Below are 72089 nucleotides of genomic sequence, written 5' to 3'. Positions count from 1 at the left end.
TTGGCAAAAATAAATTCACTTTATTTTTTTGAAATTTTTTCACTTTTTTTTTTTGAAATTAGTGTTTTTGAAGATGATTTTTGGAATTTTTCAAAAATTTTAAAAACTCCAAAAAACTGTTTTTCAAAATTTTCACTCAGATCACTCACAAAAATTTAAAAATAACCCAAAATTATATTCATGTCCAAACACAATTTTAATTTTTAAATATCATTTTCACTTGAAAAATAATTTCACCTTTTTTAAAATTTTACAATTTTTAGGTCCAAACGCCCACTAAATGTCAATGGCTATATTCATAAAGTCTCATCATCTTTGCATGATACTTAGTTAAATACTATAAAAGAATCTCCAATATGTCACTTATTCTCAAAAGCCAAGAGCCATATTAGTTTAAAATGCCCCTTCAATAAAAAAAAGATTCTTTATAAATTCTTTATCATCTTTTTTCAGCGTAACAATGATGAGTACTTTAAAGACCAGACAAAGAATCTTATCAAAATATGCTTTTAATAAATCACATCATATTCTTAATCCATTCAAGTAAAGAAAATAAAATAAATGATAATAAATCTACTGAAGAATAATATTGAAACCGCCAGACAAAATCATTGCACGCTCCACTCTTATTCTTCATGCCGTACGCGTTATTCTTTTTCTTTTTTCCCTTTTTTACCAAGAAATTAAAAAATAGTAAATAAACTAATATGTATACATAAAAATATATTAAGAAAATTGTGTTTCCTAAACACAAGCTAAGGTTATGAAAGCATTGAATTAATCCATAAACGACTTCCTCGTATTTCGAAATTTCAATACTTTCATATCAATTAGTAGATAATAATAATGAGGATTTTATAAATTGAATATTTAAAAGATATTCTAATTTGTTCCGGATAATTCTCTGGATAACTTATTGTTCTTTTTTTTTTTTTTTTGTTGTTGATAAGTTAAATGAAGGGTTTAAATAGTAAAAGAAATAACTTTGTTTATTCGGAAGAACATTTGTCCTGTTCAAACTAACTGATTTATTGATGGTATAACTGCAAAGAAATATTTATAAGTCAATATAATAATAATTAACAATTTTGTCTCAGTCTCAAATAAGTTAACGACGGTATGAACTCTCAATACTAAGGCCAACAATGTACATAATAAATTTTAAAAATAAAAAATACTAAAATTCTCTATATTTTCTTTATAAAAATTTCAAATAAGGCTAGAAACTCCTAAAGCAAAAGATCTAAACAAATTTTTACAAGTCAATATTTTACTTTTTTCCGAATACATTTAAAGTTGTTTCCCATTTTAGATAACACTTTAACGAACCTACTTTCCTCTATTATTTCCTCTCTTTGAATTGATACGCGTAATCTATGATCATTCTTGTTGAATGGAAATTTCCTGCATATTTCTACTAAGGCTACTAAGGTTCCTTACAATTATTTCTTTCTTTGTTTCCTTTAATTCCGGGTGAAATTCAAAAATAGCCAATTTACCCGTGGTAATTGAAAGATAGTCATAGTTTCAAAAGTAATCGGAATTTAGCCACTTTTCATGTAAAGATAAATTTGAACGAAAACACTGTTCAAAATTCAAAAAATATTCCAGCATAATATATTGGAGTTCGATTTTTTTACATGTGAACTTCCAATATAGTTCCAGTATATTATGCTGGAACTCCAGTATATTATGATGGAACTCCAGTATAATATGATTGGAAGTTCATAAACATGTGAACCAATCTCCATTATATTATGCCGGAACATTCTGTATTGCAGTAAAATAGTGACTTTTTTGATTATTTTACAAACGCTGGCTATTTTTCAATTATCAGTCTGAAAACTAACTAAGATGTGCTATTTTCACTTTAATTCTTTCAAGTTTTGGTTGATTAGAAAGAAAACAAAATGGGTGGGTAGATAACAAACTAGCCACTTACCTTTGCCCAAACAATTGCCACTTGAGTACATACACAATGGGCCATATTTGTATTAATAAGAATAAAAGAATCCCATGGCCTAATTTGACTAAAGACAGATGAACAAATATGGGACTAGCCTTGTAAGGCCATCATCTTAATCATTTAGAAGAATTAACCCCAAAAGTTGTACCTAACTTTTTGAATAAAAAATAGCTGAAAAATATATAATATATATACAATTCATATATAATATAAATTTAATATGTATAATTAATGTATACCGATTAGACAAAATAATCATTGAATCTGACCGTCTATTTGTGTAATAATTCCAATCATTTACTACCCTTATTTTTATGCAACGTTAATTGCATGCAGGGGCGATCCATCAAATTTTGTGGCCTAAAGCCAAACTTTATGAGAGGCCTTAACTTTTTAATTTTTTTTATTATTTATTTGAAGTCTATTTTTTTTAGCTTTTCTTAGATAGAAAGTTATTAATAATTTTCTTATAATCAATAACTCCTAATAAGTATTACTCCATTGATAATATAGCTAATCCATTTAACCTTTCTTGTGACATTATTGTTCTTAGATAAAATTTTATCAATTTTAATTTTGAAAACTTCTTTCTGCTGAAGCAACGGTAACATGAGTTATGAACATTATTTCATAAGCAATTTAGGCATTTGGAAAAGAATTAAATCTTTTTATTTGATTAAGTGTATCAATTAAACTGTTATCTTCTAATTGTACTGTTTTCCTTAATACTTTTATTTCAAAAAATAAATCTAGATCATTAATATCGAATTGATTATAATGCTTTAAGGAACATTTAGGATTAGGCAATATTTTTTTAAATTTCCAACATCTAGTGATCTTCGTATTTTACTGCCAAATAGAAAATCAAAAATATTTTCATATGATTCAAATTGTTCAAATCTATTTTAAATTGAAAAAATAGCTTTGTCTATTATTTATAAAAGTAATCAACTCTAAAGGACTCTTTGAAAATTTTTGAGAGTTTTATTATCAACTTTCGCATCAAATTGTTATTTCCTATATATCACACGTTTCTTACGAAATTCGGGTTCGATATTCATTTCAAGTGTAATTTTCTTGGTAGAAATTATAGCAGTTGCAAATCCTTCTTCTCTATATTTGTTAAAGAAAAAAATTAAACTTTTTCACTTTACAAAACTCTTTTTTAAACTTATACATAGTCTATTAGATGTAACAAAAATGCGGCCCCCATAAATATGGGGCCTAAAACAATTGCTTTACTTGCTTTATGGAAGAGTCACCCTTGCATGGGCACAAAGTTTAAGAAAGAATTTTTTTTTAAATTTATAGTTTACGTATTATTAATATTTGTGTGTGTGTAAAATCATACCAGTAATAAAGGATATAATGAAAAGATTAAATTAAATTATTTTAAAATTTAGAAAAGGATCAAACTAGAAGAAAAAAAGTGTTTTACATAAATAGGACAAAAAGAGTATAATACATGCGTCACTTAGGTGCAAGATTTTAATCTCAGCAGGCGTGTTTTTGTTTTTACACAAATAGCTGTAACGATTCGACCGGTCATTTTGAGCTTTTGTACTTTGATCGCCAATTTTCGGGCATGACTTGCCCCATGTAATGTATTATGACTTATGTAAATCATTGGTTTTGGTTTTCATGTTAATCGGAATGAATTTGGAAGAACAGTTCTCAGTTTGAAGCCTTAAATTTGAAAGGTTTGACCAAGAGTTGACTTATTTGTATATAATCTCGGATCGGAATTTTTATGATTTGGTTAGCTCCGTTAGGTGATTTGGAACTTAGGGGCGTGATCGGAATGCATTTTGGAGGTCCGTGGAAGGTTTAGGCTTAAATTGGCGAAATTGAGATTTCGGCGTTTTCCGGTTGATAGGTGAGATTTTGATATAGAGGTTGGAATGAAATTTCGGAAGTTGCAGTAGCTTCGTTGTGTCATTTGGGATGTGTGTGCAAAATTTTAAGTCATTCGGACGAAATTTGATAGACCTTTTAATCGAAAGCATAATTTAAGAGTTTTTGGGGTCCTTAGGCTTGAATCCTATGTAGCAATTGGGTATTTTAAAGTTGTATATGTGGTTAGGAACTGAGTTTTCATTTGGAAGATGTCAAGACTTGTGGTACTTTCTACATTAACTATGGGATTCTATATATCAGTATTAGGAAGGTAATGGTTCCAGATTCGTAGGAAGCCCCTTCATGTCACTAGAGTAATGTGTTGGATTAGAGGAGATCGTTGGGGATCATTAATAAATACGAACGCATGCGATTTCAACTTGTTGGAAGGATAATATCGAGCTTCGGTTCAGAAATTTGTTGTGGTATTTGCCAAGGAAGGAGTGGTTTCATGAATGGTTGATCTGGGAAATGGTTATGGCTTACCACGTGTCTTAGTGATCAGTGGCAGTATATGAAAGTGTTGGGATGAGAATTTAGTTGGTAAGAGTTTTTCTATCGGTATGCGGATGTTGTGTGTAGTTGATGTGGTTAGAAATTATCACTACAAGTGTTGAGTTATGTGGTATATTATGTGATTGCATCGGAGATAGCATATATGGTTTGTTACAGCTTGTTTGGACTTATTCACAGTATAAATGTGAGATTCTGATCGTGTTGATGATTTTAGAAGAGCAAATGTGGTTCTATGGTTTATGGACTAGGATGGATTGTGAAAATTCAGTTATATTGTGTTACCGAACCTATGTGATATAGGGTGATGTGAGATCACCCCCGGTTATGTGCATGGTGAGGTTATTCAGCAATTGGTTGGCTTTTGGAACAACTCTGGGCACGTTCGAGGACGAACGTATGTTTAAGTGGGGGAGGATGTAACGACCTGACCGGTCGTTTTGAGCTTTTGCACTTTGATCGTTCATTTTCGGGCATGACTTGCCCCGTGTGATGTATTATGACTTACGTAAATCATTGGTTTTGGTTTTCAGGTTAATCGGAATAAATTTGGAAGAACAGTTCTCAGTTTGAAGCCTTAAATTTGAAAGGTTTGACCAAGAGTTGACTTGTTTGTGTATGATCTCGGATCGGAATTTTTATGATTTGGTTAGCTCCGTTAGGTGATTTGGGACTTAGGGGCGTGATCGGAATGCATTTTGGAGGTCCGTGGAAGGTTTAGGCTTAAATTGGCGAAATTGAGATTTCGGCGTTTTCCGGTTGATAGGTGAGATTTTGATATAGAGGTTGGAATGAAATTCCGGAAGTTGTAGTAGCTTCGTTGTGTTATTTGGGATGTGTGTGCAAAATTTTAGGTCATTCGGACGAGATTTGATAGACCTGTTGATCGAAAGCATAATTTAAGAGTTCTTGGGGTTCTTAGACTTGAATCCTATGTTAAATTGGTGATTGATGTTGTTGTGAGCGTTCCGAAGTTTTGAACAAGTTTGAACGATGTCATGGGATATGTTGGTACAATTGGTTTGAAGTTCCGGGATTTTCGGGTAGGTTCCGGGATGTTTTAGGCCGAAAATCATAGCTGTAGCAAGTCCAAAAGGGTTGCAGGCCTTGGAACCCACCCGCGCGGTCCGCACAAAAAGAAGTGTGGTCGCGGTAAGTGCTGTGTGAACCGCACAAATGAAGTGCGACCGCGGTAGGTGCTGTGCGGACCGCACAAAATGCTGTGCGGCCGCGGTGGGGAATGTTTCACTGGTCCTATTTTGGAAGCTCATATCATTTTGATCTACAAGGAATTTTAAGATGATTTAAAAACAAAAGTTGTAGCCCTTCGTGTCTAGTTTCCAGAAAGGTAATGATATTGCAATTTGGACATCTGTAGCGAAAGTTATGGCCAAAATACTAAAGCCTATTATTGCAGAGGAAAGCCTGTGCGGACCGCACTGGTTTTGTGCGGACCGCGGTCGATTTTGTGGGGTCCGCGGAGGTGAAAATCTGTAGGGTACTTTATAAATATGAGGTTTTAGGTTTTATTTGATATTTTGACCTAGAGAGCTCGGATTGTGGCGATTTTTCGAAGGTTTTCAAGATATTCATCGGGGTAAGTGATTCTAATTCAGATTTGGCTAGAGTACATGAATCTATCATTGAATTCATCATTTAATTCGTGATTTGGGATGGAATTTGGGAAGAAAATTGTGAAATCTTTCAAAAATGTAAAATGATGATTTGAAGGACCAAATGGTATCGGAATTGGATAATTTTTGTATGGTTTGACTCGTGAGAGTATGGGAATTCTAGTTTGTAAATTTTACCCGATTCCGAGATATGGGCCTAGGGCTCGGGTTTTGGTAATCTCGGGAATCGTGTCCTCTGTTGATTGTTTTTGTTTGGGATTTGTTCTTTTAGCATATTATGACGTATTCATTCTGATTTTGGATATATTTGACGCGCGTGGAGGCCGATTTGAGGGGCAAAGGCGTCGCGAGCTAGAGATTTAGCCGGTTCGAGGTGAGTAATGATTTTAAATGATGCTCTGAGGGTTTGAAAACCCGGATTGCACATCGTAGTGCTATATTGAGGTAAGGCACACACTTGATGACGAGCGTGTGGTCGTGTACTATTGGGGATTGTGACTTGGTCTGTCCCGATTGATGATTTTATCGCATATTTGACTGAAACTTATATGTTATCATCATGATTTGGGCTGATTGCCATATTTGGGCTTCGTGCCAACTATTTGAACCCTTCAGGAATTTGTATTACTATTTTCTCACTATTTTGACTTACTAATTGAACTCAGTCATGTTATTTTCCACTGTTTTACTACTCAGCCATTTTTACTCTGTTTTGAGACTTAAATGATATTTTGGGCTGAGAAATACTGTTTTACTAATGCCCGAGGGGCTTGTGAGTATTTTTGACTGAGTAAGGCTGAGGGCCTAGTTGTGAGGAAACACTGATACTGATTTGAGGCCAAGGGCCTGAGATATGTACGCCACGAGGTGGCTTGTTGATATTGTTTATGAGGCCGAGGGCCTGAGATATACACGCCATGAGGTGGCTTGACTGATATGAGGCCGAGGGCCTAGATTTGATGCCACGAGATGGCTTGATATTGTGCTTAGGCCGTAAGGGGCCCCTCCTAGAGTCTGTACACCCCCAGTGAGCGCGGGTACCCATTGTGATGTGAGATTAAGCCCGAGGGGATGATATTGTACTATGTGATAGCCTGAGGGGCTGGTATTATTCTATGTGATTGCCCGAGGGGCTGATACCATTCTATGTGATTGCCCGAGGGGCTGGTATTGTTCTGATATATTGCCCGAGGGGCAGAGTTGTTGACGTTGAGTCCGATGGGCGAACCTTTATTTGTTTATCTTTCATATTTACTTGTCGTTTTACCTGTTAAACTATGGTATTTGTGCCCGAGGGGCGAATTTTATGTACTTCTCTGCACTAACTACTGCGTTCATTTGCGTGACCGTTGAAAAGCCATTTTCAAAGAAGTTTAAACTGAGCTAAGATATTTTAAGAGATTTTTGCATCTTCACTGCTTTCTTACTGGTTTTGGACTGCTTCTATACAATATTTTGATATGTTTTACGTGATTTCTTGCCTTCAGTCTTTATTTATTATTATTACTCACTGAGTCGGAGTACTCACATTATTCCCTGCACCTTGTGTGCAGATTCAGGTATGTTTTGGCTAATCGGAGGCAGAGTCATCGGAGTTTAGCAAGGTAGCTGCTGGCGTTCGCAACACTGCTTCTCTCTCTCTTCATTCATTAGTCTGTATTTGTACACTCATACTGTCAGTTGTAATTATACCCTAGTAAATGCTCGTGACTTGTGACACCCCAGTTAGGGCCGTGTAGGGAAGGATTTCCGCATTGTTATCTATGTTTCCGTTATTCAGTATTATGTAAACCATGTTTAGACTATATTTGTGTTGATTAACTATTTTAAAAAGGCAAATAGGGTTGAACTGGCTGGGCTTGTCTTCACGAGAGGCGCCATCACGACCGGGTTCGGGGTTAGGGTCGTGACAATAGCCGATCGAATTAACTATTTACTTTTTCTAATCGATATACATAAATTATATTTTGATTAAATATGATTATATATAAATATGAATTATACATATATTATATATCTACTAGTTATTTTTAATTTAATCGGTTGAATGAACGACTATTTAAGTTGATTCTTGAAAAAGAAGAGAAAAATACAAAAGAAGAATAAAAGACACTATAACGACCTCAAATATTATAATTGTACTACTTTCCTCTTAATTTGTAACTTGCCCTTTTCCTTTGGGAAGGCTCGTCAACTGTGTATTTTTATTGATATTTCAACATTGGGAAACATCATAATTCAGAATAATGAATAATTGTTATAAATATATTATATTATGGATGTTCATTTAGTACTCCGTTGTAAATAATCTTCCTGAAGAAACTTATCTATATGGGACTCCACCGTAAATATGTTTATCTATTTAGTACTCTATTGAAAATAAGCTTCCTGAAGAAGCTTATCACTTCGGTACCCGGTTATGGATAAACATTACCCTAGGTAGAAGATTATCCATACCTGGTATAGTAGCAGCTTGCAGTAGCAGCTTACACAACAGCTTGTGTAGCAGCTTACACAGCAGCTTGCGTAGCAGCTTACACAGTGTAAGCACGTGATTTTTTTCCTATATGAGAATTACTCCCAAAAATTCAAAATAAAAACAATTTTCCTTTTGTGTGCAATTTTGAGGATTTTGTGGCATTTTTGGATAATTATTTGTATTTGTCTATGCATGTTTATTTCTTAAATTAATAAAAAAATACAAAAATATGTCGCATTTGCATTTAAGATTTAATTCTACAATTAGGAGCAATTAAGTTTGTTTTTACAAGAACAAAAAATCATAAAAATAATGTACGTTGCATTTTTAGCATTTAATGTCCAAATTGTGTGATTTTATCGTAATTGCTATTTAATTGTGTGTTAATTGTTATTGAGAGTTAATTTGCACTTTTATAAATTAATTTAGTTCTATAGGATAATTTAGGATTTTTAGAATTTAGTTTTAGTTTAAGAAAAAATAAAAGAAGAAAAAAGAAGCAATAAAAGAGGAAGAAAATCGGATTGGGCCACCTTCTAATTTAAATCAACCATGGCCCAAAACAAATAACCCCACCGGGTCGACCCGACCCAGTCCGCCCCATAACCCAAACTAATCCCAACCCCCCATCTTCATTTTTCATTTTTCCCAACCCCAAAACCCTAAAAAGAAAAAAACCACCCGCCCCTCTATGCTGCATCGTCTTCTTCCCCGAGCTCCACCTCCCATGGCTGCCCGCCCCTTCTCCCTTCGTCTTCAACACCCAGCAATACACCCTCCTTCCTCCTCCATCTTCTTCTACTTCTCCAACTCCAGCTCAAACGACCTCGCCATCCATGGCTTCCCTCGCTGCTTCTGCCCTCCCCCTCACGTCCACCACGACCATCCCAGCTCCACCATGAACGACCAACAACCATGGTTGTTGTTTCTTTGTCTTCGTCTTCAACCAGTCAGCTCGCCTCCATCTCCACCATGACCATGTCCCTCTCCAAAACTGAGCTTCGTCTTCAACACCTTCACAGAACCAATAACCCACCGAAAAAACACCATCGCCGCCCGTCTCCATCAGCTGCTATAACAGCAACGACGAATACACTAGACACACGAACACCACACCCAGAACACCCTAAAAGCCCGTTGCTGCTCCATCCTCATTCATTACAAGAACCCGACATCCACACTCACTCACACACACAGAAACGAGGAGTGAAAAACGAGAGGAGCAAAAAATTCGAGGTTCCGGGTTTTAGTTCCGGTCGAAAATTCTGGTCTTAGGCTTTGTTGTTCTTTCTCGTTGGATTATAGGATCAAGGACTGTGTATTTGTGATTTCTTTCCACTGTTACATTGAAGAACTCTTTTAACGGAGCTTGTGCTTTCCAAGTTTTTGGTTCGAGTTATCGCTGTCTACCAAGTGCCTTGAAGTTCAAATTTTCGTCGTTTGTTTGTCACTGAATTTCGTGGTTTGCTTTTCGTGCTTTAGTAGTTGTGTTTCATTTTTCTTTCGCACATCAATTGATTCAAATTTCATTTTCAGATTTGGTTATTTATGTCTCAGCTTGAGTTTTTACAAATTAAGGTTGCTGTCCGAGTTTTCCGTTTTCGTTCGAGTTCGTCGTTGTTCATTTCCGGTTAGTTGGTTTAAGTTTCATTTCTGTCCGTATTTTGTTTGATATTCTCGGATTTGAAATCAGTATATGTTTGATTCTTTTCTTGTTCGTTGTTTATCATTTCTGGATTATTTCTTTATTTTTGTTTTTATTCATTTGTTCTTGTTTAGTTTAATATAGAAGTGTGTTGGTTATAATGTTGTTAGATTTAATTTGAAGTTCAATTGATTTTTGAGTTTAGTGATTTGAATCTATTTGTTTGTTATGTTCAATTTGTTACTGTTATTGAATCTGAAAGTATGTTTGTTATTAAAAATATTGTTCAGTCAAAATGATTTCAGTTGTTTCTTTATTGTTCATCATATGGTTTGGTTCCCTGAATCCTTAGTCTTTGTTGTGATGATATTTGACATAATCTGAGTTTCTAGCTTAAATTTGTTGATGAAATTTGATTAGGTGAATTGGCTATAGCCGATGGGGGTAGAATGGTAAATTACAGTATTTTCAGGGGTAAAATGTTAATTTCAGTAGTTTCAGGGCATTTTCTGGATTTTAAATGAGTCTTATAATTTGAGTGCTCCGTCCACTAGGTACTAATAATATGAAAATAATACATAAAATAATACGTAGTGGGGGTCAAGACATAATGGTGGGGAATTAATATATTTGTTTAATATAGTGGGGGACAAAGCATGCAGTAGTGGGGCAATAAGGGAATTAAATAAGGAAAAGATATGTGTTAGTGGGAGTTAATACATTGTTTAATATAGTGGGGGACAAAACATTAGGTAGTGGGATGCAAAAGGGTGATGGGTAGAAGATAGTGGGATTTAGTTTAAATGCTTTAAGTTTGTAAATAAATAGAGGGGATTGGGCTAAAATATTAGAGGAGGTTTTTCTGAATATTAAGAGAGGAAGAAATTCTGAAAATCTTAAGAGAGAATTAAGGGTTAAACATTAGCTGGTCTTTCAATCTAAAAAAGGTTCACTTTATTTTTGCCCGTTGATTATTATTGGTGTTTCTGGATTTTCATGTTGTTTGTTCCTTGAGTTTGGTTGGTTATTTTCTACTACGTCACTGGTTATTGCTGGATTTTTATTTTGATTTTAAAATCTGTCACTGGTTTCTCGTTGCTGGTTGTTACTGCTTGCGGGGTGTTGCTGTTGTTATATGCTACTGCATTTCTGCTGATCTTCCTCTTCTTTCACTTCCAATACCAGGTACATGGCTGTAACCCTGTCGATATTCTAAGCTGAAATGTGAAAGCATGAATACATATGAAGAATGGAACATTGAAGTTTTAATTTAGCTTTTTCTTTGTTTCTTTTACTGATTTTATTTAGGCTATTCATGTATTATTATTCTGTAAATTTATGTCGCTTTGCATAACTAGGCATCTTGTAGTGGTGTATTAAATAATACTCTGCTTTAGTTTGATTATTAGGTAGTATATATTTAAGCATGCTCATTACTGTCAAACTGTTTAATAATTGGAATAAGAGGAAAATAACATAAGTTGGTCTTTAGTGAATCGGCTTGACAAAATTGATTAGTTCACTAGCTATGAAGGTTTTTTTTATATTGTCAACAGTAGGTTAATCATGAACATGTAGCTAAATTTATTTAAAGCATGAATTTAAATTAATTTCTTAAATTAGGCATTATGGCATGATTTGAGTTCAAACAAGACGAGTTAACGTTTAAATTTAATAAACTTTCGAATATGCATTAGTAATTAAGATTGATTCTAGTTTCAAATAGTTGTAAATAATTAATTCCAACGGTTCAAGTCATCTAACAATGCGAGTTTAATCTAGTTATAGGATAATTAGTTTCTTTTGAATATATTATTTGTCGATTCCGTATTTTATTTATAATTTCAATTTTAGTAATATTCCTTTCCGTTAACATTTGTCTTAATCTAGTATTTAATATGTTTCGCCTTTCTTCAAGCATGTAATTAATTAGGATTTTTTCTCTTTTATTTTAGAGACGAATTTAATAGAAATGTAGTCGTTTTAGGATATCCTTAAAATAAATGAGGCGAGCCTCGACAAACAAGAATACACAAGTTGCGGGGCCCTCAATAATTTGTTTTAAAATACTTAAATTTCGGGATGGGCCGTTTAACAAAATTTCACGGCCCTACCCAAAAAATAATGATACGCTAGCCGCTTTAGGCGCGTATTTAATAAGGTTATCTTCTTAAACTCGGGTGCACATTTATGCGACCCAAATCCAAATCTCAATAGAGTTGAAATATGCCAACAACCACGGGTGCATTGATGTGACGTGGTTCGAGATGTATTTTCACGATGTTGCAATTCTTTGTAAAATAATAATAATAATAATAATAATAATAATAATAATAATAATAATAATAATAATAATAATAATAATAAAAGAGGTAAAGAGTTTAAATTTGCACATAAGTTCGTATTTGTATAAAATCAGATAATCAAGTCGAATATAGTAGTTGAGCGACCGTGCTAGAACCACGGAACTCGGGAATGCCTAACACCTTCTCCCGGGTTAACAGAATTCCTTATCCGGATTTCTGGTGCGCGGACTGTTAAACAGAGTCATTCTTTTCCTCGATTCGGGATTCAACCGGTGACTTGGGACACCATAAATCTCCCAAGTGGCGACTCTGATTCTTAAATAATAAATCCCGTTTCGATTGTCCTTTAATTGGAAAAAACTCCCTTCCGCGTCCCTTTGGGGCGGCGCGGGCGAAAAAGGAGGTGTGACACACAACAGCTTGCAGTAGTAGCTTACACAGCAACTTGTAATAGCAGCTTACACATCAACTTGTAGTAGCAGCTTACACAGCAGCTTGCGTAGCAGCTTCCTTTCTTCTATAAATAGAAGAGATTTCAGTTCATTATGTAAATCAGTTTGAATTCGAATAATATATCAGTTTCTCTCTATACTTGTCTTTACTTTATAGTCTTTATTTCATAACATATTATCAGCACGAGACTCTGCCATTTTGAGCACTTAGTTCAAATTTAATTTCTATTTCAGTGTTCGTCTTTGATGAATGGCGACGCTCTTACATCCGTGGCTAGATCTTGTTCAATTTGAGCATCATAAGGAAGATTATATCCTTGAGGTGGTGAGCTTTTATTCTTGGCGGTAGAGATGTGGATATCACTTACGTCTGGAGTGGCCAAATTTGTGTAAAGTAACTTGAGTCTTTTGCTTATATTTAGTTTAATATTTTTATCATCGCTTGCTTGGTTATATGCTACGTATATAGTACTTATTTTGGTATTTATTTTCTTCATCCTAATTATCTTAATAAAGGATTATAAAGTGGATAACATTGTTAGATCCACTTAAACTCCAGTAGATTTTGCAAGAAATATATAACCACCAGAAGTGGTTATGTTTTGTATATCTCGTTGTAACTAAATTTTGTTAACAACCAGAAGTGGTATATGCCTATAACCACCAGAAGTGATAACTTAGGCTTCCCATAGTTACAATTGAAGATAAGTTAGAGAATATTTCTCTACTTTACTTGCATGCCTCGATTTGCTCCTGAAGTAGCAATATCTTAAAAGAGGCTCTACGCCGTCACACAATTTGGTGTGATTAATTCACGTTCAAATAATTATGTTTTGTTCCCTGAAGGATGAGAACTTTTGATAAATATTAATCCATTCCTGAAGTAAATGTGACAATATTAATAAAGTTCGTAAATATGAACACGCTTTTAATGTGAATATATTACAATTCACCTCCAGAAGAGGTAATATGATTGAGGGAATATATACTCAATATTTCGTATTTTAAATTGCTCCTGAAGAAGTAACACAATTGAAATTATCTCCTGAAGCAGGAAAATATTATGAAATTGTGTCTTTCTGTGCTTAAACAAAATAATAAGCTATTCAAAGTTATTTTTGAAGCACATTTTCATTCCCTGGTGTGAATGAAGAAATACCACAACTCACCTTCTGAAGAGGTAGAATAACAAAGGGTATAAATTTTATTTTTGTGGCATAAAGATCATTGCCGCACATACCCGTTGTACGTAAAATATCTTGAATAATTTTATTAAATATCATTCTAAGGCAAAAATCATTCTTGTAAAATGCTTTGTACTACAACCACATTAATATATTATGGTTAGTTATCGAGTTTCCCGAAGGAAATAACAACTCATGTATCTTTCCGTGAAAGATGTAATGATTATGTGGTTGCCGCTTTGATATAAAATATTCAGATGTTTATGGCGTTTCTCCCTGAAGGAGATATTTGTCACAAAGTTGGTGGTAAAAATACTGAAATTCTTAATTTTTTACATTTATAAATTTAGAATTGTCTTTATAATGTTCATTTTATTATGATTTTCTCTTATGATACCAGAAGTGTCTGAGCAATATTTGATAGTATAAAATATATCAACAACTCCTGAATAGCTAACTGTTTGTCTAGAAGACACATGACACCAGTAATGTCTGATAAATATTAGATTGTGGATAATAAATGAAGGCTCTCGAAGAGCTTATATACAAATATGTCATTCATATTATATGATTATGGTCAAAACATATGTTGTAGTAAACCTGAAGTTTACTAATACAAATGGCTATCATATTGAGACTACAAATGATTGGAAGATTGATAATCTTCATGTTTCCACAATCATAGGGGTAAAATAATATGTATGTGAGAAGTTACCCGCCTTATTCTTTAATTTGTACTATATCATGTATCACAGTAAACCAGAAGTTTACTAAAGCAAAAGTTTATGCCATAGTAAACCAGAAGTTTACTAAGAGATAGCACATGACATGATAAACTTGAAGTTTTCATTTGCCATTTTTAAATGAGCTATTTGAGAATTCAGATAAGCATATACTAAAGAACTAGAAGATTCTTCAGGAATTCTCATGTGTTGCTTGTTCTCATAATGAATTGATTATACCAGCTAAAGTTGGGACTAAGACCCTTGATTCTGAAATATATAAAAGGTGAATATGGGCCCGTTTACCTATCATGTGAACCACTTATAGGTGCATATATGAGATGGTTACATGTGTAATTATTGTCAACCTGCAGTTTGGCATTTGGAATTGTTTTTCTCGATTAAGAGCATAATTTTCAGATTATGAAATCAAGACAGTTCATCTTGATAATGTTGGTTTATATCCAAGCTGGTTTAGCATTGAATACCTCCTATTAATGGCTAAACCAATGCTTATAAGAACAAAGCTTCATGTGTTGGTCTAAGATTTTCTAAATTGCATATAGCAGCACTTGTATGCATCAGATCAACAATATATGATAAGTCCTCCCTTCACAATTGGTTTAGGATCAGAAACCAAATATTTTTACTATCTTTTGTTGCGTGGTATATGATTAATTTCTCTACCATAATACACAAAGATATGTTTCCCAAAGATGATTGGGGATATATGTTAGTTTTTCTAACATTTGGGGGATGGAATAAACAGTTGAAAAATATGCTATATGAATCGAATTATCATGATCCTCACTTAGAAGATAATTCAAGTCGAATGCCAGAAGCATTTGCTGATCCAAAATTAAATATCATATTTCAGCTGCAAATGCTCCTATTAAAATTAAAGTCCCTGAAGGATAGAGTTTACTGTACGCATGAAGCGTGGTAGACCAATCGGTTCCAAAGGTAACAATCCTTGAAAAATAGTAGGAGCTAATGATCAAAATGAGGAGGAAATAAGCTCTAGAAGAGCCCACGACATAACATTTCATGAAACTCCCGAAAAAGTTCAGGTACCTGAAAATAAAGAAAGTGATGAGATCTCCACAAGTTATGTCGCTTCGGAACTGACACAAAATGATCGTCGACGATATATTTAATACAATATAGTGCACAATATTGTAAAAGATTGTGAGGATCGGACTAGCAGTCCAGACACTTGAAGATGTCATACCATTTAGATACAAGTCTTAACCTATATGACTTATTTGGCTAAATCTATATGAAGATCCTTGAAGGATTGAAAATGCCCGAAGCATATAATTCAAAGTCTTGAGAAATGTACTCGATCAAATTATAAAGATCTTTGTACGGTTTAAAGCAATCTGTGCGCGTGTGGTATAATCGCCTCAGTAAATATTTGCTGAAAGAAAGTTACATAAATTATGTTATTTGTCCATGTATTTTTATAAAGAAAATGTCATCAAAATTTGTTACACTTGCTATTTATGTTGGTGACATAAATCTTATTGGAACTCCGGAAGAGCTCCAAGAGGGTCTTAAAAATACTTTTACATGGACAAAGTGTACCCATTAAGTACACCAATGAATATTCAATCACTTGAAGTGAATAAGGATCCGTTCCAACCTCTAGAAGAGGATGAGGAGCTCCTTGGTCCTGAAATACTCTATCTCGGTGTAGATGGTGCACTTATTTATCTTGCTAATGCTAACAAAAGTGGTGCAGATCGTATTGGTAATGCAGATGCAGGTTATTTATCTGATCCCCATAAAGCTAGATCTCAAACCGGCTACGTATTTACATATGGAGGTACTATAATATCATGGCGCTCCACAAAGCAATCTATTGTTGCTACTTCTTCAAATCACGCTGAGATAATAGCTATTCATGAAGCAGGTAGGGAATGTGTATGGTTGATATCAATAATTCATTTTATTCGAGAAAAATGTGGTTTGAAATGTGAGAAAAGACCCACAATTTTATACGAAGGCAATGTTGCATGCATAGCCCAATTGAAGGGAGGATTTATAAAAGGAGATAGAACGAAACACATTTCACCAAAATTATTCTACACACACGATCTTTAGAAAAGTGGTGACATTGATGTGCAACAAATCCGTTCAAGTGATAATCCAACAGATTTATTCACTAAATCTTTGCCAACTTCAACTTTTGAGAAGATGGTATACAAGATTGGAATGCGGAGACTCAAATATTTGAAACAAGGTTTTCATCAGGGGGAGTAAAATACGCGATGCACTCTTTTTCCCTTACTAAGATTTTTTCCCATGGGGTTTTCCTTATAAGGTTTTTAATGAGGCACCTAGCAATGCGTATTATTAAATATGTGTACTCTTTTTCCTTCACTAAGATTTTTTCCCACGTGGTTTTTCCTAGTAAGGTTTTAATGAGACACGTTATCTTTTAATGAACATCCAAGGGAGAGTGTTATAAATATATTATATTATGGATGTTCATTTAGTACTCCGTTGTAAATAATCTTCCTGAAGAAGCTTATCCATATGGGACTCCACCATAAATATGTTTATCTATTTAGTACTCTATTGGAAATAAGCTTCCCGAAGAAGCTTATCACTTCGGTACCCGATTATGGATAAAAATTACCCTAGGTAGAAAATTATCCATATCTGGTATAGTAGCAGCTTACACAACAGCTTGCAGTAGCAGCTTACACAGCAACTTGCGTAGCAGCTTACACAGCAGCTTGCACTAATAGCTTACACAACAGCTTACACAGCAGCTTGCAGTAACAGTTTGCAGTAGTAGCTTACACAACAGCTTGCGTAGCAGCTTACATAGCAGTTTGTAATAGCAGCTTACACAGCATCTTGTAGTAGCAGCTTACACAGCAGCTTGCGTAGCAGCTTACACAACAGCTTCCTTTCTTCTATAAATAGAAGAGATTTCAGTTCATTATGTACATCAGTTTGAATTCGAATAATATATCAGTTTCTCTCTATACTTGTCTTTACTTTATAGTCTTTATTTCATAACAATAATGATCTTTTACTTGACCAGTTTTTTCACGATGGCTTATGCGCAATTGGTTCAATGAACAAAATCACCAGTCAATTTATCTTTTCAAAGCAAAAATTGATGATTTTAAACCTTAATTCAATAGATACAGGTATGAGACGGGGTGTTTTATTGGTAAATACTTACATGCACCGGGTATTTACACGTAACTAACAAACAACAACAATAATATACCAGTATTATTCCACGCTGTGGGGTCTGGGAAGGTAGTATGTGCGCATGCTTTACCCCTACCTTATGCGGATAGATAGGTTGTTTCCAATAGACCCTCGGCTCATATTAATGACAATATAGATAATAGGTTACAAGTACCCTGTTTTATGTTTAGATAATAGGTTACAAGTACCTTGTTTTATGCTTTACCCCCCCTTTTTTTAGTAACTTCATTAACCCTCTATTAAATAAATAAAAGTGATTTTTGAAGCTCCAAAGGGTTTTTAATTAAAAAGTGACAAAATTGTGTTCAAAAGAAAATAACTCAGAGTCGCCACCTGACATTTGTTTCGGTGTGCCAGGTCACCGTTTCTTTAAAAATGATTTTCCTTTTAAAACACTTTGGGCTCTGAACTCAGTCTGCACCAGATATTCGGGTAAGGGGGTTCCTTTGACTCGGGGAGAAGGTGTTAGGCACTCCCCAAGTCCCGTGAAAATCATGGTTGCGTACCCGATCTAGTTGGCTCTTAGAATATTCAAATTGAGGTAAAAATAAACACGGAAAAGCAAAAAAAAATACGAGGCTCGAGGTCGTCCCCACCTAATAAAAAAAATAAAGAAACAAAAATAAAAATACTATTCTATGCTTCCTCGAACCGTTCCGTCTTTGACCTTCATTTACAGAATACTACGGGGCATTCCCCAGAATAAAATATATACAAATCCTTCGGGGCATTCCCTGGATAAATTTAACAAAGGGAACGACCTCTCGCCTCAAAACTAACAAAAATTCTAAGACTTGCCTACCAACCACAAATGAGTTCTTAAAGTTGCCTAAATTATCGTACCTAAAACATATCACTAACGACCCAAGTAACTAAAAGATCAAACTCATATTAAGCCTAAATCCATTTCTTTGCTATTTAAATCTGTCAACCCCCATAGCCCATTGATCAATTTTTCCTAATCCAAATTCGCAAGTAATAATTTACCAGAACAGTAGGCAACTCAACATTCATAGATATTCATAAACTAATTTCAAGCAATATAAGCAAATCAAACATAACATATTAACCAACATAGCACCTAAGGCACATCAAACAAACTCAAACAAGGAATTCACTTCAAAAAATACTTAAATAATTGTTTAGGGGAAACGAGATGGACCTTTCTTCGAGCATGACATACCGGAAATGAAAACGCCACTGTGACTTTCAATTTCGAACGACAACAGGGCTCGAATTAGAATTAATGCCAAACAGTCCGATTAAACTACTTGTAATTAATTTGGTTGAATGTGCTCGAACCGCGACCGAACCTCGGGCGAAGCTGAAACGGAGCTCCTTGCACAACGACCTCCGGCGACCTCGAATCTTTGATTGGAATTGGAAATGGAATGAACAGAACTCCAATAGCTGATTTCAATTAAGGACAGCAATTGCGAGGAGAAGAACAAAGCAGTTTTGTTTGTGAGGTCGACTAAAAACGAACTATAGCGTACGAGTAGGGGTCACTGGTTGTCGTTTGGTTGCTGCTGTGAGAGCCGGCGGTGACTCCTCTCTAGGGTTTTGGTGGCTACTCCGGCGAGGGCAACGAGAAGAAGGCAGTGAAGGTGAAGGGTCTATGTGTTGTCGTGTTTTTCGGCAAGTATGCCGCTGGTTCTGTTGAGAGGAGAAGGGCTGTTCGAGAATGTTGACTCAACCAAGATTGCTCATGATCCTGTGTCCGTAGGTAACACTTCTTCCTCTCTTGAGTTTTTCATGGGTGTACAAGAGAAAGAAGCCATAGAGAACATGTTGTCCTCGCTAATGAAGAGGTTTTGTTGAAAGAGATAAGGATGGGTCTGAGACGCAGGGGGAAGAGTCTCAGACTGTTGGAGAGGGCAAAGAACTTATTCCCATTGAACCATCTGCACAAGAAGGTGCTACCGCGAAACTTGCTGGAGGAACTGATCCCCCTTTGGAGGATCCAATTCAGGAGTCCTCTCCAGAACCCTCCCTCTCCTCATTTAGATGTTGAACCTTTGTCTATAGTTATGACTGAGAAAAGATCTGTGCCCAGAGAAGACAAAGATATTGGGAAAAAAGCTTGACTAAGCGCAGACCAATAGTTGCTCAAGAGTCTACTCCTAAGAGACCCACTATAAGGTTACAAAGGAAAGAGGCTCTTGAGTATGCTCTTAAGAACAACCAAGCTAGGTCAAAGAGAAGAAGGTTGGTTAAAGATGGAAAAGCTGTGAGTGAGAAAGTGCCTGTTGTGGACGTGGATAAAGAAGAAGCCTAGGAACCTATTTCCTTGACTAGAAAACTCTCGCAGAAGCATGGTCTCTCCAAGCAAAAAAAGGGATCTTCTGTGTCTGCTGAAAATCTGAGCAAATGTGATGTTTTTGTCTTTAGTGAAAATGTAGTGAAAGAATCTGGTGATAAGTCTGGTGTCGTTATTATGGAAGAATTAGGTGAAACGTCTGTGAAGTCTGATGAAAAAGAGAAGACTGTTCACAAGTCTGCTAAAAGAAAAGTTGATACTAATGAGGAACCTGGTTCCTTCAAGAAGGGCAGGGTTGGTGAACCAAGGATTGCTGGGAATGAGAGACTGATGAGCCAAAAGGTACTGTGGGGACGCACATTTGCCCCTGATATCTTGGAGGAGGCCGGTATGAGACAAATGGTTGAGATCTGTGAGTTCTAATAGTGGACACATTTGTTCACAAATGATGCTCCAAAGGTGTATGAGGAGGAATTTCAAAGTTTATATGCCGACTTATTCAAGGTTGAGGATGATCACATCTGCGTGTTAGTAAACGTAGATGATATGGTAATGGACTCTGCCTTGTTGGGGTCTATTCTTGGTGTGCCTGCTGAAGGGCTGTCTAATGTTCAGGGAACCTGTTCACAAAATTTCAGAAATGTAATCTTGAAGGACAAAGCAGTTCAGCAGGGGGAACGGGTTCAGAAGAAGGCCCTCCTTCCTATATACCAACTGCTATTTGAGATGGTGAACAAGGTATTGTAGCCTTGAGCTGAGAGAAGATCTATTACCTCTCGTGCAGACCTGTTCCTCATGGAAGCACTGAACAACTTCACTGCCATCAATCTGTCTGCGATCATGATAGGGCACATGAATAAAGTGGCAGACTTTAAAGTTGATAATCATGGGCTACCGTATGGGTTCCTTCTTACCAAGGTCTTTGAGTACTTCAAGGTTCCTCTGGGACCAGCTAAAGTGGGCACCAAGAAGCAAACTTTCTCCAAAGCTACTCTTGAAGAATGTGAGTGTATTAAGAAAGTTAGAGGAGTTGGAAGCACTTCTATCATATCTCAGTTGATTAATACTCAAAACAGTGCTACTGCTGAGATAAGACAATTGAAAGCAAGGAATTCTATTCTTGAGACTTATTAAGTCAGCTACAAGATGTACCTGGTCCCAGTAGCTCTCACAGTGAAGAGGTTGCTCGTCTGCAAAATAGAACGCTGAGCTCAGGAAATAAGTGGAGGACCTAAAAGAGAGATTGCTCAATGAGCAAATGTCAGCAAATGCTCGAATGGATTTAGTCCTCCAAACCTTTGCCTCTGCCTCTAAGCCTTCTCTTTCCAATGCTCCCTAAATAGTGTCCCCTCAGTGTCAGTTCTTATAATGATGTTTGTGGCATTTTTTCTGTTCTAAATTGTGGATGTGGTAGTAACATTGACTCTGCTCCTGTTGAAAAATCCAAAGTATGTCAACGAAAGCTTTTCCCTTTTTGTTGTTTATACCTTGCTTTTATGCTCTTGTTTTAGTCATGACTGTGTGCACATAAGTGGCATGAGTTAACTTAAAGCTAGACTTCTTTATTGCCTAAAAGCCTGTTACTAATCTTTTTATGATGCCAAAAGGGGGAAGAATAATTGCATGAAAATTATGCAAACTGCTTTAGGGGGAATGCAGATTCAGGGGGGAACTTAAGGTCTTTCTGGTTCACTGTCTGGTTCTGTGTGACTCTTTCTGAAATTATTAATTATGAGTTTGTTATCATCAAAAAGGGGGAAATTGATAGGTTACAAGTACCTTATTTTATATTTTGATAATCTAACAAACTTATTGTTAAGAACCAGATAAGGAATCTGTTACACATTATCAAGACCTTAAGATCGAAAGGTTCCAGTTTGAGATATGACTCAACTCTTCAAGGTCGAAGGAACAATTGAGGAACAAGTCGCTACCAGCTCCCGAGGTAACTGTACGAAGTCAACTCTCCAAGTGAAAAAGTTATTGCCTACATACGCTACAGTACAAGAACAGTGCAACAGTCAACTTTCTATGGAAGACTTTTTACCTACCTTGCTTACATAATTGTAAGTGATGTCACACATGTATTATTAACATCAATAAAGGTAAAACAAATTCACTCGAACACTTAGAGAATTCACTCAAGCTCTCTGACATGATTGATCATCCAACAAGCAATTCTCAAGTGCATCAAGAACAAAAAACAAAACAACTAGGGAGCAGTTCCCACATCAAGTTATTATATATCTCAGTTGAGTTGTAACTTTGTAATAGTTCTTCAAGTGTAATTCCTAATTAGCTTGTTTAGAAGTATTTTGTAGGAAACCCTTTGTAAATCTTAAACCCTTATATTTGAGTCTTGGCTAGTTAGTCGAGTTGTAAAGTCTTTGTAATAGAGTTATTACAAAGTGACTTGTAATAGAGTATTACAAGTTAGTGAGGGATTAAGAGATTAATTCCTAGGTTGTAATCTAAAAGTTGCTCAGTAGTGAAGTTAAAATCCTACAAAGGTAGGCCGTAGTTTTTAATCCCGTTGAGCTGAGAATTTTCCACGAAAAAATCCTCTTGTCATTTATTTACTGCAGTGTGCGTGTGTTCTGTTGAACCTGATAGAGAACCTGGTTCTCTATAGAGTTTGGTGGACCCTTATATTCTATCAATAGACAAGAAGGGACAATACCTAAAAGCTATATAAAAATAGAATAAAAACAACAAGATATTAAGGTGATCAACAATGAAAGAAAACAACGGTTAGTCATAAAAACCTACTACTAACGAAAAACGAGAATGCATGCCAATACTACTGTTATGAACACTCTAGACTATCTACTCAACTACCCTGATCCTCGACCTCCATACTTTCCCATTAAGGGTCATGTCTTAAGGATCATGTCCTCAGTCAGCTGAAGCTGCCATATCTTGCCTAATCACCTCTCCCACTTCTTTGGCCTACCTCTACCTCTCCGTAGGCCCTCCAATGTCAACCTCTCATACTTCCTCATCGGTGCGTCTATGCTCCTCCTCTTCACATGACTAAACCACCTAAGTTGCTCTTCCCGCGTCTTGTCCTCAATAGGGGCCACACCCACCTTGTTGCAGGTGACTAAATTACATGTGACTAAATAATTAATTTTAAAAATTAATAAATTTAAGTGAAAATACATATAAGTTAACCATTGTAACTGTTATAAAGTGTATATATAAAACATATGTCATACGATTTCATTGGATTGATATAAATATTAGCAGAGTTTTCTAGGCATTAGCTTAGAGAAAAGGGGTCTAAGCCTCACGAAAGTTTTTATTTTTATCTTTAAAAATAGAATTAAGAAACTAACAAAAACACGAAAAATATACATTAAAATTGTATTGAATGCAACACGAATAATTTAAGCATCTAGGCAGAAAAACAGGTATATACACCACAAAATACTAATGCTGCAATTCTAAACTATAGAATACAAATAAACATATATAGGAATCTAAAATGTGAAAAAAGTCAAAGAAAAATAATGTGAGTTTTGTATCATACTCTCCCTTTTGACTGCGTCAACAAGTATATGATAACTGAGTTGATAATTTATTGTCGAGAGAGTGCAATATACTGCTTAAAAAGAGGCAAAAAAAGAAAGTCTACCAACAAATACAGCCCTAATTCGTTTTTTACTTAAACTTTTAAATTGAGTTGGAATATAATTGAATGTCAGTCACATTTATTCTTAAATAAAGAATATGCTTATTTGGCAACTTAAATTGACCCTAACTAGAAAAACAACAAAATTAAGGTAGCAAAATATTGAAAAAGTGCAGCACTTTAGCTGAACATTTCCATTTCTTGTCTTTATTTCATTATTTCAACAATATCAGTTTTGGAGTTTTGCTATTAGTCAAGTTTAAACCAAAATAGGAGGGTCAATTAAAATACAGACAACAAATGTATTACTATATATTACTTATACATATGAGTATCAAATTTAGTAGAATTAGTAAAAATAATTCATGTAATAAGTACGAGTTCAATTCTTATTATTTCTTATTTCTATTCATATCCATGTGTAACGAAAAAAATAAAATAAATAAATACAGCATGTGGTATTGACGTAATGTAGACATCAAACATGAACTTAACCAAAAATTCAAACTCTGCCAAAAATCTAAGTTACCTCAAAAGCTATACAATGCCTTGCCCATACATAGCCAACACCCAATGTGGACCTTCCTTTTCATTCCACATGGTAGTTTTTTTTTTTTTTTTATTATTCGATATTTGAAAATTATTATCAATTAATTTGTATTCGCGCTAAATAAGTAAAAAAAGAATATAAAATATTTTTATCGAAAATGGACAAACAACCCAACCTTGGAACATACTACATGGCGAAGAGCTGATATCGATGTGCCAAACCTTCCCGTCGATGTGAGCTCTTGAGAAAGATAGCATGTTATTCCTAGAGTAATTTTTATCCATTACGCGACGGTCCTTCCACTCCGCGCCGTTGGAGTACTAAGGGTGACTTTTGTCCCTATTAAACGGGCGAGTCTTGCAGTCAAGCTCCCTTTAGCCGTTGTACTTTAGGGAGGTTTTTCTCTATTTTCAAAGCTCAAACTAGAGACTTCTGATTTAGAATGACGAAATTCCAACTATTACACTACACGTTTTGGTGGTGTAAAGTGTAAACTTTTTTTTCTCTATTCTCATACCCTACTCATAAATATTTTTATATGCGAAATCATAATTTAAACTTTACGACTTCTAAGAGAACAACATCAAGTATTAATATTAGATTCTGAATTAAATTCTTGTTAACTCGTACTTAAATTTTAGCTCCGCCCCTACCCAACCCCATCTCCATAACCCAACAATAAGTGGGCGTTTGGACATAAGAATTGTAAAATTTCCAAAAGAAGAAAAAATCAAGTGAAAATGATATTTGAAAATTAGAGTTATGTTTGGACATGAATATAATTTTGGGTTATTTTTAAATTTTTGTGATCTGAGTGAAATTTTTTGAAAAATAGCATTTTGGAGTTTTTCAAATTTTCGAAAAATTTCAAAATTCATCTTCAAGTGAAATTGAAAATTTTATAGCCAAATACTGATTTCGAAAAAAATAAAAAAAATAAAAATATTCTCATATCCAAACAAACTCTAAATACAATGTATATCTTTGACGTGTCGTGTAATTTTTCCATATATCTGATTTTTCTCCCATAGCCTCCCAAAACTATCTTAACCATCCCTTTCCATTGAATCCTCAAAGTCTAATTTCCATATAGGAGGCTGAACTTGTCCCACGTTTGTCCCCTAAATGTTGGTTCACTTGTCTAAAAGTTGCTACTCTTGCTACCGACAACTTTAGCTTGCCTTTGTCCGAAATTTATGCACTTTAACCAAAAATATTTTTATCATTTGATTCTCCAATACCCACCCCCCTCTACAACCACCTCCCCCCACCACCACCCACCTAAAGTTCCTTTGCCTACAAATTTCCCTTTACCTTTCTCTTTTATATAACAGCAACCTACAACTTGCAAAAAAACTCACCTTTTCTTGAATACAAATACAAGTGCATTACACATCTCTTCTATCAACTCAATCTTGAAGAAAAAAGCAGCAATCTTGATCAAGAAAGTATTTGGAGATTTTGATACTTTGTATTTGAGGCTTATTATTAGTTTTTAAGAGGTTTATTTGGGATAATATCAAGAATCATTTTGAGGGAAAAATGGAAAGTTTAGCGGCACATCAAAAAGTTCTGAATCTCAAAGCAACTGAGCTTAGATTAGGATTGCCAGGGACAGAAGATCAAGAATCTGAACAAGAAATCTTGTCAAATTCCAAGAATAACAAAAGGGCTTTGCCTCAATCAGCTGATGATGCAGAAGATTGTGAATCAAAGTCCAGTTCTGATGTCAAAACTCCACCTGTTTCCAAGTAAGTCTCAACTTTTTTTTATTGATATAAAAATCTCAGCTCTTTTTATAAGGGCAAAGCAGGATAACCCGGTACTATCCCATGTTAGCACAGGGTCTAGAAAGAGTCGTAACCCAGCAAGGGATCTACCCTAGGGCAAGTATTAGTGGCTGTTCTTAAGGTTCGAATTCGTGACCTATAAGCATGGGTTTAGCTATAGGGTAAAATATTATTTGTTATTGATAAAAAAAATTGATTTGAACACCCCTGCAAAGTCAACTAGCAAAGGATGTTCAAATTTTGAATAACCTTATGGAATTTTCTGGCACAACTTTACTATTGGTTATACAAATAGCCGGTCAGATTTAATGTTTACTTTTTTTAGCCGGTATACATAGATTATATATTGATTATACATATATTGTACATGAATTATATAGTATATATTAAACATCCGGCTAGTTTAAGATTAAAAGATGAGGTAGTTGGCTATTTGAGTAAATCTTTTTTTTTTGTAAGAAAGAAAAACTAAAATGTTTTGTCTAATGATTTCAGGGCACAAATAGTGGGATGGCCACCAGTGAGATCTTACAGAAAGAATAATATCCAACCAAAGAAAACAGAAACTGAATCTGGAATGTATGTCAAAGTTAGCATGGATGGAGCACCTTATCTTAGAAAAATTGATCTGAAAATGTACAAGTGTTATCCTGAACTGCTAAAAGCTTTAGAGAACATGTTCAAACTCACTATTGGTGAATACTCAGAAAGAGAAGGCTACAAATGTTCTGAATTTGCTCCTGCTTATGAAGATAAAGATGGTGATTTGATGCTTGTTGGTGATGTTCCTTGGGAGTAAGTTCTTGATTCTTGAACTCCTAATTACTCCTTCCATTTCAATTTACGTGAATCTATTAGTCTCATAACATTTGTGTTGCTATAAAAGCTTCTCGGTATTTTTGACTAAAAATGTAATAGATTTACATAAATTACAGAACATGTTATTTATATGTATAGATTCTAGGGCAAAATACAAAGTTGGCGTTTGGGAGAGACGGTAAATATATATTCTACAAGATCTCTAATGGGTATTTTTTGAATGATATTGCAGAATGTTTATGTCTACTTGTAAGAGGCTGAGAATAATGAAAGGGTCAGAAGCAAGAGGCTTGGGATGTGGAGTATAATAAACTATAATTATGAATTCCCAAAATAGAAAGTTTGTACCTTTTCTATGACAGGAGTAGAAGAGATGATGAAAATGAAGTTTTTGCTCTCTTGACACTAAAAAGAGAGTATTTTTCAAGCTTGGGTTCTCGAGTTAGATGAATCTGGATATTGAAATTTTACATTTTTGGGTTATTATTATCTTGTAATTGAAACAGTTTTTCTCTGGACTTGCAACTAGGAGAAGTGCAAACAGGAAAAAAACTTACAGTTTATTTATTTTTGTTGTTTCTTTTTGGAGTTAAATGTTATATATACATAGCAGGAAATACAAACCATGGTGGTTTAATGATCCTGCAAATTTTATTTCTTTTCTGTTTGGAATTATCCCATCAAACATACACAAAGTGACTATGGTTTTCTTTTTTGTTGCTAAGAAGCAATTGTACAAATTCAGTCATAATATTTCTGGTTCACAGATCTGAGCTGCTTTTATTCTACATCTTGCAAACTCTTGTTTCCCCTTTGTTTCATATTAATCAGACATTGTTCTTCACTGATAATAACAATTCCATTTGACTTGTATTGTTACCTTAGAAATATTAAGAATTCAATCTACACACTTACAGTTGAAGGGAGGAAATTACGGACCCGTTTGGTCATAGATTTTGCCAGAATATATTTGGTATTTTTTTGGCAAATACATGTAGTAAAAATAGCATGGGCTTGTTTCGGACGGGCCATTGAAACATAAACACATGGAAAGATCCAACATACTGGAGATTGGAGTACCAGTGTAGCATATTATGCTGGACCACTATATTATACTGGAACTCCAGTATATTATACTGGAACTCCAGTATATTATACTAGAACTCTAGTATATTATACTGGAACTCCAGTATATTATAATGGAAGTCCAGTATATTATGCTCGAATAATTTTCGGATTTTGAACAGTGTTTTCGTTCAGATTTGTCTTTACATGAAAATTGGCTAAATTTTGATTACTTTTGAAATTGTGACTATTTTCAATTATCACTTGTAAATCTGGCTATTTTGAATTTCTCCCATACATGTTTGTTCATAAATTTTATCCATACAACAACAACACAACCCACTAATAATCCATTAGTGAGGTCTGGGAAAGGTAGAGTATACGCAGACCTTACCATAAATTTTATTCATATTTTGGCAAATCCCAAAACCAGCTCAAGAGCTGCTTTTGGCCCAAGATATTACTATTACATTTTTCAAAAATTGCCCCAATTTTTTTGTATTTTATAAAAGAGTCCATTTTATTATTTTGTAACATTGTTGCTTCGTTTTCTTGGGCATTTGATAATGTATTATGTAGTTCATTATAAAAATAATAATTTTATACCAATTTATTTATGTTCAAAACTATGGTTTGCGATAATATAATGAATGCTATTGATGAATGTACTGTTGGGTATTTGTGATAGTTTTTAGAATTTGTGGGAATAAGTCATGTTTCATGTTTTTTCGAAAAAAGAAGAAATATGTGTTTGAAAACTAATGTCCAAACACATTTTCATCTTCAAATCAAACTTCACCCAAATCAAATTTTTCAAAATAAATTTGGAAATTTATGGCCAAAACGCTAGCTACAAGTCTATTTCATCTCTTCAACTCTGTTTAAATTAGCCAATTCATGCCCAACATAGAGCAGCAAAACCAAGATTTTCAATGCTCCAAATAATCAAAATTAGTCTTTTTACCTGTAATACTATGAAGAAAAGAGATAAAAGTTGCTAACTTTGTCTTAGAATCTTTCATACTCATTTGTTTGCCATGCTACAAAACAAAATGCCTTTTTAGTTTATTAAAGTTTTTCTAAAATATTGCCAAAGCTAAAAAAGAAGTTTTTCAAAAACTTTACCAGATTAAAACGCTAATTAAGTTCATTGGATTCTAATTTTTAAGTACATTGATTAAGAAGTTTTAATTGTTTTAGAACAATCATAATACAAACCACCTAAATTTTCTTTCATCTAGAAAAAGTCAAAGTTCAATATGAAATTGTTAAAGCATAATTTGTTTTCAATGCCAGACATGGTCAATGGTCAGAATTAGTGAAGTACAAATGCAGAGAATGCATTAAAACTTAAGGTCTTAATTTAAGAAATACACCGCCATTAATGAACATGCCTATATTCTTGCAAAATTGCCCTATTCCACACATAGATAACATTAATTGGGAAGCAAAAAAAAAAAATGTTTTTCATTTGGTATAATTCTGGCTACATCGCATAACATGAGCTGCCTTAAGTGCGCTCTTTAGACGCGGATCCAAAATTTATACTTGATGAGTTCGACTTTTATATCCTAATTTTTACAAATATGAGTTTAAAACTTAAATTTATATATAAACTAAAATAAAGAAACCATGCATAATAAGTATCCTTCTTTACATGGACGCAGTGATGTTAAGGGAGGGATGTCTCGTCGGAAAAAAATACTGTATAGCTAGGTTAAAAATTTATTTATGTATATATAATATATATTGACTCCTCTTACTATTTTTTGTGTGTTTAATTTTTTATAATTTTAACATCTTTTCGTAAGATTCTCGTTCTGTCACTGCATGGCGGGGGATCAAGGGAAAGAAAATTTAAAAATAAAAATGCAAGATATGTGTTTTGCATATAATTATTTATTACTTAATCATAATTAAATAGAGTAATTATATATATTCCCGCGCTTTTGACATAAGAATCCAAAGTTTTTCTTAAGGATCATGTTTGCTGGTTGGTAGACAGAAAACATTTATCGAATAACTAACATTAATCTTGAGAATCTTATTGAGCAATCAAGAAAATTCTTGTGCTTTGCAAATTATTTTAATATTTGTAACGAATTTTCAGGCATAAAAATTAAGTTATCTTGGAGCCCTGTGCTGTGCACATAAAGCAAACAAAAGTAAACTGAAAAATTAATTAAATAAGTTAACGACTTGATTATTACTATAATCTTAATTAATATCTCAAATCTTATTCTTCACTTACTGTCCAGATACATTTAATTAACACATGCTAAGGATGAGATTTACGAGGTAAGGGTTACAATTGTTCACATTTCAGCAAACAATTAGACAGCAATTAAGTAAAGTAACCTTTTTAAACTTACTTTTTCCTTATTTTTACTATTTTTTAATATCTTATTCTTTTTAGAAAATCTCTACTTCTTTGGATGCTTTTAAGAAAAGATATGAAATGATTCACTTAAATTCAGTTAGTCTGCAAGCATTTCCTATTTAAATCACTTTTTGAATTCGATAAACTGTCACCATAAAAAAATATTTACACAATCAAATAATTCCATGTAATAAGCATTTGTTTGAAACGAATAATCAATAAAATGATAAACAGCATATTATAACAAGTATACTGGTAATGTAAAGTTCTTTACACCCTATATAATATACCAACAACAAAAAATATAATCCCACGTAGTAGGGTAAGGGGATGGTAGTGTGTATGCAGCCTTGCCCCTACTTTGTATAGATAGAGAAACTGTTTCCAATAGACCGTCGGCTCAGAGAAGCATAAGTACCACGTTAAAAAAGAGAAAAACAAGAAGTGCAACAATGAGAAGTCATGTAAAAACAACACAAATAACAACCCAATAATCAAGTGACCGTAAAGAAAAAAATGACAGGTAGGCATAAAAATCTAATGCTAACAGAATACTAATGTACGTACTACTACTAGAGGTATGACGGGGAGAACACTAAACCAATAGGCACTATATATTATAAACCGTTTTAAAAATATAATTGTCATTGCACCGTATACATAGAAGGTATCACTTTAGGGCAAAAGGGCATAGTTCAGCGGTTTGAACGAACTTTAAATAATTATTATAAGTGTAAAAACTTGACAGGTCAAAAGTACCTTTTTAATTAAACCTTCAGTACTTAGTTTGCAGAGTCAGTTGTATGAGACACAGAATAAAAAATTTCATGCTTTGTACACCAAATTACCCTTTAGAACAGAAGAAAACGTTGCCTAACCGATTGCAAACTCTATTAGGTGTAACTTTTAGTAATAATATGGACAAAAAATCACACATAAAAAGTTAGACATTAAAGAATAATCAGAACTTTAAGCACTCAGGGTTATTGTAAGCAGTGGCGGTAGCAGAATAATTACCGAGAGAATCCAATAACTACTATGTGTATATAACAAATAATTTGATCTTGTATATACAATGTGATTTCTTCGCAACGGGTTCGAATGAACCCCTCCTACTCCTCTAGCTCCGCCTCGGTTTGTAAGCTTGTTTCCTTTTTGTTCATACTGAATTGTTAGAATTAACACACAAACGTCTATGAATTAACGAATTTGAATCCGTGAATAATGTGTGCGCGCGTGTATTGTCACTTTTATTGATGAAAAATAAAAGTGTCGTATTTAGAAATTGTGGTGTCTTAACAACTGTCACTAAATATAAATAAGGAAAATAGCACTGTATAGCTGCTCTCAAAATAATAGCCCGGAAAAATATATATATATATATATATATATATATATATATATACACACACACCTTTATGTATGTTTTATACAAAAAATATATAAATTTTATACAGTTTGCAGTTACTGGGTGCAAAATAGTTTCTGCGACAAGCTAAAAGTGATATTTGTCCAAATAAATATTTCTTTCACCCCTTAGGAGAAAATTGGGGGAGGCAATGGTGTAAGAGGTTGGAGATTAAAGCATTGATTACACCACTAAAAAGAAGACTATCTCAAACAAATGTTATTCAAACATATGTAGCGTGTGTTTGGTACGAAGGAAAATGTTATTCAATTTTTACATATTTGGTTGGCTCAAATGTTCTGGAAAATATTTTCCTTATGAACTCATTTTTCTCCAATTGAAGAAAAATGTTTTCCTTATCAAGATAAGGAAAAACATTTTCCAAAACTCCTTCTCAATTTTCCCCACTCTATTCCCCACACCCTATCCACCCTACCCCTCTCTCCAAAATGGCTTTTTTTTCCATCACCACCCACCCTATTTTTTTTACTTTTTTTTGTAATTTTAAATTTCTGATTTTCCATTTTTCTGCCACCACCCACCCACTCCCACCGATTTTCAATTTTTTTTTTTTCGTTTTTCTGCACAACCCCTGCCCTTCCCCCCCCCCCCCCCCCGAAAAAAAATACTATTTTTTTAAAAATATATTTTCAGTTTAATTTTTTTCATCTTTCGGTTTACAGGTTCAAAATTTTACAAAGTTTCATAGTATGAGTTTAGAGGTTTATGTGTTTGGAAGTTTACGGGTTCGAAAGTTCGCAGTTTCGAATGATTAACGGTTCAGAAGTTTATGAAATTTGTGGGTTCTGAAGGTTATTGGTTCGAAAGTTTATGGTTTCATATTTATTGTATCTAAATTATTTATGAATACTCTTGACAAGTTATTTTCCTTAATTTGCATACCAAACACCGAAAAATGAATAAGATTAATACTTGTTTTCCAAGAAAATATTTTCTTGGAAAACATTTTCCGTTATACCAAACACACCCGTAGCCTCAGCAAATTTTCTATCTAATTCTTGAAATACAGAGACATTTCAATTGTCCTCAGAACTAAACTCTGGTACAAACAAGCTGCAACATTATATTGGCAACTATACGAACTTGATTCAAGCCTGAAAGTTTGAAAACAAGCAACCAGTTAGTTATGAATAAAAACTGAAACATAAGTCAAAGGAGTGTTTAAAGATGGTAGATACAGTCTAAGAACTGCATTTTGTACTGAAGGTGGTAAACTTATGTACAGCAGTATTAAAGAACTAGGCTAAGATGCACTTAATAAATTTCTATATATTTATCTGGCAATTCTATGTAGAAGTAAACCCCGGACAAGACCTACCAAGTAACAGAGAATACCACAAAGGGGTCGTTTGATTGGGAAACAAGTTATCCCATGATTAATTATCCCGGGATTAGTTATCCCACCCTATGGCACTACAATCCCAGGATAACTAGTCCGCGATTTTACTCCAATCAAACGTGGGATAAACTCATCTCAAATTTGATCTCGGGATTAATTATCCCTTATCTCTCGTACCAAACAGGCCCAGAGAGTCTAATTTGAACCCACCTATATAGATATATTATTAATATCTATTATTTCAACAATAAAAAGAGGCATTTGACACGAGGAGAAAAGAGGAAAGGAAACGCATTTGACAGGTGCTTCTTCCATTATACCTTTTTTAAGGGTAAAGCCACACAGGACTTTACTAACAGAGAAGAACAGCATAGCATGAAATAATTCATTCCTCAAGAAACTGACCTTAATGCACGAAAGGTCAAAAACAGCAAGGCCTAGGAATGGCATTATTAGCACCAACACAGAAAGATATAGACCTTTATTTAAAGGTACGAGGACACAAGAGCATGGGGCAAAATATACTTCCACAACACTGAAATACAAAAGTTCAACAACTTGAATAATATGTGCTGTAAACAAGTTCACCACCTCTGACTCTGTGTGCGCGTTCATGTTTAGAATCCAACATAAATTGAGCAGGATTATTCTCAAAATTTTACCAACATTGAAGACTTCAACTTATTGTTCACTTTTTAGTCTCATGTTTTTGGGGCGTCTCCAGCATGTTAGGTGTCACAAGGACAAAGTAGGATATAGTTAACTAATGAGTTGGCCAAGTGTGCTTGAAATTGAGTATGCATAACGATAATCAGGAAGGAAAAGCCACATTGGATTCAAAAGTAACAACCTGTTGTTTTTTCTTCTTTGGTCTTCTCTTTCTTCGGGGTTTTCGAGCATCAGAGCTAGAGCTGATATTGCCACTGTTGCCTGTGAGTGAATCTGCAGGTCTTCCTTTTCTGAAGGCAGATCGATCAATGCTGTCTGATGTGTTGCTGGAGGTTGACATATCACGAAAAGATGATTTCTTACTTGTAGATCCTCCAAACCGTGATTTTTTATTTACTGAATGACTAAATGACTTGCTCGAAGGACGAGGTGGTGGCATTAGAGCACGGGCAGATATTTGCCTCTGCATACACCATTTCAAAAAGAAACTACATTAATATTAAATTCCAAAGTCAATGTTAAGAGCAAAAGTAGACAATTTCACTTGAGACCTGATTTTTTTCATCGCTGGACATGCTAGAAGCTGCTTTCACTGATGTACTAGAAGCTTGTTCTCTGCAATAAAAAGCATTAGAGTTCTCCCTATAATGACCAACAAGAAAAAGGGCTTAAAAAAAGTTCCATACTAGGCTTCATGCAAATCGATCATTACGTGTGCATTAATCACCTTCTAGAGACCCCAAAGGGAACGCTAATTTTGTCCTCTTTTAAGAAGTGGGAGGTGGACCTAACTAGTCGGGGATTCAGGCGTAGTTGCTGCTGTTTGTTGGTTCTAAGAAAATAAAGAATCTAGAACGAAGTTTTGACAAATGGACTCAATGTGAATCTTGCACCTTCTATTGTTCCATCTCCCTACTCCCTTTCATTGAGTCTTTGGAGAAGATTGTTTTTTTGTTTCCCTACTTCATTCCATTGAGTTCTAGAAGAGGATGGATACACCAGCTTTGAGTTGGAACTTAACTAGTACTAACTTCACTGACAAGCTCATTCTATGTTTACACTCTAACACTAATTATTCATCAAAAATAACATTACGAGATAATTCATGACCCTTGATATAATGTTGTAATCCCCTTGCACACATCATAGACTTCAGTCCAGCTCCCCAAATAAATCTTCGACTCAACACAGAATAATTACTAAGTTCTGCAAGCATGAAGTGAATAGCAAATAGTAGATTTTAAGGACAAATCAATACCTTGCACTTTTATCAGTCAACTCGTCATCAGCATCATCACTTGAGCTTCCACTTTCAAAGAAGTCATCGCTGCTTAAATCCAGAAGCCCATCATCTTCGCTCCCTGTTTCTGTTAGGAAAGACCAAGCAGAGGGGTCAGTTCGAGTCGGTGGAAACAACAAAGCCAATACTGAATTTGAAATTAACATGAACACCAATGTGAAGAGCAACTGAAGTTCCGTCTAAAAGACTATCTTTAAATATAGAGCACAATAAGGATACTTTATTCCTGCACCTAGATGCCATTTCTCCATCTACTAAAGCCGACTGAAGGTCACTATGTTGCAGCTTCTGATACAAAGTCCATCTCCCCCTCTCGAATTTGCTAAATATTTTTTGCTTTTTTGTTTTGAGAAGGATCAAATTTGCTAGATCACGGGAGCTTCTTAAAATCAAGTTCTTAATCCAAGGATTTAATGTTGCTACATGTTACTTCCAAAAATTATGCCTACATATTTCTCTGAAGTTAACCAAGATTTTGTTCGCAATTCATCAATCAGAGTCATGGACAAAAGTATTTGATTAAATACCTGTAACAAAATAACTCTACATAACCATCAGCTGAAGTACACCTTTACTATAAGAATTTGTTTCCCCCTACACAAGTAATTTAAGGCTCCTGCTCACATGTTTCATAAATCTGATAGTCTTGCAGAAATAAAAATTTAAAATGCTTAAAACGAGAAAAAAGAAAGATTCATTTAGTCATTTTTTTATCTGAAAAAAAAGAAGGAATCATTTAGTTTTGATGAGGACATGAGGTTTGATCACTTAGAAGCTAAGATAAGATAAAATCAGCTCACAGATATTCTCCATTGTAGCATTTATTAGTTACAGATTTTGACCGTACCAGGTGTTGCAATAAGTATCTTTAAAACAGAAGGAACTCTATGCAGAGCCAGTCAAAACTAATGTGAACTACAGATCGAAACAACAGAGTACCTTCCAAATCTTTCCCACTTGCGGCAGCAGCAACTATACTGGCTTTGATTTGCTCCCGCAATTTACTTCTTTTGTCAACTATATCTTGCTCGTCACCACCCGAAAACAAGGATACATATTTCTCATTCTTGGGAAAGAACTGCGATAGAAATAGCACTACGTTATAAGAGTGAGAAGACAAAAATGACCAATTATGTTTACACTTACACGAGCAAAATCATCATAAGTTCTATTGTTGTTGTTTTTTTTGATGAAGTAAGAGATATTATAAAAAGCATCAAGAAGATGCAAAAGAGCACTGTCCAGGTTCTAATACAAAAGATGATATGTTAGCTCTGTACAGATGGTCCTATGCTAGTGTTAGGGAGCTAACAAAATCCAAAAATAATTCGGGGGAGCTAATAGGGGAGAGGTTACTCCAGCTATATAACAAAACTATACAATTAGCTTTCAAGGAGTAATTAGGAGTTGCTAAACCCTCAAAACATCTTCTATTCCTTTCTGTCCAAATAGCCCAAAAAATACAACCAGGAATCATTTTCCAGATCTTGCTGATGGATTTACCAACTTTCCATCGACTCGAGCTACTATAAGCATCTTTAGTACTCTCTGGCATCACCCAGTTGAATCCTAAAACTGAAAGGAACATATTCCAAATATCCGTAGCAACTGGACAATGCAAAAATAGATGTCTGTTTGTTTCAAAATCCTGCTGGCACATGTAGCATCTATTAACTATGGGAATACTCCTTTTGCAAAGATTATCTTGAGTGAGGCACGCTTCCTTCAATGCAGTCCAGCTATGACATATAACTTTGGGGGATAATTTTGTTTTCCAGATGAGCTTCCAAGGCCAATTGTCCACCATTTCATTTTGGCTAATATTATGTAGGTATCCTGCTTTCACTGTGTATATTCCTTTAGTACTTTGCTCCCCATATGAGTTTATCTGGAAGCTGCTCATTGACCATGCATTTCTCCAATTGTTCCAGAAGGCTAAGTAATTCACCCAATTCCCAGTCTTGCACATTTCTTCTGAGGATTGGAAACCAAGAATTGTCTGCTCTATTCTGATAGACAGTTGAATCAGGTCTGCTTGCTATTTGATAAATGTTTGGAAAGTCATTTTGTAGAGTTGAATCCCCTAGCCACTTGTCTTTCCAAAACTTAACATTAGCCCCATTACCAATTTGAAATTTGCTATTCTGGCTGAACTCCCCCCATAGTTTGATTATGTATTTCCAAGGTCCAACCCCATGTGCCGCCCTAGAGACTTTTGTACACCAGTTACTATGGACCCCGTGTTTTGCATTCACGACTTTCTTCCAGGTTGACTGCTCCTCTAGCACATATCTCCATAGCTATTTCATGAGTAGGCATCTGGTATGTGTGGCAATGTTTTTGATGCCCAGGCCTCCAAGAGTTTTAGGCAATGTCACTCTCTCCCATTTCACTAAATGAAACTTGTGTGATTCGCTATTGCCTTCCCATAAAAAGTTCCTTCTGATTCTGTCCAGTTTCTTCTGTACCATTGAGGGGATGGGAAAAAGAGACATAAGATAAGTAGGGATACTATCTAGGACACTGTTGATGAGTGTGAGTCTGCCCCCCATGGATAAGTATTGCATTTGCCTTGTAGCTAGTTTCTTTTCAAATTTCTCCACCACTCCATTCCAGATTTCAGTTGATTTGTGCTTAGCACCCAAAGGGAGTCCCAGATAGGTTGTTGGAAATGAGCCTATCTCACAGCATAAAATATCTGCTAGCATTTCCAAAATCTGTACTTCATTAACCGGGTATATAATGCTCTTTGTCATGTTGATGCGGAGGCCGGATAGGGCTTCAAATATGAGCAATGTCAGATTTAAATATTGCACCTGTGATACCTCTGCTCCACAAAAAATTAGAGTGTCATCTGCATATAGCAAATGAGAAATAGTGACTGTATTTTCAGCATTGGTGCCAATTTCAAAACCTTGAATCCATTGTAATTCTCTGGCCTTGTCTAGCATTTTGCTCAACCCTTCCATGGCTAGGATGAAGAGAAAAGGGGACAGAGGGTCCCCTTGCCTGATTCCTTTTTGGGGAGAAAAAAAAAACCCAATTGGACTGGAGTTCACTAGGATTGAATACTTGACTGATGTAATGCTGAACTTTATCCACTTGAGCCATTTCTCCCCGAAACCCATCTTCTTTAAGATAGTGAAAAGATATTGCCAGTTTACTTGATCAAATGCCTTTTCTATATCGAGCTTTCATAGAATTCCAGACTCCCCTTTCTTTTGCTTCCAATCCAGTACCTCATTGGCAATAAGTGAAGCATCTGTGATTTGTCTACCTTTGAGAAAAGCATTTTGACTCCCAGAACAACCTTGCATATTACAGTTTTCAATGTTTCAGCTAAAAATTTTGCTGCGATCTTGTAGACACTGCCAATTAGACTAATAGGTCTATAATCTTTTAGTTCAATAGCCCCCTTTCTTTTTGGGATCAATGCAATGAATGAAGCATTGCAAGATCTCACCATATGGCAGTGTTGGTGAAAATGATTCATGGCACCAATGACATCAGATTTGATTATGCCCCAAGCCTCCTGAAAGAATCCCATGGTGAATCCATCAGGACCTGGTACCTTATCCGGCGCACAAGACTTGATGGTGGCTAGTATTTCTTCTTCCCCAAACTCTTTTTCAAGCTCCTCATTTTCCACCTCTGAGATGCAGGCCAAATCTTCAAAGTTAGTTGTTGGTCTCCAGTGTTCAGCTTCAGAGTAGAGGCCTTCATAGAAGCCCAGTATTTCCTGTTTGATCTGGTTCTTGTCCTCAATAATGTCTTCCCCCACTTTGAGCCTGTCAATGCAATTGTATCTCTTGTGACCGTTGGCCATCTTTTGGAAATACTTGGTATTTCTATCTCCCTCACTTGGCCATAAACATCTAGATTTTTGTCTCCGAAATGTTTCCTCCGCTTTGGCAATATTCTGAATTTCCATCTTTAGATCAAGCATTTTGGACTGCTCCATGGGTGATAGCAGCCTGGTCTCACTAGCCTGGTCCAGAAACATTAATTCCTCTAGTGCCTTGCTCCTCTGGGATTCAATTTTGCCGAAAACTTCTCTATTCCAAGTTGATATGTCTTTCTTCAGTAGTTTCAACTTCTGGACCAGGATGTAGTCTGGAGTGCCTACCACTGAGTAGCCCTGCCACCATTCCTTAACTTTGTCAAGAAAACCATCTACCTGCAGCCACATGTTCTCGAATTTAAAATAGGTTGGGTTAGTCTCCCATTCGCCATTTTCAAGTATGAGTGGTCTGTGATCAGATATGACTTTGGGAAGAGCAATTTGAGATACTTTCTTGAAGCTATCGTTCCATTCTGGGGAGATAAGGAATCTGTCATTTCTGAATGCTTGAATAGAATCTTCCCCTCTTGACCAAGTATAGAAAGCCCCTTGAGAGGAAGATCAATGATACCCAAGTCTTGAATGATATCAGAGAATCTTGACATTGCTTTTCATCTCCTGATACAGTTGTATCTTTCGCTTTCAAATCTGCATACATTAAAGTCCCCCCCCCCCACACACACACACCCAACCCAACGATCACTCCAAAGGCCTCTAATAGAGGCTAGTTCACTCCAAAATACCTCTCTTTCTGAATTTGTATGAGGGCCATAAACCCCTGTAAAACACCATCTAAAATTTTCTTGGAGACCATCTAGCATGCAAGAGATAGTGTAGGATCCTTATTGAATCCCTGAGCAACTCCCCCCCCTTACCACATGATTTTAACTCAGCCCAACCTGTCCACCGATTCCCCCAAACTTGAGGTGCCAGCCTATTCGACCAGTCTTCTTCTATTTTACTTTCCTGTAGGCAAATTACATCAGCTTTCCATTTATAAAGAAGGGACTTTATTGTTTCCCTTTTCCCAGCATCATTCAACCCACACACGTTCCAACTCAAGACTTTTAACTTCATCCAGAGAAGGATTTATAGTGCCTGCCCCTATCTCGCTTGTCACCTCCCTCATAATTTACAAGACATTTTAATTTTTCCATCTCCTTTTCTTTCTTTGACTTTCCCTTCTTTGACGCCTGACTTCTTTGTTTTTGTTGCAGCTGTAATTGACGCCTTTCTTCCATTCGAAGAATGATATCAAGAAGCTCGTGTTCAAAGCCTGATACATTCACTCCGAAAGCTTTACATGCCTTTACCATCTTCATTTTAGTCCACTTTGATGTCTCAATCACCGTCGGCTTGAAGCATACTTGAGAGCTTGACCCTTCGTCGTACCTCGTGAGTTGAAGGCTCTCGGAGTTGAGGGAGAGTTCAGAATCTGAGCTGCATACCAGAGACATCTCTGGCGCCGGTTGGAATTGTTGGAGCAGAGCTCTGAGCTCTACATGTGGTTCTGTTTCATCATCTGCTTCAGAATTAGTTTCTCCCTTGTCCTCAGATTTCATGCCACTTTGATAGCAGTTTGGCTTATCCGTGAGAGGATCATATTTATTATCTAAAGCCAAGACCTCAAACCGGTTGACGCAAGGGTCCAAAAGAGGCCCTCTAGCCCGCCAGAGAGGTTGAGATTTTTTCTTTTGAGACTTTTTCTTTGGCCCCGTGATGTAATAATTTCGATCTAGGTTCACCGCTTTGTTTTTACCAATAGTCTGGCCCATATCTTTTGACCTGGTATTATTTGATACTGCATCTTCAAGTTTTAGACCCATATCAATTGTTCTGCATAGCGCCACATGGCCCCCCACGTGGCCAGACTTGACAGCATTTTGAGAGCTCGAGAGACCAAATCTAACAGCCCCATCAGTCTTCAGCGTCGCTACTTTCGACGTTGCCATAGTGACTTCTATTTCTCCTTTTCCGATAGGACTGGCTTTCACAGAGGTGTCTGGTAAGATAGTAATTTCAAACTTTCATTTTTAAATTGTAATGTCTATGCTTGTTGGAAGCACATCCTGACAATCTTGGACACATATGCGATGCGAGCCCAATCGAGGTGTGACATATTTTTTGTATCTTCATCAATTCCAACATATCCACCGCAACGATTTCCGATTGAACAGAAAGTTTCCAAAGACCAAGCATGTAGAGGGACTCCAAAAGCTCTGAGCCATTTTTTACCTGGGCTGTCAACTTGCCGGGGGCAAACCAGTAGTCGGCGACCACCAATCCAAGGTGAGATGTCTGCCATTCCAAAAACAATCCCCTGCTTTGACTCTTGCAGCTTCTTGCCTAGAAGGGAGATCAAAGAGGAACTGATTGTGGTTCATTGGTATCACCTTCATGCCAGCACTCAACCTCGATCTACTGATAAACCATTTCTGAATAACTTCAGTATTTGGAGTGCAGTTGAAGCTATCATTAAAACTTCCAACCAGACATTTAGACAAAAACTGATTCTTGTTGACGTCACCTCCGTTGTTGGATGAGTTCTCCCCTGAGTGAACTTGCGCTTCCAATCCTGGCCACTGGATAATTTTTGCAGTATCTACAAAAGACTGGTCCCCAATGAAGGCTGGCTTACGAATTTGTGGACTTCCAAGGAAATGAACAATTTTTGTAGCGATATCACCCCATCCTTGATTGTATGCATTCTCTGGTATTATTATGGCAGATTTCCTGTTTCCTGACCAAGTTTCAATTCTGATATAGCGTCCATGGATGTTGTAGTTCTGATAGACACGATATGTATATGCTTGGACCGTCCTTCCCCACCTTCTGTAAAAATTCCCCTTCCCCACGGAAGCGTGTTGATTGGCATCACATACCCAGCGAAGATTTCCTTCATCTAGCGTAACTTTGCTTGTGAATCTTCTATTGCGTTCTGTTAAAGTGAACCAACGATCAAACTTTTCCCTTGTATCAGCAAGCTCAAAAGATTTCTCACCTGCAATAAAAAAGATTTTTCCTGCCATCTTTTTTTTTTCAAAATACTATCTATAGCTGCTGGGTGTTTGGCTAATCACAAGGATGAATAGAGAAGAACTGAGACAACCACTGTTAATAGGATCCAGAAACGCCGGAAAAAGCTAATCCATCTCGCCGGCCCTAAGAGAAGAAGAAAGAGATGGGTTTTCTGAGAGAAAAGGAGCAGTCGCCGGAGAAAGCTAAACCATGCAGCCGGGATTTGTAGAGATCGTCGACGCTAAGGTAAAAAGTAAAATTGTCGGTGGAAGAGAGAGAAAGTGAGAGTAGTGGACGGATCTGTTGGAGTAAGGTGGTCGGAGGTTTTTTGAAGAGAGAGAGTCGGAAAAGGGGTCTTGGTTATGTCGGAAAAGGGGTCTTGGTTATGTCTGAAAAGTGATTGTAGAAAAGAGGGTATCGGAAAAGGGGTTTTTGTGACTTACCTCAGTATCCGTGTCTGAGAGCATTTTTTCAAATTCACCCTTATATCGCTTCATAAGTTCTATTGTATTATACGAGAAAGATTTCTGAGTTAGTCACTACAGCAGGTGATCTCTGCATTAGCAAATTCTTAAGGGAACCCCTAAATGACCCCAAATATAGGCTAACTATTGCATCTTCATCAATATGAAAGTACCATTTTGAGATTATAAGAGGACCTAATGCTCACATTAGCAAAAAAAATGTCACCAACGATAATATTCAGAAGAAAACACTTGACTTTTCCTTATCTAAAAAACACTTGACTTTATCCTTCTCAATAACTTCTTTCTTTGGAAAGAAAACGGACTAAACTCTAAATCTTACTGCTTCAGTGAAAAGATCATTACTGTGAGAAACAGAGCTGAACTCAACCGGAGATGGAAACCAAAGAACATAAGAAACGGGTAAACTAATCAGAAGCTCACCCGAACATATTCAAGGTCCTCTTTCAATTTAGCAAGTTGTTCAGAAATTTCTGTTTCTTGCGCCTTACCAGATGAAGTGCGCTGCTGTTTCTCCAAACGTCTTATTCTTCTCTCAATTTTTCTTCTCTCTGCCATAAATTGAAGCTCAATGAATCAATTCTGACACTAGAGCATAGCATTTTGAAGCATATGAAATGTATAAAGCAGAGAAGAGGTTACTAACCAAAAAATTTAACCTTCCTGTTGTGAAGAAATATTTTGCGTTCCACAGCCAGACGACTGTGAAGCTCTTGCTGTTTTTTGAGTTCGTCCAACTTCTGTTTTTGAACTTCTCTAATTTCAGGAGGCAAATCCTGGAAAATTATCCTGTTACTATGCTTTTAAACAAATTTGCACCTAAATCTTACACCACGTCAAGGTTTGAAAAATGCTAAATGAACGTGTTATTTTCCTACATTAGCTGTATGTCACTTGAGCGGGCTCAAAGTTAGAGATGGTTGATACAAAGCACAGAGCTTTGCTTTAAATCTATTTCATGCGAACCTACATTTGGGTCTCGAGTCAGGATGCTTGTCTAGGAGTCAAAACTAAGATAACAAAATTTACAGATTATGAATTCAAAGTGGAATATGGACACAGCAGCTTGACATTCAGAATGGGAAAAGATGTCATCCACAATCATCCAACATATTATTTCAAAGGATGTTTATATACTAGACACATAGTGGGAATACCATAAAATCATTAAATTGATGTTATACTTGATTTAACTAAAATCCAATATAACTATATGCCATTCAATCAATTAACTACGTCTCGATTACAAATCAGTTGCAGTCGGCAATATGGATCCACTAAATCGAATCCGCTGTGTTATCTAACTTATGTGTTCGAATAAAATTGCTTGGTCAACAAAAGAAGATTTATTGCAATAACTAGTTTGTTGCTTCTGTCTGAAAAGAGTATCAGTTGTTGCTTATCACAAACACTAGCTTGTTGCTTATAAAATCAAAACAAAAGACAGATAACATCAAAGTTGAGAAAAGACAACAACTTTAAGCCACCCCATGCTGTGCAACTGCTAGTTCAGTTAAAAAATGCAAGCACCATCTAAGATGTATAACTTCTGCAACCAACTTCAACCAAATTTAAAATTACATTTTGCATCGCAAAGCAATATCGGCAATAGCACACACAGATAAAATTTTTAAAAAAAGGGCATCTTCTGAACCCCTCTTCTCATAAAGTTCAAGTTTTTCTGAAATTAGCAACAATCAATCCCATTTCATGGTGCTCTAGTATATATACTCCTGTTATAATGCATGATTACTATTTTGAATTCTGAGCAGTTTTTTCTTTAACTAACTAACTGTTTAAAAAGTTTTTACTATACAAAATTGCTACATATAGTATCTTTATACTTTATAAAATACCTAAATTTATCAACAGGGAAAAAAAATTAAGGGGAGCCTTGGCGTAACTGGTAAAGTTGCTGCCATGTGACGGGGAGGTCACGGGTTCGATCCGTGAAAACAACATCTTGTAGAAATGCAAGGTAAGGCTGCGTACGATAAACCCTTGTGGTCCGGCCCTTTCCTGGACCCCGCGCATAGCGGGAGCTTAGTGCACCGGGCTGCCCTTTATCAACAGGGAAAAAAACAAAAAGAGGGTATTTTCAAAATCACTCTTTTTATAAAAAGTTCTAGTCTTTCCAAGAAATTAGCATTAATCAACCCCATCTCATGGCACTCTAGTGTAGCTACTCCTGTTACAATGCACCATTACTATTTTGAAGTCAAACTGTTGTTTCCTTAACTAACTAAATCTTTTACGTAATAGTTTTTACTATACAAAATTGCTGCTTATAGCATCTTATATAACTTCTAAATAGCTAATTTATCAACCAAAAAAAAAAGAACAAAAAAATCAACAGAACTAGGAACACAAAAGGAGAGAAAAGGGGTAAAAATATATACTTTGCGGAGCATGCGTTCGATGGAGCGCATTTGATTCTTGATAGAAACAGCCTTAGCCTTAGGCTTTGACTTTGATTTGGATTTCTTATCAACAGCTAAAGATTTAGGTTTGGGTCCTCGCCGGTTTCTGTTGTTAGCGGCGTCAGGAATTTTGCGTTTCCCATAACCACCATGCCCCATAATGATATCGAAACAAAGGGCGGCACTGAAATGGGAGCAATTCTTTTCTAGAGAAGAAGCCTCAGCTGTGGATCAGACATTGTGCGACTCCAATGGAGTTTGTTCAAGTGATAGAAGGAGCTAGGTTTGGCTCCCTGCTGTTTTTCCTTTTTTCTTTTCTTTCACCTTTTCTTTTTAATGAAGAATGAAGAATTAACCTATTTTCTTTTTTAACTTTTTTTCTAAGGAAGAATTAACCTAAATAGTAATTATGTATAATTAATTTATAATTATATGTTTCGGTTAAGAAAGGTAAACGACTACTTTGTAAAGATCCCCTTTTTAATTAGAGGTGGTACAAATCAATATTAGAACAAATAGACTTACCGCGATTGATGAGGAAATGGTTCGAAAATAAATATTTTGTATTTTATTATTAGATTTCTTTCGTGTAAAAATAAAGTTTTAGTTGACCTGACGTACAATGAGATGCTGCAAACATAATCGTTACGTTTAAAAATAAATTACGCGTGAATTATAATAAAAAGTTGGGATTAATAATGTAGACATTGTAATGCATAAGATTATCTTTCAAGGAGTGTTCGGTTCTTTGTACTGGAAATGGAAATGAGATAAGGTGTTGATGATGGGTTTGAGGAGAAGGTACTTGAGACCTCATCTTCAATCTTTCCCCATTAACACTAAAAATGTTTATTTCAACGTAACGAAGCTTCAACTCTTCCCTATTTTTGTCCCCAAAATAGGGATTAACAGTGTTTCTTCAAATATGGGGTACACTATTCATCTCCCCATTACTATTCATGCTTTGTTTATTATTATTTTATTATTTACTCTTTTAATTTATCTCTTTATATATACCTAATTATGTTTATGTAATATCTTTAGATTATTAATTTTACATTTTAACTTTAGCGTAAAATTATGATAAACTAAATTTCGTGCATTTATTATTTTTATGTAAAATTATAAATTAATTTTATTATAAGTTATAATTGTACAAAAAATATATAATCATCTCAAAAAATGAATGGTGCGAATATAAAATATTAGATGTTCCTAAAATTGAAAAGTAAAAATTGAAAATACATTAAAATTGAAAATACATGAAAATCGAAACTACGGTAAATAGTGTGAGCACGTGATTTTTGCCTCACACGAATTACTCCAAAAGAATTCCCAAAATTAGGTCTTTTCTTTAATTATGTGTTATTCTAGGAATTACTATGCCATTTTCCTAATTGTTTGCATGTTTTTGTGTGCATGTTTAATTTTATTATATCATTAAAAAAATACAAAAATATAGCATCTGCACTTAGAATTTGATTTTTTACATTTTTCGGGTTAATTTAGTAAATTGTTGTTTTACAAAATGAAAAATCACAAAAAATAACGTATTTTTGCATTTTAGTGTTTAATGTCAAAATTTTGTGATTTTCTTTTAGTTTGGTATTTAATTATTTGTGATAATTACTACTTAGAGTTAGTTAGTATTTTTAGGATAATTTGGGAATTGAACATCAACGATTGAATAGGGGCTGCCAATAATAGTGGTGCACTAGCTATTTAGATAAAAGCACTAAATTAATGGACAATTAAAGAATGGAAAGGATAATTTGGTAGTGGAAATGACACTAATTAGTGCCCTTTAAAGGGCTGATCATCAGAGCTTAAAAGGGGGACAAGCGTTTAAAAAAAAATCGCTCCTTGCTCCACCAGTCGCTGGAGCCTTTGCTGATTTTGCTACTTCTCTGTTACTGAATGCTAGCTCCTTCCGTTGCTTCATTTTCCTTTTCTTCACATACCAGGTACAACTCAACCTTCAAAATTGAATCTAGACATGGATTATTGCAAATTAGTGGTGGAATGTTTGTTTGCCTGAAATAAAAAATGCTCCTATGTTTTCTTTTATATATTTTATTTTTCATGTCTTGCAAACTCACGGATTCTGTCACCTTAAGGCTAAAATTCTTGGCTAGAAATTACAGTAATGTTGCCCATTTTTTTAAAGTTAATTGTCGTATGGATATAGTATTGCGTTTGATATTTTAGCCTTAACCTTTAGAGTTAGTGCTTGGGAGTTGTTTATGTTCTGGTCCTTGGGATCGAGTTCACTGTTTCTTCTATAAGCCAGCAAGAATTTTGTTAACATAGCAAATCCCGTTTCTCTATACTGGGGGGTGATAATGATACAAACTGATTTTGTGTAGTTAATTTGATTTTCCATGTTAGTTCGTACTCTCTGTAATGCGTGGATTAATTGGAGGTTGAGTGTAATTATTTTGTTGAAGGATTTAGATCATGGCATCGTCTTCTTTTTAATTTAATTGTTATAGTGTTCATTTGGTTAGTCTTTGTCATATTAACAGTGAGCACTTAATTACTAATATGCAAAATATAGAATTTAGTGATTGCAAGATGTTGAGACATTCATTGATTTTTGGTTGTATAACGAGAGTTACTATTCCTAGATATGATTTTGTTTATTTTCTTGTCTTTATATAAGCTCTATCCCTTGAATCAGTAGATTTACTTAATTGAACTCATGTGAAAAATATTTGTTCTTATCATTTTTTTCGCAAATCAATGTTCATAAAGTTAGGGCCTCTCAATAATCTCAAAGTAGTTTAGGAGACAATCTTGAATATCTGTGGTTTGTTTTAGTCGAGTAAAGCCCTTTGGAATAATTTCAATCTTAAAATACATGACCCTCGCTTAATTAGTATTTTAATCCTTAGAATTCGAGGCATGCCACTTAGTTGATTTTCCATGGCCCTCGCAAAGTTGCAAGTGCAGAGTTGTTGTAGGCGCGTTATTTTAATAATTTACCTTCCTAAACCCGGGTGCACATTTGTGTGACCCAAATCCAAATCTCAACAACGTTAAATAAAATGTGTTGCGAACCACGGGTGCATTTATATAGCGTGGATTACGATGTGTTTTAAATAACTTTGAATTTTTTTCGAAATATTAAAAGCGGCTAAAACAATAGCTTTTGCTTTTGCTTTTACTTTTGCTATAGTATCTTGAAATATCAGATTGAAGTGTTTGTGCACTCAAGTGATGGAGTAAGGATTCTCTTTTAGCATTACACATTACGTATAACACAAATTAGAGTAAATATACGCAATTGTGAAGCTTCTTTCTCTGATGTTTATTTGGCATGATTGATCCATCTCTTTTTTATGCATTCAATTAGTAGATGGTTTATTTCCATACTTGAGCCTTTTGTTTTAAAATTGTTTAGCAACCGAACCTCATATTTTGATTTGAAGCAATGAAGATTTTTGGCCGTTTGGATTTAGATAATTCAAGTCTGGTTGGCCAAGAGCTAATAAAAATTCACAAGCTAGTTTCATCTTTCTGTAAATAATCTATTTCTTTTTTCTATATTAATTTCCATAACATGGCCTTCAAAATAATCTTAAATTAGCTTTAGAAAATTAATTTATAAACAACCTAGTTTGATTTAGGCACGATTGTTAATAGATTATCGTGGCAATGGGCACGGTTCCCGTGACGTAGTTATGATACCTAATTCCCAAATTCGGGGGTGCATTTCATGTGACCCGATCATGACAACTTCAAACAATAATAAAATAAACATGTCGCGAATCCCGGGTGCATTTCATGTAGCATGATTCGCGGTGTGTGCCAAAACGGCAAGTGTACGACAATCGTAACTTGTTCAAGAAATAATTCCATAAATCCTAAAAGCGGTTTAAAATAATTAAAAAGCGGTTATAAAGGCTAAAAATGCACAATAAGTTTAAAACGTATAATAAGTCAGATAATTAGGCCAATTATAATAGTTTAAGCGACCGTGCTAGAACCACGGAACCCGGGAATACCTAACACCTTCTCCCGGGTTAACAGAATTTCTTACCCAGATTTCTATTTTCGCGGACTGTAATACAGAATCAATTTTTTCCTTGATTCGGGATTTGAACCGGTGACTTGGGACACCATAAATTATCCCAAGTGCGTCTCTGATTTAAATTAAATAATCTCGTTTCGATTGTCACTTAAATTGAAAAAACTCCCTTGCACCCTTCGGGGTGTAGTAAAAAGGAGGTGTGATAAATAGCATAATAACTTAGTAGGGAGATATGTCGTTTCCAGATACACCAAAATCATTATAGTATTGAGTGAAATGTTCAAGCAAGCAATTCAGATGAATAATTATGTGTTGCAATGTTTGCAAGAAAATCGAAATAATGATCCTATCAGAGTAGGCTCCGTTCAGGTCATTTGGTAATCAATCGAGATCATGAAGGTGCTGATAATAATTTATTTCTCGATTATTTTTCAAATAATCCCCACTTTAATGATCGTCAGTTTCATCGTAGATATCGGATGTCCTACAATGATTTCACTTTTATTTGAATTATTAGTTAATCTATAATAATTGCTTACAAATTATATTATTTAAAATTTGATGGAATTGTTTTAATGGAAATTACAAATCAATGAAAATAAAAGATGGATTTTTTTTAATGGAAATTAAAAAAATAAAATTGAAATGAAAGATAATAATATAATATAGAAAAGAGAGAAGAATATAAAAAAGAATATTCTCTTTTGGGGGGAGAAATGGGGGAATGGTCGGAGTAAGTTGTCCCCAAAATGGGAAAATCCCCATTATGAGGACCAAAAATGGGGTAAAGGTTAGAGCTCCCCAAATGGGTAAAGGTGGGAGATACCCTAAATGGGGTAAAGGTTGGTAGCAAAAAAGGTCGTTGTTACAATAGCTAAACCTCAATCTCAAGTAAGTAAGAGTCGGCTATCTCAATCCTCATCGTCCATGTTGCTCTATTTAAGCTCAACTCAATCTAATTTTATATAGAATAAAATTAGAAGTAAAATAAAAGGCAATAGAAGTTATGAAAAAATGTCATTACTATGGAACCAAAAAAGGATTTTATTATACATTGTGGGAAATCATTCTCACACAGAGTACAAGTTATCAAGAATCATCCTTTGTACAGTATAGCATCATTTCTCTTGATCAAAAACTTGTAAAATGAAGTGATCTCAGCACCATCACCCCTTTAAAAAATGAAATCACATTTGGCTTTAAGTGTTTCTAAAACCTCTCCTTTGAGTTGATGGTTCTTCTATAAAATGTGGGACTCTTTTCCCAAATGGAGATTTTCCCTCTTAACCAACTGTGGAAGAAAAAACAGTAAAAAAAAAAGAAAGAAACCTTTAGTTCTATCCAACTTTGATTTTTTCTTTGCAAACTTTTCTAACTTTGATGTTCATATTTCCTATACATTTCCTGTAACTTGCACTTCCTATTATCTGCAACATTCGCGAACACTTTGAATCATGCTTGCTCCTTGTTTCTTTTCTTCATTCTTTTTCAGCAACCGATAAGAAGCCAAGAACTGACGATCCAATAGAAAACCTATACAACGACCTGGCATTCATCGTAGTTGGTGTAATGAGTAAGGTGCAAGCTCAATTATTTTCCTTGAGTTGTTTGGGATTGAGGCGTTGTTGTTGTTTGTTTGTTAATTAACTGTGATCACGGGTTGTTCTCCTTCAAGTTCTGATATCACTATCAGCAAATCACCCGGTTCAAGAGAAAGGGGTTCTGATTTCGGGATTGGGTTGATAACCTGCAATGGATTAGGCACCAAGTTGAGCTTCTACATCCCTTTTTATTTTCAGAAGCAAATCAAGATTCTATACCTTCTTGTTGTGCTTCACATATCCGATAGCAACTTCTCTTCGCAAATGTGCTCTTTCAGAAAGTTCAGCAAATGAAGGTTTCTCATCTTCCTTCATGTAAAGGCGAATGTCCTGTAATGTAGGATGAAAGGAGTCATAACGAAGTTTTCCTTCTCTAAGTTACTTTTAGGTTTTTTCATTATTCGAGGTGTTTGGGGAAGAGGGGTAAATGAAGCAACAGTACAACTACACCTCAATCCTAAGCTAGTTGGTGCCAGTTACATGATATAATTCTCACTGTTCATTACGCTCCATTTTTGACAAGTTAAATTTTAATATTCAATAATTTAGGTTTTTTTAGCACTAGATGTTTTCTACATTTCAGAAAAATCTCTAGTAATATTAAAAGGATTTCCAGAAGAAACGGGACTTAAGAGCTAACTGACATGACTCTGTCTTAGTCCAAACTAGTTGGTATTGCCTCTATAGATAATTTTTTACCAATGCATTATATTTTTTCGCTAAGTCTGCATGGAATTCAAGAGATTGTAGGTTTTTAGAGACAACTTTCTTCCTTGTGATTTTACGTCCACACTTTCAATTATCATGGTTTCACACCAACTGACAGGTATATCGGGAGGTGTACATACAAACATAATGACCAAACCATCTCAAGCAACCTCCCATTTTATCAGGTATATGCTAGTGCCACTTTGGACCTTTTGTCGAATGTGATTATTATAATGTTGTATGATTGCACATCTATCTTAAGATTTGCATTTCTGCGACACTCATCTATTGAACCTTAAAGGCCCAACTTTTACTCTCATATAACATTGTTATACAACAATATAAAAGTTGCATTTCGCTTTGGTAGGTATCCTCATTTTGCGTAACACTCCAACAGCACTTCTCCATTTCTACCATTCGATTTTAGTTCTATCTGTTACATCTTCATATGTCATACCATTATCCTGAAATGCAGATCCTAACTATCTGAATTATCTACATTAAGCACGCAAGCCCATGTAATATCACATCAACTTCACTTTTCTTATGATAGCTGAATTCGCAGGCATATATTATGTTTTACTTCTACTTATCCTAAAATCATTCTCTCTCTCAGGAAACACATGCCAATTCATTCATGAACTAGACCTGCCGCAGAGAAGCGAAGTTTATCTGAAGATTTACTTCATGGGTTCGAGATAATTGACTTAATAATCTTGATTTAGAAGTTAACATTCCATCGGTGTTAGAAGAAGCTAATTATTACCTTAACATATATTTCATCTCCATCGGCGTTCAAAATCTCTTTCCAAACCTCATTCAATTGAATATTTTCTGCAACTGTGCCAGAAAAAAAGAAGAAGAATTAATTCAGAAATCAATTAAAATCTAATTAAGAAGAATTTATTTTGGCTTTATTAGGAAATAAATGAAACCTTGAGCAGTGACAAGACTCATTACTTCCTCTGCGGCAATGTAAGTGAGGGAAGGCTTGATTCTTGTAATCTGGAGAACAGAACATTCACAAAGGCCATCAAAAGTCCACAAATAAACCAAAAACAACCCTTTGTTAGAAACAAATTACCTGTTTACCCAATTTGGAATCGACAATTTCTGCAACAAGATTTTGCACCTGCAATTTGATCATTGATTCCGCACAGCAGAAAATTGATGAACCAATCAGTAATGTTATTTACCATGAAAAAAAGAATACATGAATAGTGATAAAATAGGAATGTTTTCTTCAAACATCAGGATACCCTGATCAGAAGATTTGAGCAGCACTTTAACCATTACATAACAGGTTCAAGTTTTTATGTGTTTTCTCTGGTAATAAGCAGTCAGCAGCTATGTTGTAAAGCCTGTATAAGGGATTATTATCTTGCCAAACTTCAACACAATTCAAAATAGTTTAAATTTAACAGTCTATATGATAAAAAAATATGATGCAAGCTAAGAAAAGAAGTTATCCTCTTACGGCAACCCCCACCCCAGTACCACACGAATAACATACTCATGATGAAGTAGAAAGAAAACCAGTACATATATATTTCCAAAACTACCAATATATCATGTTTTATTCTCCCTAAAACCCTGTTGTCCGTGCAAGTAACAAATCAGCCATCAACCTCTCTGCGTACTTAGACGCATTTGAACCTTGTCCGGGAGCATCTTACACACTGACGACAACAACAACAACAAACTCAGTGTTATCCCACAAGTGGGGTTTGGGGAGGGTAGTGTGTACGTCGACCTTACCCCCCCCCCCCCCCCCACACACACACACACATTGAGAAGGTTGCTTCCGATAGACCCTCGGCTCAAATAATACCCACTGAAGAGCTTTATTAAAAAAATAAAGTAGGAAATAGATTTGTTAAGACATATTTTGAGCAAATACCTTCATGCCAAGCTTGTCGCAGATGTTTTCAGCAAGGAGGAGAGAATATGCAGATTGCTTGTCTGCCTTCGATGCATCTGGAGAAATGAAATGTATATTTAAATATGCGTTTATACCAGAAATAAGAAAATACCATTTCTCTTACCTCCTAGTAACCATTCTCTATCAGATATCACGACAATGGAGAATGGAAATTCTTCGCCTTGTTTAAATGATTTTTGAATGTTTGCAATGGTATCTGTCAGCATGTCATAGTCCATTGGGTTTCCAATCTGTAGCATATTACGAATGTGGACAGATTAAGATGGACAGATCTAAATCTAGTCCAGATAATCAACATAAGATACTGAGTCAGAAATACCCTGTGGGAGACTCGGACATTTTTTAGCTTTCCTTGACCAGCAAGTCTGCTAGCTTTATGTCTGTCATCCATAGGGACATCTGATAACACCTCCTACAAGTTTATGTGACGGAAAATGAAAGGATTAATAAGAAGACTTAGTCTAAGTAAGTAAATCTACAGGTACTCCGTCAGAAAGTCCAACAGATATGGTGACTAATTCAGATGCTAATCCATAAATGCTTCTTCGTTAATTATCCAATTTTATCAGCCTATAATGTAGAGGTTGGAAGTGGATGTCTTCCATTGCCAGAAGAAGAGCATGACTTACCAGTGTGCTTCCAGGTCCCAGGTAATTATCATATTCTTCAATCATTTCCACAATATCAGGACGCCATCCCAGCATTAGTATGCATTCTTTAGGTCCCAGACACGAATCAGATGCCTGTATTCAGATGCTTAAAAGTTAGTTAAGATACACAGTAATGGAGGTGGCAGGTGCTGTAAAAAGTTAGCTAAGATGCACACTAATGAAGGTGGCAGTTGCAGCAACCATTCCTAAGTATGTTATACCTTAGACCCTGATTTTGTCCGTTTCACTATATTCTCAAGGCGTGCTTTTGTTATCTCCAAAGCATTACCCCGGAATTGTCCATTCTTTTCCACAGTGTGAGAATCATTTAGGGCGTTGTCACTTTCGCCAGAAATATTTAAGTATACTAGCTGCGGCCTTTTTTTCCCATGAATGGGTCCAATAAACAAAACCTGTATACATCAAAGTGAGAGAATCAGCATCAAGTAAACTAAATTAGGGACTGTAGCAAAATGTAAGGCATTATTGGCAGAAAAGACTCTCTTTCGCATTCAAACTGATAAAATGTCAAAGCTTAAAGCAAGAAGAAATATTCACTTCAATGGAAATCATGAAAGCAATAAATACCCGTCTAAGAATACATGTCACCTAGTACAGTGTCATACTTAAAGAAACTCAATTAGCAAGTCAATCAACCTGCTTCTAGTTATTATTTCTTTGTCCTACTTGAGACTAATGTAGTCTGCTTATACTAAATGCACAGTTTACAAATCAATGAGCTGCATACAATATCTTTAAAGGACATATGCAGAATAATTAAATCAGTATAAAAAGCAGGGTGCTGAGTGTATCACTGAAATTCTCATTTTTTCCACAATGACAATCCAAAACTATTTAACATATCCAGTTGGATTATTCATATGGGTGACACAACTGCAATATATAATGTTGAGAACATACTTCATCAGTTTCTTCCAAAACTTCGTCATCCCTTGGGTGGAAATTTATCTTCCCTTGTCGATAGAGACCGCAAACAACAGCCTGAAGGAAAAGCAGAATTAAAGATGACTTGAAGACCTACAAACTTTAAGAAATCGCTCGTTAAAACAATTCTAGTCAAATAACTACCTCTTGGAAGCCACGTCTTAATTGCTTATATTTTAATCCCACAAGGTGAGGGAAACTGCAAAGATTGAATACGTTCTCTGCCAGATGAAACGGTGGTCTTCTTAGAAAACAGTGTCCAATGATGACATAAGATCCATATACATTTTTATGCTAGTTTCACTGTCAGGATACAGCGAGATATAGGACATGATTATATGAACAAAAGAAACATACTACATAAAGCAAAAATTTCAACGGCCAGACACTTCAGACTTGAAATATTATCCCACAATTAAGGACAGAGCAGACTTCCAGTTCGCTGAAAACTTTGAGAAACTTAAGAAGATATTAGTGCTTTGAAATATGCACCGGATGTCCAAAGTTCAAGGTTATGGACCACGAAATCGTAACGTCTTAAAGAACTTAGCTCCTTACCAGACAGAACAAAAGACACAATCAAACTAAAGTTGATTTTGTCACAAATGGCTACAGGCAGATGAAGTAAAAGAACCTAAGTAGCCATCATAATCAAACAAACTACATGATATTTAACTCAAGTCTACCAATCCACCGGTGGATGATCCACTCTTCGACAAAAATTAAATGCATTTGAGACCATTATCAGAATGCAGCAGTTAAAACAGTGGAAGACAATGAGAGACATGCCAACTCTTCCTTTTCAGGTTATGCATTCGATAAAATGAATTCATGAAACCAAGATGATTTAACTGAGAAACAGCACATTACTTCGATAATTAAGCAAATGTTTGTATATCTTAATGAGTCCCTTTTGGCGAGAGCATTGAACAAACAATTTTGATGTGACATTTTGAACAGGTTCCACTCTTAATCCTGAAATTGACTTCAAGAGTTCACATGTGTTGTAGCTTGAAACCTGAAAGAAATCCGGGAAGGAGTCACTAACTTATAAATGATAATTCAATTCGGTTAAAATCCTCTTCCAGCGCAACATACCTCAACTATGGTAGGCACAGAGATCATTTCTGGAAGGGGCTGAAGGGCAAGCACTGAGAGAAATGCATCTGTGTCGACCTCATACCTAATTAAATAAAGAATATGGCAAATAAGAAAACAGGAAGAAAGCACAAGCACAAAATTCAAATTGTACGTAAAACGCCATTAGTTTAAAAGTAGATTAGTGCAAACATAGAAAAAGACTCAAAGTACCGTGCATAAAACTACTCCCACTAAGAGATCCCATTTCACATAAATTTCATCTGGTGCTCAGGGCATAAAGCCTTTCATAAGGTCTTGACTTGAGCACTTAAGTTGCAGATAACAGATTGAGTTTCTGTTGCATGGTTAAATGTGTTCTATGATTCCCACATGTTCTGTCTATGGCTTACAAGGACTTTTTTTCCAGAAATTATCTTCGGAATCAATTGCATACTGATTCAACCAATACAGAAAATAACTGAGAGAACGACAGACCACATTGAAACTCTAAGGTGTAAGTTTAACTATTACAAAAACACAGGATTATCTAAATTATGTACAGAAAATGTTTCAGTAACCTTAAAACCCAATTATAATATATATTTAGGATAAAAGAATACAGATTGACCTCTTTCAAGTGAAAATCAATACTTTACCCAGCTGCTAACGTTGTCAATCACTCTTCAATATTTTAAATTCTGATGAATATAAAACTAGTTATTTTGGATTTAGTTTTCTAAATATATTGTCTTGCTATTACTTGCTATCAGTGCTTGGTCCATCTTTTCTTTAGCCGAGGGTCACTGCGAAGGAAGGGCAGGGGTAAGGCTGCGTAACTACCCTCCCCAGACCCCACTTGTGATTACACTGGGTTGTTGTTGTTGTTGATGAAAACAAAACTAAGTACGTTGGTCATTTTCCAAATATTGAACCAAATGTCGGAAAAGTTTCAAATTCAATTGTCTTCCATCCCTTTGTCCACTTACCATTTGAAAGAGAACTAAAGAACAAGAAAATCGATACGACTAACATTTCATAATGTGCCCAAGTAAAACAAATCACTTGCCTATTTCCCTTTGTTGGAAGTATAACAATTGCGCGTGCCTTATTGGCTGCAGCTCTCTCAAATGATTTTGTCATACTTAAACTGCAACTGTTAGAGAAAACATATGAAATGTTAGATTGAAGGCAGCTGAAATTACAGCAACTTCAATTATCCATAGAATAGCTCAAGAAACATGGACAGACTGAGGCCTCATATCCCGAGGCCAAAGTCGACCTATGAGATTTTGCACGGCACAACAAAACCCACTAGGAAAGCCAAACTACAATCACACCATCAGCAATATATACAAGTTAGAGGAATTTCAACCGGCTCCCCCTCTTTGAAGTGAGGGAGATAGATGCACACACCATGCTCTGAAGTAAGACTGGACCAGCATCGGCTACGGAAATATGTATCTCAGCAACAGCATATCAAATCTCAGGCTTGAATTTGCTAATTACCAAGACTGGTTTAATAAAAACCTGATATTGTTTAATGCTAATTGAAGTCATGTTTTGGGAGTATTGACTGCTTTTTATGAAAAAAGTCAATTCGGATGAGATGTAGGTTCATATTTAATAAGGTTTCAAAGTAGACAAAGATCCTCAAATTAAGTAGCCACCCATAGTCAAAACAGAGTGGCGTGCTTAGCTCATGGAAAAAGAACCTCACCCCATACAAGAAAGGGTAGCTTGAAAATCTAATAAGATTAATAAACAAGTGGTTACCTCTCTCGAGACAGTATAAGTTTTAAGAGGATGCAGAGTAACATTATATAACATCATTAACAAAGCACATTTCACAAAGAGGGAATCCGGCAAAAATGATGTTTTCCATCTAAGCAGTTCAACAAATTGGATATTTGGAACAGCTAATGAAGCACTTCTATTCCATAAAAGAAAGTAAAGATTAAAGCTGATGGGCATACAACTTTGTTTGAGTATGCGTCTTCTATGATGTTCCCCTTGTTATACAGAACATACGCACATGGACCGGGTTAGTCGGTTTTTATCAAAACCAAACCAACTATATCGGTTTGGATTGGTTCGATTTTGTCGGGTTTTTGGGTTTTTTGTTACTTACATATCATTTCAATCTTACTTTGTTAAATATTTGATAAGTAAATATATATTTAGCAAAAATATAAAAACTTGACAAACATATCATCGATTAAAATATTCTTATGGGAGAATTCTCTTAGTAACATATAATAGTTATTTTTTTAATCGTCTGACAATAATTTTTCGTTGATAGACACTTTCAGGTTAACCTAATTTAGTAATTAAACATAAAAATCAATATGATACCTAAATATTAATAATCACTTCATATTTGAAAAAGATATAAGAACTTATTAGATCTTAACATATGATATGAATATGGAAGAACAAAGAGATAGACGCATTTCAGTAACACTTGATAAGAAAGTGATCATACAACCCATTATTTAAGGTCAATAAATATGGAGCACTTCATATTCTATTAAAATTTATATCCCGCAAGAGAATCCTAAATATTTCTATACATTTTTTAAAGAAAATTCTATATAAAATCTTAAAAATATATATAAAAGTTATATATTTATATGTCGGGTTGGTTCGGGTTTTTTACTCAATACCAAACCAAATCAAACATAACCAAGTCGGATTTTTTAATCGGTTTGGTGCGGTTTTTCGGTTCGGTCTGTACACCCCTACGCACAGGTGATCTATATAAGTAATGAAGTAGCTTCACTAGTGTTTAAAAAAGCGCCCGCTTCCTCGCTTTAAGCGAGAAGCGATGCGAAGCGAGAAGGTGCACGCTTCATATGGGTGAAGCGACTCAGGTATAAAAAAGCGACCGCTTCCCATTAAAAAGCGAGAAGCGATCAAGCGATGCGATGCGAAGGAAGCGACCGCTTCTGTGTTTTAAAACAGACCCAACCCTATTTTATTAAAAACGAAATCAGTTGTGTCTTTCACTAAACGAACAACAACAGCAGCGACTAGGGTTTTAAAGCAGAGCATCTGATAGCATCGACTAGGGTTCTTCTTCTTCAAGTTCAAGTCTTCAACAACAACAGGTATATTCTGATTCTTCTTCTTCTTTTTCTTTCACTGTTTAAACGTCCAAATAGCAACGAAATGCTGGCGAATTTTTTTTTACCTTCGGTTCTTTCTCAGAATTGATGCCAATCCTTGGGTTCTTCTTTCTCTGCCCAGTTTTTAACAGAGAATTACTGCCCTTCCTCTAATTTTTATATCCTTTATTCTTAGTTCTTATTTTATTTTAATTTAATTACTGCCCAGTATTTATTTTAATTTTTTTTTTTAAAATTCCGCTTCACTTCAAAAAGCGAGCGCTTCGCTTCTCGCTTTAAGCGAAATGGCGGTTGTCGCTTTTCCTCGCTTCACGCTCTTCACAACACTGAGCTTCACTAAGACTTGTTTGATCTTCTATAGCGACTTCCAGAACTTTGCACCCTAACAATTTTTGTTTCTTTATGAAGCGATTCTGACCTCTTTGTAAGGACATCAATATGATTGAGATCTTTGGTGATGTTGTCGGCCATTTTGTCCATTTGCTTTCTTGGAAGATCAGATAGCAGAAGAATTCTCTGCCGCCTGCAAACAGGTAACAACATTTGTAATACTTGCAGCACTGTGCATGGTTTTGTACGGTAAACTCTAAGCAGAGTGATTACCTAGCAGTGGCAGTACCTAAGCGAACAGCAAATTCATGGTACTTATTTAGCTGTTTTAGTATAAAGTTGAGATGACTGTTAACTCCACAAATTATAATATGATCAGTCTCCAAAACTTGCATTTGTGCCCCTTCTCTGAGTCTTTGCATATTATTCTGTCCAATTTCATGTCAGGGGACTGTCAAAGCTTGAACTTGAATGTAGCATTTTTCGGGAGCTTACCCGAAATTGTTCAGTCATGGTGCTCAATAGACGAGAATAAAATAGAATGCCCCATATAGCAAGGATGAATCCTATTACACGTTCAACTCTTGTTCTTTGCTGCAGTCAAATGCAAGTCCTTTTAGTATTGATAATTGTTACGATCTGCATATTGCTAATTAGTAAGAAGATTACATTTTATCAAAAAAATCAAATGTGATAAAGATAAACCACACTTTCAGGTGAGTAGATGATGAACAGAGGCATGCCCACGCCTCCCATAAGCAGTCCTCCAAAGAGTAAGCACTACCCCTGCTTTTTCTGCAGAATGAAAATATCCAGATCAGCAAACAAACATGTGGATAGGGAAATAACTGGAGAAGAAGATCGGCATATCAACAGACAAGGAGATAAGATTTGGTTGAATAATTTCCCATACATAGCTTCAACAAAATACACTATCAGAACAAAGCTGTAGACAACGACGATATAATGAAGCACAGTGAAAGCAAGTGATAAGAATATCCCATGTCTAAAATAATATCCATAAATTTTGCTTTTAATCCGAAAGCAACTAAACCACAAAATTTTGCCAAACTTCATACAAGGTAAAGTTAAAAAGTGAAGAAGAATCCTAATACACAGTGCTTTCAGTAATAGGAAGAAATAAAGGGAAAGAAAAGAAAGAGAAGGAAAGCAAGAAAAATAAGAGCAAAGAGAAGTAACATGACCGACTGGAGCATAGCATAAGTGAAGCCAAATAAACATGCTGGTTGCTTTATCATGGGTTAAAACCACGTCGGAACTTGAAGAAACTTAAGCCTCGCTTTGTACCTCTGGTGCAACTAAATATCCAAACAATATTTATTTTATTCAACATCCTAAAGAACTTCCAACTTTCTTAAAATGGTCATTATTAGTTGATAGTGGCTAATTGAGAGTATACTAGATGTTTTTCGCCATAAGCTGAAAGAATATATGGCTTGTTTTGTCACATATGAATTTTGGATGTAGCGTGTGTTTATACCAGAAAGCACGAAAAGCATCAAGTCTTTTGTGATTGTTCAAGTTGAAACTGGTGATTCTTCAAGTTTCATTTCCATCCATCAATAAAAATATTCTCACGTGCTTGCCGAAGGAATCATGCCTACATGAGAGGGGCATGCCGCAAGACGTGAAATAAATAAATAAAATATAACTCTACCAGCTTGTAGGATTTACTGGGTCGTTGTTGTTGTTGTTGTTATACCTCTACCAGCTTACACTAGGTAGTGCGGGAACAAAGGCATGAAAAATGGACAAAATGCTTCTGCTAAAGTTTTCTAACGTGCTTTAACAAGAAGATCATTGGAAAGTAATACAATAGGGGATTACTCGGCATTTGTAAACGAGAAACTTAATCTACTTATAGTTTTTCATACATTTGTAGACAACATCAGCACAAATAAGTATACCAAATATCATGTCTGAAAGAGTTTACCTGAATTTAAAGAACAGAACACCACCAATCATCACAAATGAGAAGCATGATACTAAAAGCACAATAAAAAACCTGCACAAAATGGAAAATAAATTATTCGGCTTTATCAGGAAAAATCAGAATAAGGTCTTGTGCGTCATGCAATTACCTCCTCGATGAATTTTAGTGAACGCACTACAAAGAACTACCATGTATATACGTTCTTCTAATCTCTTCATGCATTATAATCCTAAAGTAGCTAAAAAGATGGTAAGCCTATACAACGATGACAATTAGAATTCCGTTATTGCAACCCTACTAGTACAGGTCTATGAATACTGGAAAAGTTATAAGCATTAGGATTCAGGTCCAGAACAAATTAAAGAGGTAACAAATAGGAGTTTCCTGATTCAAGCCACATATATTTATTTTTAGGAAAAACAAATTTTTAATCTTTGTCTAGCACATAATATGATGTCATTTCGGCATCCATCATCGAGCTAAGCCATTAAGAAAGATAAATAGAAAAGCTACATACTACAAAGGAGGTACTTACGTGGCAACATTTTTCTCTAGTTGTATGTTGAACAAATATATTAACCGTGCTAAACTCCATTTGATGTCTTTCAGTGAAGGAAAGGACACATCCAACTGAAGTGGTGTTGGTTTATTCAAGGAGTTAGAAAGACAAGCAAAAGATAAACTTTGAGCGCCTGATGTTTGAGTTACAAAGAAGAATAACTCTCGGATCATCCCTATCTTCGTACCAATTAGATGTAGATGCTTCAACTTAATCAGGAAATAAGATGCCAACGAAGCTATTACAAATTTAGCTGGGAAGTCCTGCACATTTAAACATTCTCATTAGTAAATATTTAAATGATGTAATTGATCCAACTCTCAGCGTTTCCGATAAAAAAATTTGACATTGTAGAAACCAGTTTAAAGAAGAACACGCACAAATTTGGTCAGAAAATTACATCTCAATGAGATAGAGACTGGAAATATTCCTCAATATAATGGAAGTGGAATCAGCTAAAACATTGGAAGAACAGAGGTAGTTATATGCTCCCAATATGGAGCAGAAGTTCACGTCATCAAGAACCAGACTCACAACTTGATATTCAACTTTTCCTCATGAGATTTTTTAAATATTACATTAAATAACTGGAGAATTTGTAACCTACCTCAGTTTTCAGGACAAAGATGACATTAATATACTGCGTGCAGTATCGTAATTACAGAACTAACATAACAACCAAATATTTACTTCGTTAAAGATGGAATTTTCTCTGTAAACTCAAAAAAGGATTTTTCTCTCTGCTATGATAGAAGTTTTTGAAAAAGAAGTACCGATACTAGTTCCCCGTAGATTTCTGAAGGTGGTCAAGTTCAGATTCAAGGTGAGAACTGAATCAGAAGCAGATCATGAAATTCTAAATAGGATCCAAGGAGAAGTATGATTAAGTTTTATATGGACAGCCGTCAACATTCAGTTGCTTATCTCTTGATTGTTGATAAGACCAAATTCCCAAACTTAGGGAAAACACTACAGTGTTGAGAGATGTTATTTTGCCTCCGGTAAACAATTCAGAAGCAGAACCAAGAGCAACAAACTTGAAGATATCCGACAACAAATGATCCTGCACAAACCACATAATTCCTTTTTCTTGATAAGTAGAGGAATCATTGAACTATATATCATCCATGGCTGAAAGTAACATGGCTCAGTCAATTAAATCTAAAGAATTAAATACTACCTATACTAGAATCCTTAAAGCTTCTGTTTTAAAGTGAAACTAATTTAGAGTTGGTGGCAAGAAGCCTTTTGGAACCTCAGAATTATTCTTCAAATACATCTTCAACTGCTGAGGATTCAGATTTTCCCCGATATTCATGTTTCCTGAGGAATTTAGCTGTCTGCATGTCATCTTTTGAATGCTCGGCACCTTTCCTGGTTGAAGAGAGTAACGAGCATTACTAGGATGCAGTTCCAAAAAGGAGCTTATTTTTGGCATAACCACCCATCTCATACAGCATACAACAACAACAACAACCCAGTATAATCCCACAAGTGGGGTCTGGGGAGGGTAATGTGTACGCAGACCTTACCCCTACCCTAGAGTAGAGAGGCTGTTTCCAATAGACCCTCGGCATCCTTCCCTCCAAGAACTCCCTACCTTGCTCTTGGGGTGACTCGAACTCACAACCTCTTGGTTGGAAGTAGAGGGTGTTTATCATCAGAGCAACCCACCATCTCATACAACATACTGAAAATAAATTAACTAGATACTTACCTTTACTTTTGGCCAACCAGTCATTCATGCAAAAGGCAGAAGCACGGTTTCTCCGACAGGGACAAGCCAATGACTTTCTGGAAATTACAATCGCTTTAGATAAACAACGCACAAAAGGGGAGGTTCCATATCACATGAATAGTTTAGGCCGTAGCTGCCTTATGCACGAATATCTGAGCTTATGCATTCACTTTAACGTACCATCAAAAAATGTAGAATGCTTGGCCAAATTATGCTGTATTAACACTAACATATTTACTATTTCAATACAACCAACCAAATACCTGACTGAAAATGTATATCTAGTCCATAATCTACATACTATATGAATGAACCCTCCAAGATTTCAACCACGGTTTAACTTTACCCATCAAGAACTGTCACTTTAGAATATCCAGTATAAAATTGAGTATCTAGTGTTTCTTCAAGTTTGTTGAATTTGAAAGATGCGACATTTTGGTAGAGAAGAGGCTGGTACGGCTCTAGAAGAGACCAAGATCCAGTATTTCTACACACCCTTAGTCTGAAATAAAAGAGGTTGATTGAGACATTTCTAGACAACAAATTCAAAGAACATCATAGTCAATTTCAAATACACAGAATATTGGGACCAAATATACTTCCAACAGTCAACATTTTCCACAAAACAAATCAAGCAATTGCAGCAATTTCTTCCACCTTATGAAACTGTTCAGCTATTAAAGAAATATAGTTGGCGATCTATTCTATTCTGGTGGCAGCAAGATATGCAACTAACTCAAATGGAGGATAGTCCAACACTCACGACTCTGTTTATGAAGATGGATGAAACTACGGAACCAATAATAACAACAAAAAACCCAGTGTAATCCCACCACGTGGGGTTTGGGGAGGATAGTGTGTATGCAAACCTTGTGAAAGTAGAGACACCCTCGGCTCAAGGCAAGATGAAAAGGAAGATTAACAAGGATATCGTATTCAACTACGATACCAGTTCCATTTCTTAAACTATGTACAACGGAGCTGGTAGTCATGCTCTACAATGCACTGCAGTTTAAAACCAATTGCTAAATAATCCTATTCCATACTTACTAGGAGCACTTTTTACAATATCATTTCTGTTGTTCATAACTTCTTTTTCTTTTATGCCATGATAAGAACTATTGTGCACAAGACTACACCTAGAATACAACAACAACAACAACGAAAAACCCAGTGAAATCCCACAAGTGCGATCTGGGGAGGGTAGTGTGTACGCAAACCTCACCTCTATCCTGGGAAGGGAGAGATGTTGTTTCCGAAAGACCCTCGGCTCGAGAGGATGATTAGAAAACAATCGAATATCAATAACAATAGCCAGAAAAATGATAACAAACTATACCTAGAATACACTAGCAGGAATTCCAAAACAGGAGGTATGGCAGTCAATGGTAGCTCAATATGAGTGACATTTTTAATTACTTTAAGCTTGGCATTTTACCAAACACTTACACTAATAAATCACAACAATTATGTTTCTCAAAAACTGGACCATTATTCATCAGCATACTCAAGAAGAGAACTTCCACTGCATCTAAACTTCATTGCATATTTATATTCATACTAAACACATAAAATCTCTAACCCTCAATATCTAAAACATATAGATGACAAACATATACAGTTAGTTCTATACATGCATATACAAACAAACCTCTTAAAACGAGAAATCTGATTGAATCTTGGACTTAGTGTTGGAGCTGATGAGCGGGGGCAATGCAATTGAAGCATTTTAGCAGTAACCAATTCACCCTTTTCTTGTCTCAGGATTATGTAATGACCCTTTGAAGAATAACCAACAATGGAGATATTAAAGGCATTGTTTTCAACGAAATATTTTCAAGATTTTATAAAAAGAAGTTGTGTGCTACGATATAGGTGGAATGTGAGAAAATTAATTTGATGCGAATTTTTGGATTAATTTGAGAGATGGGTTGAAACTACAAATGAGTAGCGCTAATGGTGTGGAATAGTAAAATATATAAGTACACATCGAGGCAGAGCTTGGAAGTTAGCAGATGCTGATGTTTCAGTTGCCGTTTATTTACATGTTTGCCATTGGTAGCGAAATTTAGAATTTTAATTTGATGATTGAATCTTTACATATTTACAATTGAATCTATTAGGGGTCATTTGGTACGCGGAAAAATGTGGGATAAAGTGTGATACTAAATTTATATTATGTTTGATTGACTACCGTCAACTAAATAAAGTATAAATTTAGTGTCAGACTTAATCCCGGATATTTCATGTTATCTCACCTTATCCATCAAACTCGGTATTAATTTATCTCACTTCTCAGGTGGGATAAATTAGTCTAGAGATTATAATTTCAGGACTAGAATCTCGGGATAATTTAGTCTGCGTATCCAACGACCCCTTATATTTTTGAAATTATTGAGAACCTAATAGGTATTTATTAACAACAACAACAACAACAAAGTCAGAATAATCCTACAAGTGAGGTCCGGGGATGATAGTGTATATGCAGATCTTACCTATACCTTGAAGATAGAGAGACTATTTTCGATAGACCGTTGCTCAAGGAAAGATGAAAAGAAAGTAGTAGCAACAATAAGAAAAACAAAAGGAAAGGAACATAATATAGTAATAGAAATCTAACAATAATAGAATACAAGTTTTATATTATTAGTATGGGAAGAAACACTCTCTGACTACCTAATAGGTATATTTAAAATAGTAGTAATTTATTTACATATAATTTGATACTTCCATATCAGAAATATGAATTTTATACTTATGTATAATTCCCTCTTGATAAACCATATATTAATTTGTGCTCTACATCGGCCAATGGTATGTGGGTTCTTGTTTCTTTTTCTTTTTCTTTTTCCTATTAAAGAAAAATATCTAAAAAGGGGTCTCTCTAATTTTTCAACATAAAAATGGGATCACAAAAGTCTATTCTTTGCAATATCTTTGTCACCAATATCATTTTCATTTCTAAATTCCACACTTGTCATGATTTTCAAAAGTTTTCGAAATATACAAAAGTTGGGGTAATCTTATGGAGGGAAAATTTGCACTTCTGTCCCTAAATAATTAACAAATTTGTATTTTAGTCCTATTGAGTTGTGATCACATGTAATGTTTAAATAATTGAAATATATAATTTTAATTCATCTCCTTGCGAATTGTCGCAAATTATTATCATGTTGTAATATTTAATTATTCATGTATTATGTTAAATTTTTACTATTGCTCAAATTTGAGGATAAAATAGTTTTAAAAATAGTCATGATATAACTTGGTTCCACATAAAGGGACAAAAAATACACCATTTGTTATAAATAATTATCTAATGGTGGAATATCCACTACTCTTCTTCATTATCTCTATGACTCCCACTACTTCAATAATTATGGAGTTATAGTTGTAACTAATGTTGTATTCTGGCCCGGGCCTAACGGGCCGGGCTTCGTGGTCCTGGGCTCTGGCGGTCCCGGGCCTGGCGGTCCCGGTCTTCGTGGGCTCAATGGGTGGAACCGGCCCGTGACGGGCCTAAGCCCACATGGTCTTGTGCTTAACGGGCCGGGCTCGTGGGCTTCGCGGGCCTAGCGGGTTTTTTTATTTATTTTTAAAGGCAATTTCTTGTAGTATCATGGCTATATTAAAAATATATATGTAGTATATATGTAGATCTAATTATTAAAGTGCTTGACGAAAAAAAAAATAACAAAACAATAGTAAAACACTAAATTGTCGTGCATAATATATTGTCTTGTAGTATATATATATTGTATCTTATGTATATATATTCGCATAATATATTGTCTTGTAGTATATATATTGTATCTTATGTATATATATTCGTATAATATATTGTCTTGTAGTATATATATTGTATCTTATCTATATATATTCGCATAATATATTGTCTTGTAGTATATATATTGTATTTTATGTATATATATTCGCATAATATATTTTCTTGTAGTATATATATTGTATCTTATGTATATATATTCGCATAATATATTGTCTTGTAGTATATATATTGTATCTTATGTATATATATTCGCATAATATATTTTCTTGTAGTATATATATTGTATCTTATGTATATATATTCGCATAATATATTGTCTTGTAGTATATATATTGTATCTTATGTATATATTGTAGCTTATAAATAATTCTAAGTATAGATATTGCGAAAAGATATTCATGGGTAGAAGCAATAAATTTTATTACCAAAAATGGCATATCTTTCTTAGTCATCCTTCCCCCAATGGAATGAGCACAACAAGGTACTAATACCACCATTAGAAGGAAAAAAACTAAGGAAGATGTGCCAAAATACAAGTTACATATTAGTCTATGTATTATCTCTAACAAATCTCATAAATCCTTCAAGGTTCGGAGGAGGTTGCGTTGGTGGTGGTGGAAAAGAAGCTTGTTCATCACCACTTCCGGGCGAAGCCGAATCCTCCGCAAGTTCCGCTATCATTTCTTCATAAGCTTCATCTATCGCCGGTTGTGCTTCTGCAATTCCAAAGTTTCTTCTTTCCGAGCGGATCCAATCTCTAAACAATACTGATTTTTCCAAGCTATCCCTCATAGACGCTCTATGATCACCTATTTGCAGTCTTGCTTGACTGAAAGCGCTCTCTGATGCAACAGTTGAAGCTTGAATTGATAAAATATCCCGAGCCATCCTTGCAAGAACAGGAAAATGTTTTTCCCTTGCCTTCCACCATTCCAAAAGATCAAAAGAGCCGTCTGGATTCTCCTTTTCAAGTCCCTGAGACAAATAAACTTGAAGCTCATTTAGATGTGAAGTTTCATCATAATTTTCACCTTGAGACCCCCTGAACTCCGTCCAAGATTTAAGAGCTTTTAAGCCCGCAACTCTTTTAGACGATTGTGAGCTAGACGAAGTAGGGGTTGGAATAGTTGGCCTAGCATGCTCTAAGGCAAGTTGATAAGCATTATAAACTGTTTGAGCATTAATTTTAATTGAAGCTTTTGCATCTGCAAGTGTAGCAATTTCCTCATTTGAAAGATCTAAAGCCTTATAAATATTTGAATACCAAAAATGAGGACCTCCCAATTTCATTGTAGGATTTAGCATTGCAGCAAGACCATAAATAGGAGGGATAGGAAAAAAATATTTTTTAAACTTTTGTTTCATTTCATTTATAGCAAGTTCATAAATATCCCCACCCTCACCAAATTCAACAAACAAATCAGATAGTGCTGCAATATAAACTAAACAGTTTGAAATAGTAGGATAATATTGCCCAGAAAATGCATTTGTAGCAATTTGAAAATGTTCTAAAAAATCTAAAAGAATTTTAACATTCGTCCAATCTTGAGTAGTAAGCATTTCATCATCATCCTCACCACCTACCCGAGAATTAAACGTTGCATTAATTGGGTTTCTATATTCATATGCTACTACTAAACTTTCGTACATACAATTCCATCTAGTCGGGCAAGGTTTAGGAACCTTTCTTTCTCTAAGGCCATATTCATCACATTTTTTAAAATACTCTCTAAGTCTACTTCTACGGTTTGAATAAAAAAGCCAATTAAGAGTCATTCTAACCTTTTCAATTTCTATGTTTAATATTCGCATACCATCACCGACAATTAAATGATAAATATGACAAATACATCTAACATGGAAAATATTAGTAAATGCAGGATTTAGTGTTGTTGTAAGCATGCCTATAGCACTAGTGTTACTAGAAGCATTATCCATTGAAATTGCCATTATTTTATCGCTAAAGCAAAAATATCTACAAATATCTGCAACAGTGTTAGCTATAAACTTACCTGTGTGACGCGAATTAATTATTCTATATGCAATTATGCGTTTTTGCATTATCCATTCCTCATCTATCCAATGACTTGTAACAGTTAGATAATCACAATCATTACCACTTCTACCAATATCAGTAGTAATAGAAATCCGATTAGGTATATGAGTAAATAAATACCGCAAATATTGTTCATATTCATGTTTGAATTTATAAATATCACTCTTAACTGTTGCGCGAGGCCAACCTTTATAAGTAGGATTAAAAACTCTTCTAATATAATGAACCCAATTAGGATTAGATGCAAAAGTATAAGGTAAGCACATAACAGTAATCATCTTTGCTAATTCTTCACGATCTCTATTTGGATCGTAATATAAAATACCTCCGGTGACAGTGTTAATTCCTGGTTGAACTAGATTTGAACCTGTACTAGGGTTAACCGCAGAATCTACACTTGTCCCCTCTAGTTGCGCTTTCATTTGAAAAAATCTAGCCTTATCTCTAGGGTGTGTTTTTATGTGCCTAGTCAAACTACCCGTGCCGCTACGGTCTCCAGTATATTTATGCACCATTAATTTCCCACAAGTTTTACACTTAGCCTTATTTTGTTCTCTTACTTGAGTAAAAAAATTCCAAACTAATGATGTTTCTAGGCGTTTAGCAGGTTCTCTATTAAAAGTAGGAGTTTCTACAGGTGGGTCGACCGGTGCATCAGTTGGGTTATTAAGAGGACTAGTAGGTGTATCATCTAAATCCGGTGCTTGGGTTTCATCATCATCCTCATTTTCCTCATTATTTTCTAAGATGGTTTCATTAGGATAAAGAGCATTCATAATTTCATCATCTAATCTTTCACCTGGTGCAACATTATGGTAAAATTCACTATCGGTAAATTGAAAACAAGGGTGATCACTATCAAGAATTACGGAAGGAGGAGGACGTCTAGGTTGGCGACTACTTTCAACTTGCTTATCTTTTCTAGGTCGGGGAGCCGGGGGAAGGGTAGTTGGTTGGCCACTACTTTCACCGGTTTTATCTTTTCCTTTACCAAACATTTTTTTCAAAGTAAATGCCATATTAATTATAATTATGCAAACTAAACCACACAAAAATATATTCTTAAAACGTAAGAGTTGAAACGAGTTTACCGGATTGCCGAACAACTTCTTGAAAATTGAAAATCGTTGAACACTTGAAAACTTCAATTCAACAACTTCACAATTTTTCACGAAATTTCAACAATAAATTAAGTAATTGTAGTAGAGAGATTGAGAGAGATTGAGAGATATTGAGAGATATTGATGAATTGGTGAATAAAAATGAAAGAATGAGGGGGTATTTATAGTTGAGAAATGGGGAAAAGTGTAATTATATAAAGTTTGGGGTTAAAATAAAGTTTGGGGGCCAAATGGCCATTTTTTAAACTTAAAAACGGTCATATTTTCAGCCCAAACGGCTAGATTTTAAATATGGCCGTTGGAGAATTTTAATTTTTAAAAAAAAAAAAAAAAATAGCCGTTGGGCCCGTTAGGCCCGCCTCACGGTCCCGGGCTAAACGGTCCCGGGCTCGTGGGCTCAAACTAGAAGACCGGCCCGTCACGGGCTTCCCAGGACCACCAGGACCGGCCCACCCAAGACCGACCCACCAGGCCCACCAGGCCCGTTAGGACCGCAGGCCCGACCCACCAAGCAGCCTTAGTTGTAACTCTCATACCTCCATAACCTCCCCCATGATCTTCCTCCAGGATCTCAAATGTTATTCTTTTGTATACCTCTATGTAATACTATAAATACAGGATGAGAAATGATGTTGTACAGTTGAATACATGAAAGAATTAAGAATCTCTGCTCTCTTTCTCTCTACATTCTTGTCTATTTTCTTGTTTATATTGTTACTTTGATATTAGTTTCTTAACACGTTATCAGCACGAGTCGCTATCCAATTGAGTTACTACATCTACAAAATTGTCTTACAATAGAAAAAGCATATTTCAGTTGTGTCTAATATTCCTCGGGAAGAGATGAGTTTTTCTTTTCAATTTAGCAATTTCAATGAGTGGTATGAAATATAATAGAAGGAATAACAAGGTTGAAAGGCATATAATGCTAAGAAGCTTTTTCCACTTTTTTTAACTAATTCATTTTCTTGTTCGTTTCTCAAAGGTTCTTTGTTTATCATGAAAGTTTCCAATACTAAGTATTTTTTTTTAAAATCTATTCATATTCGTAAGTGTTTTACTTTATAAAGTTAAAAATACTTAAATATAAACTAATTACTACTCCATGTTTTTTTTCTAAAATTTATTGTAATCTTAGTCTTATCTCTTTCAACTAATGTTCAGGTTAGATCTTATATGAGAATCAGAAGCATATAATGATGTAGTCAAATGTTACGAACTAAACCAGAGACCAAAGATGTACATAAATTAGAAAGTTACGCCAACTTTTGCAAAGTGATCTGAAGAACTTTGATTCCTTCGTTACCAGTAAATAGATATTTATTGTTATGGCTTGTGTTATATATATATATATATATATATATGTATGTATATGTTTATTTCTATAACTATTAAAAGTGGTAATATTTTTAAAGTCTCAAGGGTGAGTC

The 72089-nt window shown here is 35.2% G+C and overlaps 3 protein-coding genes across 6 annotated transcripts; 1 reads left to right on the top strand and 2 right to left on the bottom strand.

Annotated features, from left to right (window-relative positions):
* Window positions 1-25800: 25800 nt before the first annotated feature.
* Window positions 25801-27747, top strand: LOC104217001 (auxin-responsive protein IAA4-like). The gene is made up of 3 exons (XM_009767152.2): window positions 25801-26226; window positions 26761-27060; window positions 27317-27747. The coding sequence occupies exons 1-3, from the start codon at window positions 26018-26020 to the stop codon at window positions 27390-27392; spliced, it is 585 nt and encodes a 194-aa protein (XP_009765454.1). The 5' UTR covers window positions 25801-26017; the 3' UTR covers window positions 27393-27747.
* Window positions 27748-32831: 5084 nt separating this feature from the next.
* Window positions 32832-45368, bottom strand: LOC104217002 (rRNA-processing protein EFG1-like). The gene is made up of 8 exons (XM_009767153.2): window positions 45010-45368; window positions 43257-43386; window positions 43034-43161; window positions 36206-36344; window positions 35225-35333; window positions 34518-34581; window positions 34148-34429; window positions 32832-33052 (listed from the first exon to the last, which is right to left on the bottom strand). Exons 1-8 carry the CDS (start codon window positions 45187-45189, stop codon window positions 33047-33049), a joined length of 1038 nt encoding a protein of 345 aa, XP_009765455.1. The 5' UTR covers window positions 45190-45368; the 3' UTR covers window positions 32832-33046.
* Window positions 45369-50067: 4699 nt separating this feature from the next.
* On the bottom strand, window positions 50068-65658 carry LOC104217003 (putative ion channel POLLUX-like 2). Of its 4 annotated transcripts, none has more exons than XM_009767154.2 (24): window positions 65347-65658; window positions 63675-63751; window positions 63213-63331; window positions 61934-62220; window positions 61399-61470; window positions 60155-60239; window positions 59940-60038; window positions 59718-59872; window positions 59533-59637; window positions 57056-57142; window positions 56008-56092; window positions 55780-55927; window positions 55054-55130; window positions 54886-54966; window positions 54186-54377; window positions 53944-54057; window positions 53634-53726; window positions 53418-53544; window positions 53273-53349; window positions 52457-52504; window positions 52308-52377; window positions 52139-52212; window positions 50884-50994; window positions 50068-50810 (listed from the first exon to the last, which is right to left on the bottom strand). In XM_009767154.2, exons 1-24 carry the CDS (start codon window positions 65421-65423, stop codon window positions 50703-50705), a joined length of 2568 nt encoding a protein of 855 aa, XP_009765456.1. In that variant the 5' UTR covers window positions 65424-65658; the 3' UTR covers window positions 50068-50702. The 4 variants fall into 4 exon arrangements, with proteins under 4 accessions (XP_009765456.1, XP_009765457.1, XP_009765459.1 ...); XM_009767155.2 differs by having other exon boundaries at window positions 63213-63326; window positions 65347-65437; XM_009767157.2 differs by lacking the exons at window positions 63213-63331; window positions 63675-63751; window positions 65347-65658 and adding an exon at window positions 62731-63183 and having other exon boundaries at window positions 61934-62028; window positions 62145-62220.
* Between the last annotated feature and the right edge of the window lie 6431 nt (window positions 65659-72089).

This window comes from Nicotiana sylvestris, chromosome 1 (genome assembly GCF_000393655.2).
Source record: "Nicotiana sylvestris chromosome 1, ASM39365v2, whole genome shotgun sequence".
Classification (NCBI taxonomy): Eukaryota; Viridiplantae; Streptophyta; class Magnoliopsida; order Solanales; family Solanaceae; genus Nicotiana; species Nicotiana sylvestris.
Note: the sequence above shows the minus strand (reverse complement) of the source record. Positions and strands in the feature narration are given on the sequence as shown.

Coding starts and splice junctions, on each gene's coding strand:
- LOC104217001 (XM_009767152.2), top strand. CDS start 26,018: ATGGAAAGTTTAGCGGCACATCAAAAAGTTCTGAATCTCAAAGCAACT. Junction 26,227..26,760: donor AAAACTCCACCTGTTTCCAA/GTAAGTCTCAAC, acceptor TAATGATTTCAG/GGCACAAATAGTGGGATGGC. Junction 27,061..27,316: donor GTTGGTGATGTTCCTTGGGA/GTAAGTTCTTGA, acceptor ATGATATTGCAG/AATGTTTATGTCTACTTGTA.
- LOC104217002 (XM_009767153.2), bottom strand. CDS start 45,189: ATGGGGCATGGTGGTTATGGGAAACGCAAAATTCCTGACGCCGCTAAC. Junction 43,162..43,256: donor CAGGAAGGTTAAATTTTTTG/GTTAGTAACCTC, acceptor AATTTATGGCAG/AGAGAAGAAAAATTGAGAGA. Junction 34,582..35,224: donor TTGACTGATAAAAGTGCAAG/GTATTGATTTGT, acceptor TTTTTATTGCAG/AGAACAAGCTTCTAGTACAT.
- LOC104217003 (XM_009767154.2), bottom strand. CDS start 65,423: ATGCTTCAATTGCATTGCCCCCGCTCATCAGCTCCAACACTAAGTCCA. Junction 59,638..59,717: donor TTAGGTACTGCCACTGCTAG/GTAATCACTCTG, acceptor ACCTGTTTGCAG/GCGGCAGAGAATTCTTCTGC. Junction 50,811..50,883: donor ATGTGAAGCACAACAAGAAG/GTATAGAATCTT, acceptor AATCCATTGCAG/GTTATCAACCCAATCCCGAA.